The sequence below is a fragment of the Centroberyx gerrardi genome, chromosome 2, assembly GCF_048128805.1.
Source record: "Centroberyx gerrardi isolate f3 chromosome 2, fCenGer3.hap1.cur.20231027, whole genome shotgun sequence".
In the NCBI taxonomy this organism is placed as follows: Eukaryota; Metazoa; Chordata; class Actinopteri; order Beryciformes; family Berycidae; genus Centroberyx; species Centroberyx gerrardi.
In genome coordinates this window covers 31,697,372-31,768,992 of record NC_135998.1, presented here as the reverse complement: position 1 = coordinate 31,768,992, position 71,621 = coordinate 31,697,372, and the positions used below count along the sequence as shown (strand labels likewise).

Below are 71,621 nucleotides of genomic sequence, written 5' to 3'. Positions count from 1 at the left end.
ACACCAGCAAGCACCATGTTGTTGTGGTTGCATCTGACAGGCACTGGCCCTTCCTCAGGCTTCACATCACGCAACACTTGCAGTTGGTCATCTGGAAAAGTGCGAGTATGTGTGTGATTCTGGCAGCTGCAACTTATTAGCCACATTAAAGTCTCCCAGGCGCTATTTGTTAAAATGCTCCCTCTCCAATGAGTCCCAGTACTACTGTTAACAGGAACAGGTGGTGCATTCAGAAAAGCTGTATACTGCAATAGAATGACAAGCGATCCATGCACATAGAAATAACAGGTTTACAACGGACAATAAAAGTCTAGACTTGAAGACCACAAAAGTCCTGGTGGCATGTATCTATAATATCTCCAAACTTCACACCTTCAAAGATGATTTGAAAACACAGCAGTGGTCTTGTCGAGTAGAAATCCAACAGGTTTAATAAACTGCCCTAGAAAACAATCCTTTTCCTTTTGTCCTTTTGCAAGTGACCAGTTTCATTCAATGTAACTGCAAACCAGCAGCCCAGAAATCAGTAGACAGAGGTTTTATAGGCACCAGGATGAACAGGAGAAGGCAGAGCGACTGTATGTAGGATGTAAGGATGCTTTTCGTTACAAATTTGGATCAGAAATTCATTGCAAACCATTCAGCTTCCTGATATTACAGAAGAGGATTAGGGCCACATGAAAAATGTATTTGAGTTCTGAGTTTAGGTCAGAATTCTGAGTTTAAAGTCGAGATGAAATGAAAAATGCATTTTTAACCCTTTTAGATCACATCCCCGGTCATATTGTGCACCTATTTAACAATATATGCCAAACAAAATACAAAAAATCAATTTCTTTGTATTCTTATATCAAAATCCAATCATGTTTTCTTCCGGTAAAACAAAATATGCCGTGTGCTTACGTAAGCATGAACCAACCAATTTCAACCAATAATATCATGACATCCACCCATCAATCATTCTTCAACCTCTAGCTAGCCACACCGGTCATATAAAACCGCACTTCACCGTTTCTGGGTCGTAGTAGCTGACAGAGCAATATGGAGAGAGATAGGAAGAGATGTGAGTTTGGATATCAGTGGGCAAAAACTTTGTTTTCATTTCCAAAACAATGTCGCTGAGGTCTAATCATTCATCTCTACCTTGTCCTCCTCCTGATCTAACAACAGGTGAGGGAGGTGTGTGTGGAGCCAACAGTCCTCTGTAGCTCCGTTTCTCTCTGTAGCTCCGTATCGTGCTAAACTCTAAGCCCCGCCCACTGTTTAGCGGTCCAATCAAATGCAAAGGATTTGATTTAAATCCCTCTTGTAACTGTACACCGCTCAAATATTCCGTTTCACTGGGAAATACGTCACAGTACAGAAGCTAAAGACGCTCTAACTTCCGTTTCAGTGGGACTTTAAAGTCAGAATTCTGAGAATTAAAGTCAGAATTCTGAGATTAAAGTCAGAATTCTGAGAATTAAAGTCAGAATTCTGACGTGGTTTTTGGCGGCACGAGACAGAGGCTGCACATCTGGATGTGTATTTCTACAGAAAATAGCCTAAGTGAAATGATTTTGAAGGAAGCCCACATTGCTTTCAGTCCTTAATATGGACATACCAGGAGTGGACAGTGTTTTAGAGTTAGTTAGTTAGATTTGTGAGGTTGTAGTGCACACCGTCAAAAAAAGTAACCAACTTGACATCAACAAAGGGGGCAAATACAGAAGTAGAAATGGTGCTTAATAATTCACACCCCTAAAGTCTACTGTCTCGAAAACATTGGGTGTTGTTTGGAGTGCTGCTTCTGCATATATGTGTGAATTATTAAGTATAATTTGCATCACCTCCTGTGACCCCTTTGTAGATGTCATCTTGAGTCAATCTAAAAAGCAAGAACTAAATAAGCTCTCTGAACTGGGAGGCACTCTGAACACAGAACTGTTAGTGGCTGTCTCCATTAGCTAGCAATGATACTGTCTTCAAATGAATTGTGATGTCTTGGTATTACCGTAAACAAATGAGACCATGGTGGAGACGACTGGTAGCCTCTATCTCAAACCAGTGGTATTGTTAGTGCTCGTGTGTCTCAAAATTAAGACTACATTTCCCATAAGCCCCGTTGCTTCCTGTCCCCCTCCCCCTACCTGAAGAGAATAAACATGTTGGAAGTGATTTTTCCATCGGCCTTTCTCTCCTTCCACCGTCTGCCGTTGCCAGAAACTCTGAAAGCTTTAGCTCCGTTTGCTCTAGAAGCAAGAGCAGAACTGCAGAAACGCAAAGAATTCAAGCTTAACAGGATCCAGGTGAACATCAAAAGACAGCTATAGAGGTGAGTTACAGATGTGTAGCGTTAGCCTATTTTTGACAGCAGTGTTGTACCATTGTATTGTAGTAGCTGCTACACTCTCATCATGTACTTTCAGCTCTCTCCATCCATGAAAACAAAGGACTGAACCCCTCTTTTTATTTCCATAATGGCAGAAAGTTTAAGGAATTTCTCTTCTAATCCCTCCAGGTAAAGAAGAGGTCAAACATCCTTAAGTGTGCCTTTCACATCTATGCCAGCCCCATCAGAAGTGTTAAATAGATCCATGTGGATTGTATGAAGAAACGGGGAGACAGTTGTTCGCCGTTCTCATTTGTTTTGCTTTTTTAAATGTGTTATTGTCTACAACTTACAGAGGCTAAACTGATATATTTTGTTATCCACGATCATACTGGTATTAGTTAGGACAACCTACAGTATATCAATGTTAGACCATATCATGTCTTATAGGACCCTACCACCAATTATGATAACAGACTGTTATCTCACCTTATTTAGATAGTTACCTAGACAAATCCTACTTTGTATTACAGCGTATAAAAGAATATGATTTGTGTCTTTGTGTGTACCATATTCGTAAAAATGTTGCACTCAGTCACTTTGTAGGTGTGTGATACCATCCTGGTACATGCTAAGAAGTGATTCCCTTTTACCTCCCTTTTACCTAAACCAAATGCCAAACCTAAACCTAACCCTTTTACTAACCCTAACCCTAAACCTAACCCTACCAATACCACTACAACTGGTTCCCTGATGCAACACTGAACTCAACCATGGATGCTTACCCAATCCTGAAAACCAAAGTCCCTCTCATCAATGCCAATGATCAGTTCAAGATCTGCAGTGGTGCAGTGGCCCTGCAGCAGCTCTTCATGGAGACCCATCTTCAGGATACTTTCTCAGAGACTGCAACTCTTGTGCAGATCCTCATCACCGCTCCAATGACGTCGCCCTATTCCCACTTCATTATTTCCCCTCTCTACTTTCATTTAATCTAAAAAGAACTTCTAGCTCATTCTACTTTGTCTTCCTTATTTTTAGTTGCTTGGAATCTTTGTGTGATCTAGGAATTGAAGCATCTTCTACTGTTGTTATCACTGTAAGTCGCTCTGGATGATAGCATCAGATACAGCATATGTCATAAGTGTAAATGTAACAGCTGAATTGGACAAATACTTCTCAATGCTGAGATGGATCAAGAACTCCCTGAGGAAAACCATGACCCAGGGTTGAAACAGTGCATTGGCCATGCTCTATATAATATAGAGGGGAAGACTGCCAGAGACATTCCAGATCTTAATACCAGAGGCCTTGAAAATTGTGTATCACTTCGGGGAAGAAGCAACGCATAAAAGCACAATTTATGCACAGGAAAAAACTGACTGGCTCTGACACGGTTTAGTTACTGCAGTGTCAGTTAAAAAGCAATGTTCAGAAATGAAGGACGTTCAAAACAAGAAATGCCAATTTTTGAATACTTGGTTCATATTAATGCTCTGTACCTTTTCTTGGCACCCACCACCACTGATACTGTTTTTATAGTGTGGACTCCACACTTTCTGCTCATCAGGTTTCAGTGAATACTGATCAACCTTCATCCTTTTATGGCCATAGTAAACAGAACAGGAGACATATTGAACATTGGTGCTTGATGATTCCCCAAAAATGTACAAGATCGTGGTTTTATAGGCTCATCAAGAGACAAATGAAAACATGGAGCTGTTCTGCCAAAAAGAGAATGAGCAAAAATCGGTTGACAGGCACCGATTTATTTTTATCACTCCCATTCTGTAACTGTAACCCCTTCATTATGTTGAGAAATAATGATGCTTTCATTGCTACCAGCTGGGGAGGCTTGCCACTCCCCATAACAAACAAAACTATATTAGAATAATGATATGGGCATCGTACAGGGATTAGCATGTTATAGTGCAGTGACAGTCCCTCTATGAACTTTTCCCCTTTGCTGTGCCTCCATCCATTATTAGGAAGACTATTATTGTATTACGACGAGCTGGGCTTTTCTGCTGTAAAAGACCATTTTTTCCTGAATGGATCACATGATGTTTTTTTCCGGAGCGACTTTGAAATGGTCTCCAATAAAAGCTGTATCTGACACCTCCCAGACGAAATGACATTTGGTGAGTATTTATGAAGAGTAATTATGTGCACAGGTTTTTAATGACCAGTAGGGAATTAGATTCTTCCCACATGATTTAACCACTTTTGTCTAAATCAGTTTAGAATTGGTTGAGGAGGTGGAAGGGTGATTGAGGACATCGTCAGGTTGATTTGCATCAGGTGTGCAGATGTTGCAATTCCATCTTCTGTATGTGTACAACCATATACTGAGTGGTGTGATCGAGAATATGAAAACCTTAGGCCGGCGTTACACAGTGAAACTTTTTCACGCAACTTGGTTGTATGCAACTGAGTTTCATTGGAGCTTCACTGCGTATGACTCCCTGCAATTAACGGAAAAGTTGCGTGCAACCTGGTTGCATCAAATTCAGGTTCGTGCAACAGCCAATCAAAATGCTGACATCATGTCACGTGACTTTCAGTTGCGACAGTTATAGCGCTACTACGAGCTGATAGTGTAACTAACAAAAACAACGGAAACGGCAAACAGCTGGTGACATACATCCAAGAAAAATAAATCACTCATTTACTGCCACTATTTTGAATGTTTGTGGATTAACTTTACAATTACATATTGTCGTATTTTCTGTATAGAAAGTTAACTTGGCAGTGGACGTTAGCTGGTGTTAGCTTAAAGGCTAACTGTGGACATAGCTTACGTTATGTTAATATTATGCCACAGTGAAGAGATTTAATATGCTGAATTACTTACTTTTTAACTTGATGTCAACACAAAATAATGTTTGCTGTTGTTAAAACATGACCCCCTCCCCCCTTCAACCGTAAACTACTGTAGCTAGCGTGTTGTTGCGTGTAGCTTTGGTCGAATCTGAAATGCATCGTGTAACAGTAAAGTTGCATGAACCTCAGGCGACTCGCAACTCACCAACACATCCAAGTTGCGTGAATAGTTTCACCGTGTAACCTAACCGTGTTCAAATGGCCTAACCCATTTGAACACTTACACATGTTTACTATGGGTGGACCCAGTTGGGAACAGGACCCTCGACCCCGGCAGTGTCGCTTCCTTGCTCTACCCATTGAGCTGCAGAACCACAAACCGTCCGTTCAGACTCTGTGTTATATGACTGTTAAGGGAAAACACTGGCGGCAGCGTTTCCCTCAACACAAAAATAGTTCTGCCTTGTGGCAAAGAGCGGCTCGGAAGTCTGTTTAGCGCAAACAGACTTCCGAGACGCTCTTTGCCACAAGGCAGAAGTTAGACATTCCTGTTAACTCGTCGGGAGCCTTGCTATTCAGAGGGCGAGGCCTTGAGAGACGAACCAGAGCGGAGACACAGACATCACAGACACACAGGTACATGCATTCAAACAGAAACACACAGACACACACACACACACATAAACAAAGTACTGTTCTCAAGTGCATGAATGACCCAGAATAGAAGTGGCATTACACTGCAAGTCACTACAGAGGATAAAATGGGAAAACAGGGGGTCTCATTCATTAGCAGAGAGATTCCTAAAAGTCTGTTTTATCTGCACACTAATAATAAACTTTAAACTTCTCTCATCTCTGCCAAATGTCCAGAGGCTCCTTACTGGAGAGGGGTAAGACAAATCCTCTAAAAATATGTCAAGGCTTACAAAAGTTGTTGGGGAGCTTCTCTTTACTGGTAAAATCAAACACTTGAGTTCAGCTGCCAAGTCAGTACCAAACTTAATGTTATTCCTGAAATGTCCTTCATTTCTCCATTACATAAACATGAATTATCCATTAAAAATAGCTTTAAAAAAGTAAGGGATCATGGGTTTATAAGGGATTTGTTCATGGGTTGATTCACAGAGACACTAGAATTTAAGGGATTTTTCATGCCTTTTATGCACGGTTTACAGGGTTATTAATGAGTTATTAATGAAAAGTTCCTGTCTCCTTGAATTTTACATTCAATTAGAAAGTCAAGATTAAGGAGGTTTCGATGGGATCTTCTGCATTAATAACTGCCTTAATTAATTTTAAAGGGATTTTGCATGAATTAGGGGTGAATTCATGTTTGAACATGTAAGGTTATTTTAAGGGATTACTGGTTCGTAGAGTCAGCACAGACGGATCCGGATCTGATTAATTCGATCAAATGATCACAGTAAAAGATTCCTATGTGTCTCCATCACTTGTTTACTACAAAAAAAACCTCACTGGTGATTGAGGGAGAAAAGTTTGATCATTGCCCTCTCTGCATCCCTTGAACATTGGTGTTGTCAAATATCAGTAGGCAGATCAATAGCCTACCATATGGGGTCTGTATCCAAACCTCTGTTATCATCTTAAGTATATAGGCTCCACATATTGTTAAAGCTAGAAAATGCTTACCTTTTCTATGAGAAAATGACGATCCTGCCTTGGCTCATGGATCCGTCCTTTGGTGTGCTCCGCAAAAACTGAATAATCTCCAAACTGCAGCCTCGTGAAATAAGTGAAGAAAGAGTGTCTAGTAGCGGTGTTTTCCTCCAAAAAAGCAAAGGGATGTCAAGTCCTTCAAGTAGCTGTTCGCTGCAGCGCTGTAGTCGGCCAGCGGGCAGCCGCAGACACGATGCGTCCTCCTCGGCGTCGCGACAACAGTGAGAAACTTTCCCCATTCTGAAAAACACTGGCCGGAGTGCAGCCGTGACGTCGCCGCGCTCTCAGCCAATGAGGGGCGGCGACTACCCCACGAACCAGTAATATCCCTTAAAACAACCTTTGCATTTTCATTAATTTACATTAATTCACCCCTTAATTCAAGCAAAACCCCCTTAAAAATCATTAAGGAAGTTATTAATGGAGGAGATCGCATCAATCACATCCCCTTAATCTTGACTCCTAACTTTCTAATTTAATGTAAAATTCAGGGAAACAGGAATTTACCATTAATAACTCATTAATAACCCTGTAAACCATGCACAAAAGGCATGAAAAACCCCTTAATTACTAGTGTCTCTGTGAATCAACCCATGAATAAATCCCTTATAAACCCATGATACTAACCTTACTTTTTTAAATTTATGTTATTTTTAATGGATAAATAATGTTTATGTAATGAAGAAATTAAGCACATTTCAGGGATACAATTAAGGGGTTTAGTTTCGTAGTGATAGTTCTTCCTTTAAAGTTTTTCATGGTTTAGCCCCCCCTTCACTTAATGAGTTCATGAACCCTTTTTGAGGCCCAACACTAATTTGATGTTTTATTTCTCTCCTCATTTTCTTCTTATCTTTTTTCCCCTCCGCTTACTGATGCCTTGTCTTGTCTGTTTATATGTATGTTGCTACTGTGTTTATGTGCTTACCTCACAATTACCTCACACTTGTTATAGGCCTATGTATGCTTACACGTTGGTGGTGTGCCAGCTTGTGTGTATGTAGACTGCTTCATATTTGTCCTGTCTGTCTATCTCTACTTTACCTGTATCCGTACAGATGATTGCATGGCACATTTACCCTTGGGTCAAAATGTGCACTGTCCCCGTTTAAAAATAAATGAATGAAATGAAATAGCCACAACCAGCCCACTGCTGGCCATGCATATGACTTATTGTAATATGCTGTGGCAACACTCAATACTACTTGATTCATGCCAGTTCTCGCCAAGCTTACGCTGAATCTGAATCTGAATCTGATATATGTTCAGCTTTTCAGAGTTGTCACTAAATGAGCCATTTCCATACATCAGTACAGAGCAATAAACAAAACTGCCATAACCATGTTACACCACCAGAGATCAGTGTTGCTAATAACTGCTAGAGACAAATGATTTTGTCCTACTCCATAGGATTTCTGCTATGACTGCCTGATTTAATTACAGAAAAAGTTCAAAGTTTGGCAGTGAATATACCACACAGAAAAATAAAGGTGACGAAAGTGGTTTTTCAGAGTGATGCCATAGAAGAACCATTTCTGGTTCCACAAAGAACCTTTCAGACCAAGGTTCTTTAAAGAACCATTTCTGCTCTCCTTTGCTTTGACACCTGCATATACGGTACAATAAGGTTCTTGAAAGGTTCTTTGCAGAACCAGAAATGGTTCTTCTATGGCATCACTCTGAAGAATCATTTTCGGTTCCAGTTCGCACCTTTATTTTTCTGTGTATGTCAAAAAAACAAAAAACAGTTTACTTCCATCTGTCTCTGACTGAAGAGAACAACCACAACAGTCTTCCCTCATCACTGTAAACTGACACTTTGTGCATTAGGATCCTCTGTGTCTGATTTTTCATGCCTTTTATGCGTGGTTTACAGGATTATTAATGAGTTATTAATGAAAAGTCCTGTCTTCCTGAATTTCACATCAAATTAGAAATTGAATCAAGATTAAGGGGAAGTTTAAGTAGGTTTTGATGGGATCTCCTCCATTAATAACTCCATTCACAAATTTTAAGGGGATTTGCATGAATTAAGGGGTGAATTTATGTTAATTAATGAAAATGTAAGGTTATTTTAAGGGATTACTGGTGGAGTGGAGTGATGCCATTTTGGAGTTATAAGGTACCAGTTCACAGATGGTGGTTATAAGTGCTTACAGATGATGTATCTGAAGAAATGAACATGGAGCACAGTACATAAGTCTCAAAAAGAGACAAAAGCAAGACTACAGCAAGAGTGAGGAACCTGCATGCTGAATATTCTTTGGCTTCAGATTTGACTTTGCACACTGTTTCATCATTTCAACTGATAGCAGCATGCAGTGGATTGGGCCATTGTCCTAAACGTAACCCTAACCCTAACCTGGGGTGTAATGGTGTCTCACTGTTTATCACTGTGTCCTCACAGCCAGAAGGTTGCTGGTTTGATTCCTTTCTGTGTGGAGTTTGCATGTTCTTGCTGGGTTCTTCTGGTTTCCTCCCACAGTCAGCTGGACTGGAGACTCTAAATTGTCCATAGGTATGAATGTGAGAGTCTGTCTATCTGTGTTAGTCCTATGATGGACTAACCAGGTCAAGTCAATGAATGAATGAATAAATGAAAATAATTGTTTAGTCCCTGAACAGTAGATATCCCTGTTAGTATTCTGGAGAAAAGGCCCACAATAGAAAAGTAAAAGATCACTACGAAACCAAACCCCTTAATTTTATCCCTGAAATGTCCGTAATTTCTCATTACATTAACATTTCTTATCCATTAAAAATAACATAGGTTTAAAAAAGTATGGTTAGACACTAGAAATTAAGGTATTTTTATGCCTTGTTGTTGGTTCGATGGGATCTCCTCCATTAATAACTCTCTTAACTCATTTTAAGGGGATTTTGCATGAATTAAGGGGTGAATTAATGTAAATGTAAGGTTACAGACCTGGTAGATGGGTGGATGCTCCTTCAGACATCAGAACATCTTCTTCATGCCAATCAACTGTTTCCTTCCTGCTTGTGTGTTTGATACATTAGAGGATTCACATCCACTTTATGAATTCTCATAGCATTAGTGTTGAGTGTGTTTTGAAATCAGTCCTTTCAGTCTCAGGTTTTGGATCATGTTGCACAAAACAAAAAGTTCTCCTTTGGACAAAACCCTGTGATGAAATACACAGAGAGAAACTTCTACACACATCCAAGTTGATGCAGTCCATTTTATTATTTAGCCACAACAGTTGCAATCCAAATACTGTAGGTGGCAGCATTACACAGTGCAGTAAATCAGTCTTATCTTAACTGTGAATATGACAAGTCAAGAGGTTACATGAGATGAGAATGTACAAAATACTTTTTCAACAAAGTTTTGCATGTGTTGCCTAAATGTATGTCCTGAAAGTGTCTTTATCACCTAACTTTCATATATTCATTCTCTTTATTCTTTACCCTAATTTGAGAATGGAGCTGCCCATTTCTTTCTGACATAATGATGATAACTGAGACTTGGCTAAATGGTTTATACTAATTAGACCATAGGCAATTATCAGTCAATGATGCACAAGTGGGTGGGATTTCCAACTGTTGTGAAATTTCCAATTGTTCCCCCCCCCCCCCAACTGTTCAGAATTACAGAGAAAAAAAGTTAAGAAGGGTTGGTATTCATCAAAACGTTTGGATGTATTTTCTTAACTTTCTTCTGATGTTTCTTCTTAATTTCTTTATTTTTCTCATTCTCATGTTTAATAACTGAATGATGTTCAAATATTTTATTCTCCATAGCTCAAAAGTGTGTTGATATTTTACAGGGTTAGAAACAGATTTAGGTTTCCCCTTCTTTTTTCTATTTAGCAGACAATTAAGAAGTTGTGATTCGGAAACATTATGTTAATTTCTCTATACTATTATTATATTAGCAAAACCCCAACACCAAACCCCTCCATTTTATCCCTGAAATGTCCTTGATTTCTCCATTACATTAACATTAATTATCCATTAAAAATAACATTGCTTTAAAAAAGTAAGGTTAGTATCATGGGTTTATATGGGAATTATTCATGGGTTGATTCACACAGGCACTAGTTATTAAGGGATTTCTCATGCCTTTTGTGCAGGTTTACAGGGTTATTAAGTAGAAATTAATGGAAAAGTTCCTGTCTCCCTGAATTTTTCATTAAATTAGGAAGTAAGGAGTCAAGATTAAGGGGTGTTTAAGGAGGTTTCGATGGGATCTCCTCCATTAACTCCCTTAATTAATTGTAAGGGGATTTTGCATGAATTAAGGGGCGAATTAATGTAAATTAATGAACATGTAAGGTTATTTTAAGGGATTACTGGTTCGTAGAGTAATGTCCAGTCAACACAACATATCGCCCAACTACACTATAGAGCTTTTATTTTGATATCCGACAGGAAGTGCATGATGTTGAACCCCGTCCTCTCTACCTCACTGTGTTTTTATTCCGGGTTCAGTGTTGCGAGGCGAAATCACAGAAATAACGTGTAGGCTACATTTAATACAGATGCGGTGAGTGGAGATGATCCATACAGTAATAGGCTAATCTGTTGTTTTATGGTCCCAGCTGAGGATTACAGTTAAACTACATTACATTGAGCTGCACAGTGTCGGTACTTTGTTTTACAGGTGAGATTCTGCTCTTCAGCTGCATTGCCCTCCTTACACATCTGCACCAACCTACTCTACTGTATCCACACCTGATTTATTCTGAAGCATTATAATATGTTTTATAAGCGGCGGTTTCACAGTCGCAAATTGAGGGTGAGCGGCTGCTGCACACATTACCAATTGTGTGTGAAGGTCATATAGGGTGTTATGGAATACTAAATCATTCAAACTTAGTTTTGCAAGTTTGTACCTTCAGGTCCGTGGTTGCAAGCTTAATTTTGTAAGGTTGTACATTCAGATCCGTGCTTGTAAACTCCGTTATTCAGTTCTGTGCTTGTAAACTCCGTTATTCAGTTCTGTGTTTGCAGTTTTAGTCTTACCCGCTGTGAGGCAAAAAATCACGCGCGGATGTCCGTCTGCGCGCTCACAGACTTTTGACAGGTTTACTACGTGGTAACGTTTTGTAAACGGTGGTTTGTAAAGGAAAAAAAATCTGCAGGGCAGAGGGGGCTGGACCTTCAAATTCAGACCAGTCAGTTTCCTTGGGATGGCTGCGAACAATAGGCCTACAATTGGCTAGATTGTTAGTTTTAGTCCTGGATCTGTCCTGATCATGATGAAACTAGTCCACCGTGTCTCCATTGCTCTCCACCTACAACCTTTAGATGAAACTTTATTGATCCCCATAGGGAAAGTGCAGTAGCTGAGTTATTGTCAATAAAAAGGATATAGATAAGAATAGAACAAATACAGAGTACTGAATATAATACACCTGATTAAAAGAAGATATTTATACAGATGGAAGAAAAAGTATACAGAAATGTGTATTGTAAACTATTCACATTATCGGGTCATATTTACAGATGGAAGTAGCATGTGTGCCCAGGCATATGTACTGGCTCGTGCACGGAGATATACAGAAATATACAAGGTCATATGAATGAACACACATTCGCATAATGAACACAAATTTCCATGAATAGTAGCCATAATGAGCTGACTTGTAAAGAATGATGTAGTTGTGAACCAAAAGTGGACTGAGACTTCAGAGCTCAAGTGAACCTGAAAAAGATCTGATGTCTCCTTCACAAGAGCTGGAATTGTGAATACACACATACAAAAAAATAAAAATTATTTGCCAATAGCTGTTCTTTCAGGGGTCTATTTAAAAATGTGGCATTACAGATGTGAATGAGAAAAAGGGGATAAAAGTTTCGCAAAAACATGCCACTCAACAATAGATTATAGATTGATTGACATTGGACAAATTCCCCTAAAAATAATTAGCATTACTATTAGCATTATTATTATCCATCTGAACAAACATTACTCAATTCATATTTTTGCCATATGTAAGCTTTTCACAAACTATGATAAGACCTGTTCAGTGAACTCCTGTAGTCTACTGATTTTGGTGACATTTGTTTGAAAAAATAAAAATTTGTCCAAACTTTTAAATGTGTCTAATTTCTGTGTCTTTCACGTCACCATCTTCAAACTTGCTGGGATGTTGAAAGATACATTTTTGATAAAAGTTAAACACTTAAAATTGATTTTCCCCTCACAGATAAACGGTCAGTATATTAAACAATTTATTCAAAAAATGTTTTATCAATTTCTGGTTATTTTCATCAGTTTCTGACTAATTTCAGCATTTTGTAAACTTATTGTAAGGCTTTTCCAGTGAATTTACCTTCCAAATTTGGTATCTTTTTGACTTGTAGTTATTGAGATCTTTTGAAGATCTTTCAAAAACTGGAACTGTATGAATGTGAAGCAGAGTGGGACTGGAAAAAGAGCAAGAAGGTCTATCGATTTTCTCTGGATTAATAAAAGTTAAACATTTAAACGTTAAATTGTGTTTTAAATGTTGGGGTAAAAGGTTTGGCCCACTACTAGGGCTGTAACTAAAGATTATTTTCATTATGGATTAATTTAGCGATGATTTTTTTTTTGCTGAATCAATTAATCATTTACCAGAGCCCAAAGTGATTCTTAAAATTGTTTACTTAGTCTGACCAGCAGCCATAAAACCCCAAAGTATTCATTTAATAATGATATGGAACAGAGAAAAGCAGCAAATCTTAGCATTTGGTATTTTTACTTCATAAATGACTAACGAATAATTGATTATGATAATTATAATTGACACATTTACTGATCGACCAATCGTTTAATCGACTAATCGTTTCAGCAGTAGTCACTACCCGAATGAATACGAAGTGGGGGTATTATGAAGATTCACTGTCATCATGGTTTCTCTCTCTCTCTCTCTCCCTCTCTCTCTTGCTCTCTCTCTCTCTCTCTCTCTCTCTCTCTCTCTCTCTCTCTCTCTCTCACTCACCTCTCTCCTTAGTCAAAAGAGAATGCATGGCCTGATACTGAGAAGCTTTCCTCACACAAAGCTGCTGCTTCAGAGACTCTACTCCCAGAAGCCACTACCAACTTTAACACTTTTTACGAAGGTACAGATCCCCCGCTGTATGAGTCACAGATATGTGGTGTGGGTGTGAGTCAGGGTCAGCTCAGTCACGTCCAAATTAAATAGACACTGCTGTTATTTTTTTTTTTTTTTGTTACAGCACATTCATTTTCATCTATTTCGTAAGAGGTGATATGGCAACCTACTCATTGTGCTGATTTAAAAAAAAGAAAATAAAAATCTACTTCCTGGATTGACCCCAACCGTGGTATTGGTTAGTAGTTGATGTATCAGTCCACATGGCTATTCATCACTATTTACTTCTCTTCCTTTATGATGTTAAAGGCAAAATCCACTCTTAAACACTTTTACAGCTATTCATAATGTAGCCTACCTTGCATTTCTGGGTCCATTTTGTTGTTTCATGGTGTCTTTTTCTTCTTTTTAAAAAAATTATTATTCTTATTTTTTTCTTTTTTTGATGTATTGAGTGATACTTGCTCGCCCGGAATTAGGTGGGCCTATACTTTTGCAGCTGCGGTGGCTAATCTGTTTCTAACAAAAAAAAAAATTGTTGGCGAATATTTTAGTAACAACTAGATTGAGCTAGCAAAGTCGTTTTTTGCGCAACAATTTCGAAATTTCTTAAGTTTGGGCAATGCTAACGAAACATTTTGGCTAACAGGCTACTATGATACTGAAAGACAGCTAACCTACCTCAGCGTAGCTTTATAGTAGAGTGAATCTCTTCTTCTTGACAATACATTGGTAAATGATGTGGTTATCCTGATTATTCCAGGACTGTAGCAACTTCGACTACAGCAACAGTTGCTGCACCTAGCTAGGCGCTGTGGGACTGGACAACAACTGGACTTTTTATGTACAAACAAGTAACTCACAACCAATTTTCACAGCGATGGTCTCATTTTTCTACAGCGATTATACTATCAAACTTAATTTGAGAGTGATATATTGAGGTTAATACTCTGCATGTAGGTGCTTTAATTTGGAGAAACACTAGCTAACACCAAAAAATGCCACTGGAGTGAGATAAAGGCTGCCCATGTCTCCACATGTGCTCTCATTTGTTTACAGTATAGTATCACAATTAGTTTGACAATGATATATAGATGTTTAAATATGCTACACATAGCACCTTTAATGTATGTTCCAGTATTGAGATTAGAAGTTTCTTTACAAATCCATCTGAAAAAACAGACATCTGCTCTTACATCATGGCTGCTGGTAAAACTCATTATGGAATATTATTGAATTTATTAGCCATGTTAAGACTTTTACATCTCAAAATATTGTCTGAGGGACACTTGTTGCTTTGTTGAACAATAACCACAAGACAATTTCTTCCCAAAATGGGTATATAAAACCATTGAATATGTATCTTTGTCATTTTATGAAGGACCCGTGTCCGTTGTGCGATGAAGCCAAAGAAGTCCTCGAACCGTATAAACACAGGGTGAGAATATTTTTACTCGGGACTAAAAATGAAGCACATGGTATGGCAAGTAGTATTTTGTAACGGCTTCCTCTCTCCTCCTCAGTACGTCTTTCAGCAGGTAGATATCACGCTGCCAGAGAACAAAGTTTGGTATGACAGATACAAGCACGACATCCCCGTCTTCCACCTGAATGGACAGTTCCTGATGAAGCACAGAGTCAACACTGTCCTGCTGCAGGAACAGCTGGCTAAAGCAGGGGAAGAATGATGCGTTTCCTTTTGTGTACAGATGAGTCACTCAAATCGAACACAGCACCAGCTATTTGTACCTGTTCAGAGGATTGTGAAATAAATGAATGTTTTCACTTACGCTTTATCTCAATTCATGGGTGTCAAATATCTAGAGAACATTCAGAACCAATGTTCCCCTCTAAGCTTAAAGCTTGGTGACCTACGACTAATAATTCATCTGACCAAATGATAATATCTTGTCAGTCATCAGTCAGAAATTTAGTGGATAAACAAGTTTGCAAGTTTTGGTGGTAAATGATATAGACCATGCAGGGACTTTGCCATAACTCTGTTATGAGGATTATTTTTTTTGGAGGTTATTCGTTAGTTTCATTTCAACAGATCATCCAGTGATTCCAAGTCTCAAACAATCTGTAATCATCAGTTCTGTTTGAATTAATTTCAATCCAATGGTAGTTTCAGGGGAAACCAATAGGAGTCGCCATTTTCCCTGGCACCGTGCCTCAGCTGGAGGCCCTCCCGCTGGTGGTGACGGGGTGTGTTATGGTGGTGACGTGATTGGCTGAGGGGGAACCGTCACGTTGTTATTGTGGTGATGTGATTGGCTGAGGGGGAAGCCAGTACACTGTATATGTCTGCCTGGCCGGACGGCTGAACAACACTAGCATAAAGCGGAAGTTCAGAGTGCTTATTGATACCAGAGTTACAGGGGAAATTGTCCTTATCGTCCTCTGCCATTCAGCCGGTCTGTACTGTGAATTCGGGACGTCGACTATCAAGGTAAGCCTTTGGGGAATGTGTAAGAATAGCAGGGCAAGGTGTGGCACATTTAGGCCTGCTGTAACTGTCCTTGTCTGCTGTCACAACAATGCGTTTCGGCTTCAGCAGCATGGACTCCTTGTATTTTAGCATCAAGCCGGTGGCGTTGCAGGCCAGGCTACTTGTTTATATTCTCGCCGTGATTGTTAAATGTCCAATGTAGACTTGTAACATAACGCACACGGTTAAAACACTCATACAACACGTCGCTCAGCCTGTCATCTACTCAAAATGCTGACTGCCATTTCTAGCGCGAGCCTTTGCAAGACTCGCACGAGGACTGAGGCATCTTCTCTGTCGACATCAGTCAGAAATAGCTGACATGGCTGCAAAGACACATTTTCCCCCCAACTACTTTGATTAGTCAGGGTGTTTCTCGGTCGTTGGGAGTGCTCAGCTGTCGCATAGCTTCTCACGCTGAAGCCCAGACTGGTTTCCATTATGAAAGTAAAACGAGCAGTTTGTTTTTTAGCTTACATGCATAGGTGTAGAAGGGAGCCAAGTCTTCCAAATGTTAATAGTCGTTTTCACCTGTGCTGTTTACTTTTGAGAATAGCTCAAGTTGTTCTACTTATTCAAACTGCACCTGCTTGTGTCTGCGGTCTGAACCACAACGCCTACAGACTGTGTAACGTTAGAGGATGCGAGACTTTGCAAACCCAGGGAGCAACAACAGACGAATTATGCTGTGTGGCATAAAAAGGCTAAATATCATACAGTGCTTGTCATGTGCAAAGAAGAACCATCCAAGGCACTCCAAAAATCAGCCTGGTAGTAGTTTAGCTAGTCAAAATTATAAGTTAAAAACCATGGCCTTCATCAGTGCATTAATGTACATTTATGCCAAATAGAAAAAAATACTTTTTAACTGATTTCAGAGTGCCATGGATCTCTCTTTTCCATGGGATTAACAGAGGACCGTGGGACATGGGATTCTGGACAAAATCATATCTAACAATAACAATATTCTCAGATTTGGGTCCGAGGGACAAAATCTCATCAAATGGGGGTCCGTGGCTCTAATGTGGACTAAATTAGGGGTCCTCGATATGAAAAAGGTTGAGAATCACTGCTGTAAGACACTGATATAATACAAATTCTTAAAGTAGATTTGATTCAGTAGATACAGAGAATATGCAGAGGTAGATATACAAAAGTTAGATTTAAGTTGTGAGAGTCTACATGCACCAACTCTGCATCACTCCACAGCACAGGTTGGTTGTTTGAATGTGTCAGCAACGTGTTGTCCACTTCAAAGATGATCTCAGCACAACAAAAACAGTCGAGAATAAAATGGTCTTAGCTTCCTTAATTTACAATGCAAGTTGAAGATAATGATAAAGATATGAGATGCTGAAAATCTGTGTGGAAACAAATATGTTACAGTACAGGACAATTCAGTGTGGTTCAGTGGCCAACAGCTGGTCCTGTCCTGAGTCCTGAGTCCTGACCCATATTGATTCATATCACCCATATTGGGTGTTATGCCAATCCTGCACGGCAGCCATCATTAAACCGGGAAGTGGAGGCCCTTTAGAGGGCAGTCAATCGAAAGTCACTTAGAAATGCTTGCTCTCATGTCTAGTTTACATCTGATGGAGCTTGTATTGAATGGGGATGAGTGGAATTTTATTGATGAGGCTTTGAAGTTGGGCTGATGACTATGAAACCATTATGTGTTTGTTCAAACTGGCCTTCCTTAGGCATAGCACCATCATGATATACCATGATGGAAAAATATAGTCTTTTTCCTCTGCTAAACATCTCTGCAGGCGTTCAGTCTGAGTATTACCCCTTTGGTAAGATTGGATTCATTCAAAATTTCCCCAATTTTTGCCAAGAACTGATCATTGCAAAATGGGAGAGAAGCTAATTCCACACTATAGTCTTGGGAGTAAGCGGTAAACATCATGATGTTTGTTTGTTTGTGGCAGAGTTTTAGTGAAGACACGTTATTACAGTGAGCAGTTATTAATTTGTGTAGTTTGAGTAACGTGGATACACAAGAAAAAAGAAAAAAAGTCAGAATTCTGGGTTTAAAGTCAGAATTCTGAGTTCTGACTTTATTCTCAGAATTCTGACTTTAAACTCAGAACTCAAATGAATTTTTCACATGTGGCCCTAATCCTCTTCCATATCTAAGAAGCTGCAGTAAGCTGTCTCAACATCAAGGACTATGTGCCTTGAAGGAAGTAAGATAAGAAAAACATCAGTTAGTCTTATTCTGGGAAGTAAGTGAAGCGTCATTGTGAAGAAATAATGATGCATAGTTACATAGTTTACAAAGTTTCTTAGCGGATGTACGTGTTGAATTTATACAGTACAGGAGTGCTATTCTCCAAAAGGGGCAGTTTGCATTTAGACACTGAATTTAAGGAGCGTTCAGAGATGAAGACCCTGTATGAACATTTAAATTGAAACTGTCATTCTGTGTGCATATTTTAGAGACATGATAATTCTGCATTTCATCAAGAGATCACACACAATTGCAATTCTATCTATCGTGATTGTGGTAAATCTATTTGTAATTTGTAAAGTCTTAATGTGTGAAAGCCCTGACCTATATTGATCTCATCTGACTTGAGCACATTTTGCATCTCTTGTTGTTCTTGAGCTTAATGAGCTCAATCAATGACAACCATGATGACTGGGAAGACACAGCAATGTTGAAATGTACGTTGGGCCCAAACATTTTGAAAAATTTCACATTATTGACAGTAATCATAATACTATGAAATAACTATGATACTGATGTAAGCCTAATTGTTTTTTTTATCCATTTAATTTGTTCACAATTTCAGTGTGAATGTGAAATACAATCATTTTCACATTTAGTCTTGTACTCCCATTAAGAAAAAATAGGCGATTGATTAAAAATCCCCTTTTTTTTTTCTCCTGTTATTGTTATCCTGTTATTGGGCTTCAAATATCGGTCCTACTTTATAGCTAAAGATTAATCATAATTCACAGATGTGCATCTTTTTTTTTTACAGCAGCCAGGGTAATTCATTATGGCAGCTTGGCAGTGCAATCTTGGATGCAAAGTTCCCAGCAAGAACTGACTCATTTTTCCAAGTTGGCCTTTAACCTCTTGTGTCTCAACAAACTACGCTCGCTCCTTTTAGAGACTTTGGGAGGGAAAGAGCTTCCCCATGTGTGAAGTTGGAACTGGCTGGAGGTTAGCGTCTGCGGTCAGCGGGGTTGTGGAAAAGTGCCGATCGACTGGGTGGGGAGAAGCTATTTTTAATCCCAACTGCTCCCATTCCCACAGTCTCAGCGCTTGGGGAATGTAAGAGGAGACATCAAGATAAGGCAAACGGTATGACTCGTTAGCGCAACATGATAGTAACATGCTGTAGACATGATGCTTAGTATGTTCTGAAGCAAAACGGCAAATATGCTCTTCAAAAATGCTCTTCATGTAGCCTACATTATTTCAGTGCCATTAAAAAAACAACAACAATTATTTAAAGGGTTAATGTGAATAAGTAGGAGAATCAGTAGTGTCACAGGGAACACTTAAACACTGTTAAAAACAGCTATTGGCGATTATACCTTGCATGTCCATTTTTGTTGTTCGGTGGTGTATTTGTCATATTCCCCTGGAATATAACTGGTGAATCGTAGACAACATGACGTCACATCGAGATATTTCCAGCAGCTACAGTGGAGTTTGAAAGCAGAAATATCATGAAACTATCTCAAACATCAACGGTAAATGTCATGGTGTCGTCCCTCAAAGTCAAGAGCAAGGGCTTCTTTTCTAGACTCAACATTTTGCATCGGCGTTCAACAATCACACAGGGAGAAATCCATCAGAGAAGAAGCAGATACCAATTTCTCCACTCACAGTAGCCTCAAAAGACCAGAATGCAATGCAGCCACAAGACGTGTTGTGCTTTCAGTAATGGGCGTGGCCGCGATCATAGACGCCACAATGTTCTCAAACTAGTTGGCTAGCTACATGTATTTGCCCATAGGCCCATCTTTGACTGAAGGCAACAAGATCACGCCCCTTCTCTGAGGTTTGTTGAAAGGCATTCTGGGGATCGTACGAAATCACTAACTGAAGTAGACGAGGCAGGCTGAGGGAAAGTGGGTCCACCAACAAACACTCCTGGAATGCACTGAACATCTAACAGGGTAAGAGAATCTGAGGGGGATTTTTCCTTTACCTGTTTCCAAATACTAGCTTGGAGTTAAACGATCTACCAGCCGTCGAGCCATAATTTCTCAGTCTGTGTTGCCAATATGCGTGCATGCTTGAATGTTTATTGGAGAGAGTAAATCCTCCTGGCCAGACAAATGACCTGGCAAATCCAATGTCATTGCTACCCTTCCTGCTCTGTCTTCATGTTTATCCCTAGAGCATAAGGTAGCCCAATAAAGTGTCACACCATGCGATTAATGGATTTGATATGGTGGAGCCTTTCCTTTCTCCCCTTTATCTTAAAAGGATCGGCATCTCGGAGACAAAACATATGATACATTTAGTATGCAGGCTGACCTCTGAAGAATGGGAAGCATTTGCCATGACCTCCCTTGTAATTGTTTTCCAATATCAATACATCTGAATATAGCGAGGTACTTACTGCGATTGAAAGGAGTGAAAAGTATTGAACTGTGTTGAGTCATGACTCATGAGTCACCATCAGTCAAACATTGTTGTGTATGGGACCTATTATTAAATGTCAGATATCAGCCAGTCAGTGTGGTCCGCCTCTGATATGATGGAGGTTCCTCCTGACCACAGCTACAAAAAAACAGTGTGGAAAATCTGCCCTGACATTTGATTTTCATTACACATTTAATTTATTCTTTTAATTGTTCAATAATGTTTTTTGTTAATTCAACTCTTCTTTAATTAGTCTTCTTTATAGACAGTAATGTATCACAGAGTTTCAGAGGCTTTTCCACCCTGACAAGAATCTAATTCTGCGGAAAACAGTAAAAACTTGGAATTCATGGGCATGAAAATGGTCAAGTTTAAATGGACATCAGCACAAAATATCAGCTAAAGGCCTTCCAAAACCCATAGGAGTCAAACCCTTTGTATCCAGTCTGTCTCAGAGCTGGACCACACCTCAGCCAGAAAAATGCTGATCAGTGAGAAATGCCTTGAAGAAGTGGTTGGTGACAACTGTTGGGCCACAGCTGTGGCCGGAGGCTCCCGCTGCAGCTTGTCCTTTGAGGGTAGAGGTCACAGTGTGGTAAAACACTGCTCGTTTCCTTCCCAAAGCCTTGTTACAACTGTAAACACAATAACTTCCAGTTAACATCATAAACCATTCATGTAATAAAGATTGGCAGCTAATGGGGTAATAAGCCTGTTAACATAATAGATTTCCCATAAATGTAATAAATGCTACCTCCTGTTGATGTAAAAGCATTTTCCCGTTAATGTAATTCATATGACATTAACAGGTTTTATTACATTTCTGATAACTTTTCAAAGAGACTCTGACCCATATAATGTTATCATTTCAACACTTGATTTCACATTCGACTTTCAAACCATAATAGTACCCCCCCAATTTTCTCTATCTACATTTATTTTCAAAAGTTTCATGTAATTTTATTCTAAGTAGGTGTGACACAAACAGGGCTTCTTCTGAGGAATCTCCACCTCATTTATCAGTACAAGCTAGTCGTGTTATCTATACAGTGCAGCACTCAGACTCTGTCACAGCTTAGCCCCGTTCTGACAGCATTGGCTGGGGAATAAGTCCCGTCTGAAAACTCAGTGGATATTGTTGTGTTTCTTTATTGTGAACTTTGTGGACATGGTCCAGTTTTAATCCTAATGCAAAGGGATGTCAGCATGAGGTAGATAACATGACCTAGTATGAGAAAGCGTGATGGGACGTCCTGCCTACAATAAGGTTTCTCTAGCTCTGATACTGTTGTCATAGACCCCATTTTCACCATTAACATCTGGGTGATAGGATTGTATTAAGACTGAGCAGAAATGCAAAAGAGGGAAAGAGACCAGAGACACATTTTAATGTTGGGTGTAAATGTAAGTCAGCTAGATCATACCCAGAGAATTAGTTTTATATTCCCCCTTAGCCCTAAATGAGTGAATGCTTCTATCAGTGTTTCCTTACTGTCCCCCATGATGAAACCGGGGGAGGGGCTATGAATCGGCCCTGGTCCGTCTGTCTGTTTGTTCGTCTGTCAGTCCGTCACGCACAGCATCTCGGCAGCCACTGATCAGATTTTGCCGAAACTTTGGGGTATAATGCGTGTCATTGTTCCATCCCAGCATTTTCAAATATCTCAGAAGCTGGTAATGCTGGCAGCAAACCGCTTGCACGGAGCATGATGGGATAGTTGGCGACGCGGGGCAAGCCGGCAACGCGGTGGGAAAAGTTGAAATCGGTGAACTTTAACCCTGAAGCGGCAGAAAATCGCAGCGCGGTACCCAATCACACCTGAGCAAAACATCCGCTGTGTAAATTCCCTTTTCCAAATATTAGTTCCTATAGTTCCACATTGTCGTTAAGCTGATTATCACTGCAAACACAGTATCTCCATACGTAAACAGCTACAGCAACAGCAACAATTTTCCTCTGTTGATCCATGGCAGCGAATTTAAAAAAAAGTACTCTTACTTTCATGCCTACCTTTTTCTTCAAGGTCAGTACACTTGGTGGCAAACCAAGGGTAGACAAAGAGAAATCGATTTACCTGTTGTAACCCAATAATTCACTCTCTTTCTCAATTCAGGAAAACACACTATGTGTCAAATTGGCTTTTTATGCAAACAAGAGGTCAGGAGAGAGTTCTTACTGAGTAGACACAAGTGAGGACATTTAGAGGAGGCCAGGGATTGGGAAATATGAAATAGACAGAAGCCAGCAAGTTCCCACCAGAGATAATCAACACCAGTCTAAGGGCGTGTTCACACCAAGCATGTTTGGAGCGGTTTATTCAAGCTATGGACTGTTTCCTCCTTCAGTTTGTTTAGTTTGTTTGGCCAGGTGTGAACAATGCCATTTGAATTCAGGTGGCGCCAAATAACCGCACCGAAACACCTGGAAATGCGAGTCTCAGTCCTCTTCCAATAAAACTGCCGTGTGGTTCATTCATTCAACTACAGGAAACGGCCCCAAAACACAAGGTATTATGGGTATGAGGAGATATGGAAAGCCTACCATAACAAAATGAAGCGTGGGCAACCTCTCCCACCCCCCAACCCCCACCACCAAAATCTTTAACCTGGTGGGATGACCGCTTACCAAAACTCTGTCCAGTAAACAAGCTACTTGTGAGTCAGGTGACTTTTGTTTACAAGCCCTGGTTTGCTTGTAACTGGGCAGTGTGAACCTAAACGAACCAAATACAAAAATGCAACAAAATAAACTTCCACTACAGTTTAGACCAAAGAAAATAAACCCAAAGACCTGACCCAGTATTGTGGTTCAATACCCAGTGGTCTGTTTCCTTTGTAGAACTCACTGTACCATGGGAAGATGGAGTTTAAGAGGCAGTTACAGTTACACTGTTACACAGTTACACTGTCTACATAGCATTATGCAAATCCAGGAAATGGTTTCATACTGATTTGGTTCTACCAGATGATGGTAGATGATGACACTCCATTTACTCTAGATATGAACCCTAAAGTCTTCTCCCACCCCTAACCTCTGGCTCTGATGCTTTTACACTCAGACACGCATTGTGTGATTTGTATTGTATCTGTATTGTAGATAACAGATAAAAACCTTGTAGTTTGTTCACTTTCTGTGAATGGTAGCTAACTTAATGGGCAAGAATGAAATGGAAAAAGACAAAGAAGAAGACATGGCTAAGTCAACAATACTAAATGCTGACATTAAATGCTGCCTGGCTTTAAGTCTGTTCAATCAGGAAAACCACTCTGGATTCTTTGATTATGAACAATATATGAGAATTTATTCAGCTACTGCAGGCTGAAGCACAATCTTTGGTCTGAAACCCCCAGTTTCTAGTTGCGTGTCAAAAATGCCGTGTTGACGGAGTGTTTGTCTACATACCAGACGTATGACCTCAGCCACATTGCTGCAAATTAGTTTCATGTTGATGGCTTTGTTTGGTTGTGTTATGGCATGGGTGGCTGTCCCCTCTTCCCTATTTGTTTCAGCACATACCATCTAGCATAACTCAACAATGACTGTGATAACAGCAAAGCTAGATATGTGTTCTGTTTAGTCTGTGGCCACTGGAAATTGATCACCTCCCTATCCCATAGCATAATTGGGTAGGGAGGTAAATATGAACACAAGAGGATTTAACTCAGTTTTCAAATGGGCACTGTGTTTTGTTTGCTTAGTTTTGCTCCAAGCTGTTCTTTGCCTCATAATTTGTATCTTTTGTATTGTCTTTTCATGCTCTGTAGCAACTGATAATATAGGCAAATCAGTGCCGCATAATCCTAATAATTTAGCAAAATGTAATAACATTTCCCTCTAAATGGTTGAAAATGTAATAAAACATGTAATGTAATACATTTCCGCACAATGTGATATCAAATGTGATATCATCACATTATTATATGACTCATTACCATCATGACGAGCGTAACATTTTTAATTGATACTGAAATAATAATGTCGACTAACAGCGTAATAAGTCTGTTGCATTCATTATTAGTCAGTTAAAAATATGTTACACCCCTTATGAAGTAATAATCACTGGTTAATGTAGTGATGTAATGTATCCAACAATTTAATAGATTTGCAGGGTTTTTTTTACATTTCCAACCCATTTTGCTTATTATATTATCTGTCAGTTATTCCATTATGAGTTGCTACCTGCCTGTTTATGGAGCACGAGTCAACAGGTAGTTTAGCTTCTCCTGTTCATCAAACCCTGAAAGAGGGCTATTATTAGTAAGTAGTCGTGGCACGCTGCCTGTGCTCCGGCCACTTTGTTCCAACATCGATCTCTCCAGCAGATCCACATGACGGCTGACCTTTACAGTTACGTCAGGGAAACCGTAGAGAGGGCCAGGATATGAGGTCAACCTCTCCACTCCTGTCTCCTCTGATCACAAAGCTCACAACACATAAAGCATCAGATGACCATCTCCCATCAAATGAAGCCAAAACTAATAATAGAACTGTCTGTCTTGTTCCTCTAGATGGAAGATGCCCAGTAAGACCCTCAGTCTGTGTCCAGTAGTCAACTCTCTGCCAGCATGACGGCGAGCCGCTGTACTTCGTTGCCGGAGGTTTTGCCAAATCAGTCTCTGTCTGCCCATATGGGATGCCCGACCGACTGTGACTCCGAGCCGCTGTGCGTGTTGGACTTCTCTGCCGAGCCCCCCCTCCCGGGCAAAACCATGGAGGAGTGCGGCGCGCCAACTAGCGGCCAGCCTCAGTATTACATGCAGGTGTCGACCAAGCTGGACGGTCAGCTGCTGTCGCCAGTAGTGGAGGCGTTCACCAAACAATGGTAGGAATGTTGTTTGTTAGACTCAGAAATGCCTTTCGTTTGTTGCGTCTGTTTGTGTGTTCTCCCATGTGTCCATCCTCCAAGATGCAACATGCTAATGCTTTTTTATGGACAGACACCTGAATTTACATGATGTACACTGAATTTATGATACTACTGGATGTTGCTAGAGGCTGAAAGCTTTTGGAGAGCTGAATTTAGACTAAACAACTTTAAAAGTTGAATGGAGCTTACATATTTGTACAAGAGATAACAGTCATTTTGAAATTGTTTTCAAGTAAATTGAAACTGAATAAGTAAACGTTAAAAAGTAAATTGTAACTATCATTAAATACATTCTTAGGAGTCGAGCCATCTAAGTATATGTGACTCTGCAGGCACCTTTGGCTAATCAGTAACAACATGCATCTTTTCAGTTTCATCAAAATCAGACTGGTGGTCTAGCAGTTTTAAAATTTCTGCATTTCAAAGTTAGAAATTGGAAAATTTTAAATCTAAAAAGCAGCCTTAATCAGTTAAGAACAATACTATACCAGTAATCAGAAGGAATTCGACTCGGTAGGTTGATAACGTTGGTCACATTAAACATAACCACACAAAACATAGAAATTCATGAAATGGGTCTCTTTTTTTGGTACAACTGAGTGAAGGTATCCTCAAAAGCATGATGGATAATTACATAAATTCTTTTCTGTTGGCACTGAAACACACATGCCTACACACACACACACACACACGCGCGCGCCAATCTCATATCCCAGCTATCTCCACACCCACATGCCCAGCCCATGGAGACAAGAGGAGGCTTTGGATTAAGCAGCTGCCACAGCTGCTGTTGTCCAGGCAGAAAACAACTGTTAATATCTACGACCAGTACAAGGCCTAGCAGAGACCCACCATATGGACAAGCAGCGTTGGCTGATGTCATCATCGTATTAGCGGCTGTTGTTTTCATCACTACTGAAAATGAGAATAGTCAGAAAGTAACATGATAATTGAGTCCTGTTTTCTAATGCTAATCTGTGAATTCCTCTGGTTTTTTTGTTTGTGTTTGTTTTTATTTTGTCTCCATCTTTGGTGCTGAGCGCTCATCGGCGTTTTGTTTCTGCACTGCACTTCCCAGAGATCACCTGTCAATCAAACAGTGTGTCCAGCACTGTGACGTCTTTGTCCTTTGGATTTTCTGTTCATCCAGTTTGAGTTTCTGTAGGTGGCGCTCTTTTCTTTGTCTGTTCTGCCATATTGAATATCGCTGCTCATGCTAACTGCCCAGTTCTTCTTCTGTTCATTCCGAATAAACCGTAAATGTAAAACGCATCACTTCCTGTGCAGCAGAGGATTTTGGTAACGCTATATTTCCTAGAAAGCAACTGTTAATTTCTCGGGAAGTTGCCAGGAAAGAACCATGAAATGATGTAGTAGTTATATAGTATGTATGTAAGCAGTCTGGTGAGTTGATAAGATACTGTACATTTCTAAAAGAATTTCCTGGAAAGAACTGTAAAACTATAGGAAAATACTAGGCAGAGGTCAATTTGGTAACCCAAGTCATTATTCAAATAATTATATAATATAGTTATTTGTTGAATTCCTTCCTCTAATTTCAAATTTTCTGTATAACTTCTGTCTTGGAAACAACAGAAGAAATTGGAGGTACTTACCAACTACCATTCAACTCTTTCTCAGTAATTTCCCTACAATTAGTACATAATGTAATGGTTCTTTCCAGGAAACGTCTTAAGAAATTAACAGCTCCTTTCTAGGAAATTATTAGGAAATAGGTTGAAGCACTATTGTGTCATATCAGTCAGATAGAGAGGAGCAAAACAGACATTTATTTATATGCAAATGTCACGGATTGGGGTAAGTATCCATAAGTATCCAATTTAGAGCCGTTACAAGCCACATTAGAAGCAAAACGAAGCTGAAATGTCAACGGACATGACACTCAAACCTAAATTGTCCTGCGCTTATGTATTGATTTTCAGATCGCTCTTGTTCATCAACTGGCCCCTGAAGTGGAAATGGATGATATTTGTAATCAATAGGTGGAAATTACACACCAAAATGGCCCTGGGTGTAGAAGCAGCAAGTCTTTCTACTGTTTGGTTGTTGTAATCTGGGTATGTTGCTGTTAACAGTGACATGGTGCTATATTATTTATTTATTTATTTGGGTGGTGGAGGGGTGTGGATCACCCTATTTATGTTACAAGTTTTTTATTTCGTAGTAGTTCAGTAGTAGTTCATTCGTATGTTGACATAAAAATTACCAAAACATTTTTGTTTTTCTTCGCTGTTTTTGTGAAATTTTCATCAGAGTGAAAATAGACACGTATTACAGAGAGATTAAGAGATTTACTCTGACGTTTGTGTATCTCAAGTGTTGTTCTAGCAATGCTGTCTGCCATGAGTTGTTTTGTTGTTTTGATTTTTCCTGAAGATGATCATTCCGATGTTGTAGTTTTTGCCAGTGTTTACGATTTTGGAGATGGAGAGGGGCATTCCTGCACCAACAGCTTAGTTCCTGGTGAAATAAGGCGATAAACGCGCATCTGTAATCATCCTGGATGAAAGATGATTAGATGTGGTGTAAAAAAAAAAAACTGGCAAATCATATGTTACATATCCATACAGTAATGAAAGCAAAAAGGACAAAATAAATCCTAGATGCAAATGTTTAATGCCAATCCAGATTATATATAGATTAATGTATCATGTAAAGTAAAAGTAGAAATGGAGAGCAAAAAATATATGTCCATGTACAGTATGTGTATGTGGGTTGATTAAGATGTACTTTTATTTTTGTTAAATTTAATCTCAGTGATTTCCTCATACACTGGAAAAAAGACACACTGATACACTGGTCATTTAGTCAATTATTGAGTCCTAAAATGCTAATTTTCTTAAAATAAGTGAAGAAATCTGCCAGTGGAGTTAGATAAATTCACTTGTTTCCAATGCAAATCAACTTTTGTGTAGAATCAAGTGTCATTTTCTTGATAGTAGTGCAGCGATCTGACTTGTTTCAAGATACTGACACTCATTTCTAGAAAATTCCTGAAACATGTGAAGCTGCATTGGAAACAAGCGGAGTTATCTCTCCTCACTGGCAGAATATTTCTTGTGTTTTAATAAAAATAAGATTTGAAGGCTGAATATGAGACTAAATGACGTGTTAAGGTGGACCTTTTTTGCAGTGTAGTTATCGTGCATGGTTCACCCGGAGAACAAAGGCATTGATTCTTCTAATATTTAACAGCTCCGCCTTACTCTTCCACTTTTTACCAAATAAACACACCCTTGCCTTTTAAGTCTTATCACAGCTTCTGCTTTATGAAGCACAGAAAGCGTTTGAAATGAAGTAGGTCATGCTTTTACGATCAGAGGACTCTGCTCTGCAGACTGGTGTTTTTTTACTGGACGGTGCGTAGCCTTGTTGCCCTATGTGCTATGTGGTCAGAAAACTTGACACAGAGTGTGACATTTCTCAACTGTGGTGTTATATTTTGTTAAAAGATACATTTTATAGGTTTGAAGAGACTCTCGCTGCTGTAAAAGATTCCCAAAGAGTCACTTAACTTGTATGACTGGATGGGAGAAAATACAACAAAGTCTGACTATGCAGAATTCTGTTTATTTCTGAGCCAGAGGCTGAATGCTGCCCCACAACCATTTTGGTTTCGGCTGTTAATTGAAACAACAGCACCAGGTGATCTGAGGCTTGTCGGGTGCAAATGGGAGAAATTGGTGAATAAAAACCAGTAAAAGAATCTCCTCCTCCTTCCTCCCTCTTCCCAGCGCCCTGCCAGAGCGGCCCATGTGTCGCATCTGTCACGACGGCGGGGCCCAGGAGGAGCTGCTGTCCCCCTGCGAATGTGCCGGGACCCTGGCCACCATCCACCGGAGCTGCCTGGAGCACTGGCTCTCCGCCTCGGGGACCAGCTTCTGCGAGCTCTGCCACTACCAGTTCAACGTCCAGAGGAAGTCCCGGCCGCTGCTGGAGGTACGGGGGTGAAAAGCCTGCATGGTCAATTTGGATGCATTTATACAGTATAGGAGTTAGTGATAGGACGATACTGATATATTGAATTTCGATATATCGTCCCATCCCTAATAGGATTGCTTCTGTTGTTTGTTTTTTTTACCCTACGTGTTTTTTGTTGGAAAACATTAGCATGTAGTCATATAAGAATAGGTATAAGTAGGTATGTGTTCCTTCTTCTGTTTTTGTTTTTGAACGTAACATAGAGGAACAGGGTGGTATTCCAGAAAGTGGGTTTAGTGAAAACTCTGAGTTTGTTAACCCTGAGATGAGGGAAACTCTGGGTTTTCAGTTCCAGAAAGAGAGGTAACTTAAACTCTGGGTCAGTTACCATGGTAACTGACTCTGCGAACCTAACCTGCTCACTGGTAGGTTTTCCTCAACAAACCCTGAGTTTCTCTCCGTCTCCTCCCTCTTACAGAGCCAGACACGCTGTTTCATTGCCTCATTCATTCAATCCGTATCAAAACGCGTATCAAAGCGCATTAATTAGTGGAGGTTTACTGTATGTCAGAATCAAAATCCTGGTTGGATATTAGTTTGTTACTCAAGGACTATCTAAAGTTACCGCTTTTATGCGCATCAGTCAGCCTTCACATTCAATTATTAGCCTACACAGTGTGAATTCACCCTCAGCTCAGAATAAAACCTCTGCATGTCCTTTTTGCGTTTTTTTTTTTTTTTTTTATATAACACTGTGACTCTGTGCACACAAGACAGCTGCAGTTTGTTAGAGCAGTTCCTGCACTGAAATGTTTATTGCACATAATGTGTAATCTCAGTTTAAATTGACAAAATCCGTATGAAGCTTTAGACACGTAGGATCAATGAATAATTATCTCGATCACTCATGATGTGATTGGTTGCACTGACGGAACATCATTCCTATAATATTGGAGATTATATGTTTAATATTTCTGAGTGAGCAGGATCGTGGTGCAGCTGCAGAATGTAGTTTGAAAGTGAGTTTTTTTAAATAGGGTGCATAGTCTTAACGTGTTTTAACAGCATTTCAGTGACAATGTTTAAATTTACTACATTTGTTGAAGTAGCTGAAATAAAGTCACTGAATGCTGTTGAGCCAAGATACAAATAGATGTCTAAAAATGTAAAAATCTACTGTATTTTAACCTCGACGCCTTTTCAAGTGCAAATCACCAAACACATAATTATTGGGTCAGATTGTGAGCTTACAATCATCTCTCTATGTCTTTGATCTATATATTTTTTTAATCTTTAACTATATTTTTCATCTTCAGTTGCTGACCCCTGTGTTTTGTCCCCGTCAGATTAAAGCTGAACAAATATATTTAAAATGTAATGTAGGGTATAACCTAATACACAGTCAGATTCCACCACTTTATCATCCATTAAGGAAATGTAAGTCTGGTAAAAAAAAATGAACACTGAATAAAACTTTATTGTGTTAATTTATTGACACTTTTCCCCACTCTGACTCAGGCTCTTTTTTTAAAGATAAATGTGCACCGTCCGCATACACATGCATTAATGTCTCTACGTCCACTGGATTAAAATGATAACAATTTATTTACCTGTTGCCATGGTGAATCGTAGTATCGGAGCTCCATTGATGATGGCTTTTTATTGTCGTCACGCACGCGCTTAACTCAGGGTGAACATACTCAGAGTTGATTGAACTAACTCAGATCAGCTGTTCTGGAACCGAAAACTCGGAGTTTCCTATCTCAGGGTTAATCAACTCAGAGTTCAGGGTTAGACTCAGAGTTTGTTGAACCTGCTTTCTGGAACGGACCGCAGACAGAATAACAAAATAAATTCTAAGCCACTCAGGGATATAGTGGTAAATAAAGGAGGGTAAACTAGGACCTCCAGTTGGTGATCCTCATGAGGCAAACACCCACCAATATAAACAAAAATCAATTATATCTTCAGAAAAGCATTAATTTATCCTTTTTTCATATTTTGTATTTCATTTAGAATGCCATTGTCCTGTTGTGGCTGTAGCGCCTTATTTGTTTCTTTTTGATTATTTTTGAAAGAGAGATAAAGAGAGAGAGTGACAGCTTGTTACAGAATAAACCCCAAAACCCCAAGAAATTATTAAAACATTTAGGTCATTCTGGCACTAAAATGGCTAAATGAAAACAATTTGTAACGCTGTAATGGAATCTCTTAATTATTTTCCTGGGGTAATACATCCCTTGGGAACAACCTACTGCAGAGAGACAACAGAGTTTAACACACACACACACACACACACACACACAGAGGGTATATACTCCATTACACCCCATCTGTCACCTTAATCCCGAATAACACATTTATCCAGTCTGAGCTCATCACTGTAACACTAATGTGATATAACATGAAGAAAAAAAAACACTCTTGGACTGTGTGTGTGTGTGTGTGTATGTACAATGGTTGAAACACCCTCTGCAAAACTGAAAGGTTAAAAGGTTATAACATTGATCTGCAAATGGCCTAACCACATTTGGCAAGAATCGGTAAAGCATTGAATATTTGTGTTGTATATTGTATTGAAACACACTTCTGGTGTTTTTGTTGATTGATTTCCAAATGTGCTACTAACACACAATAGCAAACATCAACCAGTTTCGTCACTCTTGCCTCCACTATAAAAACGTCTGAGGGCAAATAAGTTCAGGTCTGTGACTGCTGACTTGTGATGTTGACTTACCCTGTTTTGTTTTGTAATAAATGCTCATTTCCATAGGTTTCCTCACGTGGGATAATGATTTCAACTTTGACCTTATTTGCTCTCCTTTTTAAAATAATTCAAATCAATCCTTTGTGATAAAAGCAAATTAACCGCTGCTAAAATGGATCGCCATACTCCATACTGCCATACGGATAAAAAAAAATAAAAAAAATAGAAAAGACTTCCTCTTTATGCCACACTGAAAAGAGATTCACCATGAGAAAAAGTTAGTCATTGATGACCCGGGGTTGAATACTGTCTATGGAAAAAATAAAACTAGGAACATTGGGTTCTTATACTGTAAATGTTCTTTTAATCTGATATTGAACATAAATGCATTGAGATGTGTTATAAAGGAGCCTTTGAGAATGCATTGCGCATGGTTCAATACCTTTTTATATAACGTATATGTAGCTGTAACTGTTCTAAAAGAGTTTTATCTTCTTTGTATAAGTCAATCTGTCTGTAGTAGCAGCAGTAGTAGTAGTAGTAGCAGTAGTTGTAGAAGTAATAGTATGGACCTCATTCACACAGCGGCCATTTTGAACACTAGGGGTGGGAAACTTTACCCGGAAGATTGGCGCATAGCCTATATAAAAGTAGGATTAGGCTACTTAAACACATAAATGAGCACAAAATACAGATAAACCTAACAGTTACTAAATTAGCTAGCAATTTTGAGAACAATCACCACAACAACTTTTTAATTTAGCAGGGAAGTTAGTTAGCTTACTAGCTAGTTAGTAAGCTACTAGCTAGCTACCTAGGCTAGACTCTAGCTAGTTAGCGATAATGGACTAAATATATTAAAATGTAAACATATCCCTCTGGATTCTTGAGTTCCATTCGTTTCAAATATGTTTTTTAGTGGAGAATGTGAAATGATAAACGTTTGTATGATCTATCTTGGTTCACAACAGTAGCACAGAGCTGGACTCGCTCTTCCAGGTAGCGTTTCCCACCCCGAGTGTTCGTAACAGCGTTTGTGTCTCTGTGTGCAAAACAACGATGAAAGCAGCCTGTGTTGCTGATTCTGGCGTGACACTCCTTGTCCCCGCAGTGGATGCAGAACCCCGGTCTTCGGCAGGAGAAGCGCACCCTGTTCGGAGACATGGTGTGCTTCCTGCTCATCACCCCCCTGGCCACCATCTCCGGCTGGCTCTGCCTCCGCGGTGCCGTGGATCACCTTCACTTCTCCAGCCGCCTGGAGGCCGTGGGGCTCATCGCGCTCACCGTCGCCCTCTTCACCATTTACCTCTTCTGGACCCTGGTTAGTAGGCTGAGAAGTGTGTGTGTGTGTGTGTGTGTGTGTGTGTGTGTGTGTGTATATAGTTTGGGACAAAATAAACCATAATTATATTCGATTAAAGCTGCACTATGCAAGATTTTTGTGTAAAACTCCATCAGTCAAAACCAGTCAGAATTCTGAGATTAAAGTCAGAACTCAAATAATGTTTTCACATGCGGCTCTAATCCTCTTCTGTATCTTTCTGAGCAAGTTGCTGTGCTAATCTTTGATGAACTCCGTTGCACAGCAATTCTCATGTTCCCTTTTTTCATTTCTTTGCTGGGTGCTTGACTTTTGATGATTTTGAAGCAATCTTATCACTTTAGTTACTATCTTGCAAAACTAAAGAGAGTGGGCATGGCAACTCTCTTGACCTCGATAAGGCATGCTTAGCAGATCAAACCATTTTTACAAAATGGGTAAAAAAAATTTGTTTTGATCTATTTACTCTATAATGAACAAATTAGTCGCAAAGGTTGGCGGAGGGAGGGGTGGGGGGTTACAGGCCAGAAAGTGAGCTTTGAAAGTCAAAAATCTCAGCAGCTGGCCAAGTATTCGTTGAGTCATTGGTATTGATCAACAACCCTATCAACCCTCAGCAGATCTATTATGGTCATCGGGCAGTTAAAATCCTGTAAGGGTTTGATAACACATTAATAACCTTGGTGATCAAGACCCAACAGTCTGCAGGTTTTCATTCCAACCAAACACTACAGCAGCTGGTTTCACTGATGAACTCCCACCTCTGGGTGAAGGTGTGTTAGTCAGTGATGTCAGCTGCTGTGTTTGGACTGAATGAAAACCTGCAGGCTCTTGGGTCTTGATGGCAAACTACTAAAGTTTGATGGTTACATCTGAATTCCTGATTTTCATGTCCATCCTCTCTCGCCCGTGCGACAGGTGTCTCTCAGGTATCACTGTCGGCTGTACAACGAGTGGCGACTGACCAATCAGAGAGTCGTCCTCCTCCTCCCCAAGTCGCACAACGAGCCGTCGGCGCCGCCCTCTCTACCGGGCCCGCGACGAGAGAAGCGACCGTCCAAAGAGACGATCGTCTGAGAGCCTGCCGGGCCGGCTCAAAAGACAAGGGGGGGGGGGGGAGGGGGGGGGACTCTTTGGCGAAGGTTTCACCAGCGGATGGAGGGTCTTGGATTTTCACCCCTCTTCTGCATTGCACTTTAACGTGCCGCTCTGAGACGCTTCGCCAGATTCGATGTCACGCGCGGGAACGGCCGCAGGTGTAGCCTCATGACAGTTCCTCCTCAAATTCACTGTGAATAAAGGAGGACTCTCTTCCCCCCCCGGACTTAAACGTACTGCCAAGTGAGGAATCCTGATCCTGGATGGACTATATTACTGCAGCGTTCTGGCGGACCAAACGAACAGCAGGCTGACCTCTCTGTGTCACTGTGATGGTCATCTGCGACTGCTGTAGTAAGAGCCATGCATTCAGCTCTTCATTTGAAGTCCCGATTAGACGTTCTTACACCACTTAACCGACTGCCTCTAGTATTACTTAAGAATGACTGTTTACTTTGAACAAGAACAAGGAGTTTCGCAGGCACCTTTTACATTTGAAAATGTAATACAGCGAAAAAATCAAACTCACATGCTGTACTGATGCTACAGAATTGTTGTTGCATCAAAACTGGTATTCTGGACTCTAATCTGTGTGGGTCTTTGTGCCTCAAATAAGGTCAAGCACAGCCTTAAGGTGCTGTCCCGGTAGAGGTTAATGTACGCTAATAGCTCTTATTTAATGTAATCACAGTGAATTTGATTAAAGTGTATTAACCAACACCATGGACAGTTTTGGCGCTTGGATCGATCGATAGGGACACATATCAACCAAAGGATTTTTTGAAATGAATTATTGGAGACATTTTGGCTTAAATCTTTGTATTCTGTGTGTGTGTTTGTGTGGAAAAAACTGTAAAATACAACGCTTAATCATAATTTGTTGAAATCTTCTGCAGTTTTTCCCAGTGTTTGTCATTCATTTATTTTATGTAAACGTAGCATTGACATTGTATTCGCTTGGTATGTCAGACCAGGTTTTCCAAGCTTTCCCAAGCTAGAGTGAATTTTCCACGGGGACCACAAATGTAATAAAATGTCGTAAATTTAGTAGAGTCAATCTTTATGCTCATGTTATTTTATTTAATATTTGCATCCGATTAAAAAGCTTTGGAAACCTGGGTCCTGACATGTCATGGATTTACATAAGTATTGGTTTTCTAAAATGTCAGTATGGTGATTTTTCTTTTCAATGACTTCATCCTCACAGCTTTCTGAAGTGTATTCATATTTTATTTTAGGAAAGGTAATGGCATTCGCTCCACTACGATTCTTCATATTTATGTTCATGAAGGCCAAAAATCACTTGAACCATCTTCTGAAATTGAAATGGTACAATGGAGCACTTATGTAACTAGCAAACTATTTATTTGTTCAAATGCTGTCGTTAGTCATGTATTGTTCCTTCGGGTAAAATGGGAGAATGTGTTTGTTTTTTTTGGGACTGCTTCATTAAAATTTGGTGATTTGTCTTTTTTTTGTCTGTAACTGCAGTTTATAACTTATATTCAGTGAAACCATTTTTAACAACTCCAGGACTGTGTACTTATACATAAAACAAAGCAATTTAATTAATGAACCATCATATTTTCCCTTTGTCAACAAAGTCTAAGTCAAAAATTTGAGGACACCTAGCTTTTGAAAATGTTTAATAAATAAGCGTATTTTCTTTGTCGGTTTGCAATAACTTAACCCCACTAAAGACTAACTAGGTTTAGTTTAAGGGGGAAAAAAATCATACATGCAAATATTTGTGATAACACTAAAACAATTAAACTATACACACCAAGTCTGTGTGATGAGATCAAAAAAAATCCACATCTCGTGGCTCATAACACTGACATACTGATGCGCTGACCTAAATCATGGGGATCAATAAACTAAGGCATGGGATGGCCGTGGGGAAAAGACTATCTCTCATGATGGTGCTTGTGGGTTACAGGACGTTATTCTCGTAACATAACTTTTTTTTCTTAGATTTTCCTTTTTTTTTTTTTTTTTTTACAGTGGCCCTAAAACGTCATCGTATAGAAATGCTTCATGAAGCACCTTGCATAGTTTGACGGAAGGGTGGCTGGAGGCATCTAGACCAGTGATTCTCAACCTTTATCATATCAAGGACCCCTAATTCAGTCCACATTAGAGCCATGCACCCCCATTTGATGAGATTTTGTCTCTTGGACCCAAATCTGAGAATATTTTTATCGTTAGATATGATTTTGTCCAGAATTCCATGACTATCTGTATTGTAGGTAGAGAGATAACAGAGAAACTATGATCAAAACAGTCATTCTTCTACATTCTCTATTTGTGTTAACTTCTTGTAAATGAAATAATGGTGAAGTTTAACAATTAAATTTGCTGGAGACCCCCTTGGAACCCCCTCAAGGACCCCTGGTGGTTCCCAGACCCCACGTTGAGAACCACTGGTCTAGACAGTAATGTTTTTAAAATCAGTGGCTCTCCAGAGACTTGTGATGATCTCAGGAGATCCAAAGCAAAATAGCTCAGCATTATGAACAGAGCAAACTGAGCTCTTTAAATAGAGCAAAAACAAAAAGTGGAAAAGTTTCTCTGATGAGAATCGCCAGCTGAATCAATTTTTGAAGACTTCTGGTCTAGAAATGGCCGTTTTCAAGTCAAGTGAAAAAGGCAAAGGTAAAGTGTTATAAAGTGTTTATTTCCAGATTTCTGTGGATTCTATTCCCTATTTATTTTACACTTAATATTTTAATGTATTTAATATTGTATTTATTTCTAATTATGTCAGAGTCCATACTGCTGTCAGGAGCGGGGAAAAATCCACCGTAACAGGGCTGCAACAAATCAGTACTTTTTTTTTTATTATTTTATCATTGAAATATGAAGGTTACAGAAACATTGCATGCATAGTGACACACCAACACAAAAAAAAAAAGTGAAAAAAAAAAAAAAAAATCATACAATCAACACTTGTTAATGAGTGGTACAATGGTTATGCAAAGTCAGCAAAAATACATTTCTGCTTAAGTTACATGAGTGTACATTTGAATCTATTTCATAAAAAGACAAGGAACTCATGACAAGCTCAATCATTACTAACAAATCTTAATTGACCTGACTTCCTTACAAATACAATCATTATCATGGTATTGTTTTCAGCAAATAGTGGCTTCAAAAAGATGCTGGAAGAATGCCATTTAACAGAGGTCTTCTTACTGTAAAATCCCAGGACGCCTCCCCACCCCCCAAAAAAACACACAAATCAAATTATATAACCCACATTTTCTTAACTTTTAATTATCGATATTACTGTCACACTAGACACACTAGAATATTACATTCTATGAAGAGGCTTTCACAAAGTTAAAATTCAAAAATTCGGACAACCGATGTTTAAAAAAAAAAAAAAAAAAAAACATTTTTTTTTTAAATATCACAGCACCTGTAACAATTTCTATGTCTGCAAGCTGCCCGCTTCTTCAGAGCGGCCAAAAGTTGCACTCTACAAGAAAACGAACGAAAAGAACATTCTGAACTACAAAATACAAATTTTTGTTCAGAAAACCATGTTTTGGTTTCGACTCTTCGGATAAAAAGAAACCTTACCGAAAGGCGGTTCTGCATCGTTATGAGAGAACATTATGAAAAAAACAAAAAACCAGTAACGAAATTCACACATTTCTTAAAATATACTACAAAAGATATAAAAATAGTTCTGCGTATTACAGTTGGCAGCAGAGACTGGCTGGGGGTGTGAGGAGGAGGTTGTTGGTTAGTGTGTAGTGTTTTCACATGATGGAGCAGCCGCTCCTGGCAGTGCGCGGGTCTCCCTGCAAACAGAAGAAACCAGGAAAAACAGTTACGCAACAATTTACTTGACGAGATTTTGTCTCTTGAACCCAAATATTGAGAATATTTTTATTGTTAGAAATGATTTTGTCCAGAATTCCACGACTATCTGTATTGCAGGTAGAGAGATGACAGAGAAACTATGATCAAAACAGTCATTCCTCTACATTCTCTAATTGTGTTCACTTCTTGTAAATGAAATGATGCTGAAGTTTAACAATTCATCAGTTTGCTGGGGACCCCCTGGAACCCCCTCAAGGACCCCTGGTGGTCCCCGGAGCCCATGTTGGGAACCACTGAATTACACAACTACAAATGCTCTGACATTTTGGTCGCTTTATGTACTCACCTAGACTCCATCAGTAACCCATCACTAGACAAAACTAGAGTTAGAGCAATATGGGTTTCTGAAGGCCGACACCGATACTGTTGGATTGAAGCTGCCTGCTATTCTATTCGCCCTCTGTGCTAGCATTGTTAAGTAGCTTTCAATTATTTTTAGGTGTGTTAGCAGCTCCTTAAGGCAGGGTGAGGAAGGTTTTGAGATGGTGAGGCGTTTCTGGACTTTTGGACCGGACTTGTGATATTTCACACTGCTCAGTTCCACAGAAAGCAACACTGGAGACTTTGTGACTAGTGGACTATGAGAACAGACTGGGTTTGCAATGTGAAAAGCACGTTTTTGTATGCAGTCCTCACTATTTCAGTAGTTTAAATGCATCAGAAAATATCTATACATCAAATTAACTAGAATTTTTGGCCTTAACAGAGCTGGCAGTGCAGGTCCTCCCTTTACCCGATGCTGCGATTCTTCATTTTGTTCCTTTTATTTCATAGTGCTTTAACATGACAAAGTTGTGTAATGTTACATTTTTTTTAAATTGTTATTATGAACTGGGAAGCTACCAGACACTTTTCATTCATGTTCATCTAAACCACTGACCCATAATGTACACATAATGGTGGTGAGAACATAAATTCACCGACACATCATGTGCTTTGTGTTTCTGTACATAGAGAACGCCTTACAGCATTGTTATATCATGAACACAATGCATTTATAGATTTATAATCAAGTTATTATGCACAAAGAAAATCTACCAAATCCGCTTTCAGGTTTTCAGCCATTTCATTCTTTCTTGACACAAATATCACTACTATAAAAGTGGAAAAAAAAAAAAAAGTATATTGTTGCCATTTCCATGATAGCTGGTTTATAGATGAGAACTTATATCTGAAGAATGATATCGGAAACATGAAACACAGTTGCACTTGGATAAAATACTAAATATTCCCCAAAAATCTCTGTAGTGAGCCATGTCCCAGTTTGTTTTACCTGCTGGTGGAAGAGGTCTTCCTCGATGACCTCCACTCCCTCGTCCTCATCTTCCTCATCCTGGTCCTCTTCTACTGCCGTCGAGTATGTAGTGGTTCTCCTCGCCACCTCCTGCAGACACACACACACACACACATACAATGAAACAATGTAGTGCTTCTAAAGTTGGAACCACAGCTCACACTGGTGGCCAAAAGGTCTAACTACAAACAGGTTTGGTGGCTCATAACCACTCGGGAACCTTTACAATCCAGTGTGTATCAGTGGAGATAATTTGATGGTCGGACCAAATGAATGAAACTTAGATGAAGGTAAATGAAAGAACGGACAGAGACAGTACAAGGGTGGATGTGATTGTAAGGAGGTTTGTTTGTAGATGGAGGAATGAAGGGAGGAGCGGATGGGTGGAGAAGGTCGGGTGATTGGCTCACCTCTCCCTGAGGGTTTATCAGCACCACGTGGAGGTCCTCCCCTGAGCCCCAGGAGGCCTGGCCCTTCCACACCAGGTCTGTCGGAGGGTTGGAGCTCACCCCAGCACTGGAGGCCCAAACCTGGACACGCAGCATATGGGGGACACATGAGGAAACAATTCTTCTCTAACTTTTAATTTAGAAAAAGTCTGGACACACCTGATTGAATGTTCTATGTTTTTCATTCTCTTAAAGCCATGTTGATCTAAAGGCTTCTGCTTAAATGCTTGAAATGTGTTTCTTAGACAAATATAAATAGTGAAGTTGATCCTATGTATGAATTTCTTTCCAAAGCCTTTGCCTTTCCATCAAGGCAAAGGGCGGCTACTTTAAAGAATCTAAAATAAGATAGAATAAAGATAATAAAATAGTACAATACAATAAAGATAGTTTTGATTTGTTTAACACTTTTTTGGTCACTGCATAATTCCAGTTGTGTTATTTCATAGTTTTGATGTATTTACTGTTATTCTAAAATGTGGAAAATAGTAAAAATAAAGAAAAATTAGGTGTCCCCAAACTTTTGATGGGCAGTGTATTTTTTTATTCTTTTTAAGATGCTACCTGGAAATGATTTTAAGATCAATTTAAAAGATGATAAAGAAACAAAAATTTGGCAAAACCAGCCTATTTCTGATTGCACATAGCAAATGAAAGTTCTGAAAATATTTGTTTCCCCCCTGGTTTTCCCACGATACAGCTGTGCCACAGAAAAATAGTAAAGTCACAATTATGTAGAAAATCAAAATCGTCCTGCAGTTGCGTATCACAGCCTCTAGATGTCACTGAAGCGCGGCTGAGCCTTCGGTCTCTCCGAGGCTTCCGGTCAAGAGTTCCTGACCCAGACAGCAAGTCACAACTAGGGGACATTTCTACAGTATACATAAGTACACTAAATGTCATTTCAGTGTTTTATGTCCAGTCTTCCTCTTTATCGGCTATGGTACCGCATACAGTATAAAAGTGGTTCTGTTAGAGTTGCATCAAAACATTTGCCTGTGGGGTTCAGCAGCTGGTGCATGATATAATTTGTCATATTTGGTCTATGTCAACTATGATGAAAGCTATGATTGGTTAAAATATTACCATTTGAATAGCGCATGGCTTCAGTAATGTTACTTGAATTTGTTTTTGCACCTTTTGTTTACTCAAATGCAGTTACCGTGAATATTAATTACATTTTTATGCCAGCTTGTAGGCTTGTTCTGTTTTTTAAGTAAAAAGCTACATCCCTATGGTAGTTTTTTTTTTTTTTTTTTTTTAATTATAATTGTATTTATTAAACAACAAGTTAGTTATATGTAAAGTCAATTTATTTCTCTTGATGGATATATTGATCCACCTGGGGGGGGGGGACTGAGAAATGGGCAGTCTAAGAAATAGGACATGCATAATATGACCAGCTGGAAGTGATATAATATAACATAAGAGAATAAAATGGATACTACTGCAGGTCCCATTCACATCTTTTGCTGAAACTACACAAGTCATGGCATTTGTCTTATTTCATTTGTCTTAACTCGAGCAGACAGATGAACGGAATCTTACCGTGACTTTCTGGCCGGCCTTCAGGACATATTTGGGGGTGAACTTGTAGGTGGCCGTGGCCTCTCCGATGGTCCTGGTCATCTCATACCCCACCATGGCCTGGTCCTGAGACGGACGTCGTCATAGAAAATACTGAATCACACCTCATGTACAAAAGTTGAATCTACGAGTCTTTAATTGCAGCGAACCGAAACAATGCGATAACGCCCATCGACGCAGGACCTCACCTCATCGCCGGTGTTGTGCAGGCGGATGAACTTGCCGTCGGTGTCGAGCTCGTCGACGCAGACGGGCCCCGTGGCGGAGGCCGAGTGGGCGATGGACACCGAGCGGCTGGCCTCGCGCTCCTCCAGCTCCACGCGCTTCCGCTTCCCCTTAGTGGTGCGGACGCTGCGGCTGCTGGACGAGGCTCTCGACACCGTGACTCGAGACGAGGGGCTGGGTGACAGCTTCAGCCTGGGGGGGGGGGGGGGGGGGGGGGGTCAACACTAGTGTTAGACTGATGTATCGGGGCAATATAGAAGCTTTGCAGTTGTGTCAGAAGTCTAGCAAACAGCTACCGTCATCATGGAGGTCCATTGGAGAATTAGCAAAAATAATGTCTAATACAGAGGCTAGATAAAGAGATATACCTGAAAAAGATACAAGTCGTGGGTGTAGGTCCATACAGTAATGGTCTAGCTGAAAGCACGTGGCTTGATAAGGTAGATGTAGGTTCTCTGACTTGTAGCTTGAGAAGAGTCACTTCAGTTAACCTGAACAAACTGTTGGCTCTTGGTTAGCAAGTGAACTTAGCCTGCAACTAGCATGCAACTAATGGCCACATAATGTTAGCTAGGGTGCAAATCAGATATGTCAGGGGCTGACATAAACGTTAGCCTAACCAACATTAGCTACAAATGCTCTTGGTCCCGCCCCTGCTTCATCCTCACTGGTTGGTGAAGTGACATTGATGAGCGGTGCACTTCAGACAAAGTTGAAATTGTTTCAACTTGAGAACACTTATAATTATGAAGAGATGTTTCTGTGTGTCTCTGTTAGTATTATAACATTAATGCATCAACGTTACAGTACTTGAAAATTGCACTTTGACTGTACCCCTACATTTTTGAAAGGTGGTCCTAAAAAACACAAGACAGTAAGCATAGAGCCCTGATACAGACTATAGCTATGTGTAAATGTGTGTGTGTGTGTGGCTGCATCTTGTCTTTCAGTGTGCATCGCAGTTTAATCGGTAGGTTCGCGTGCGTCCTGACCTCTCTTCCTCGCTCTCCAGCAGTTTGCGGTAGGCACTGATCTCCATGTCCAGGGCCAGTTTGACATCCAGCAGTTGCTCGTACTCGTTCAGCTGCTGCTGCATCTTGGCTCGGATCTCGGTGACCTCCCGCTCCTTCTCTGCGAGGAGCCTGCGGCTGGTGTCTTTCTCCTGGTCCAGCGCCGCCTCCAGCTCCCCGATACGATCGCACCAGCCCCGAGTCTGAACATGGACGAGAAAGTCTGAGTTTGAGTTTTCAGTTCTCTAATCTAATTATGCGTATGCGTCAGGAAGCAAGCCAAGACTTTCATTATCCAGCATTTGGAAAACATTGATATCAGCTTTAATAAAATGATTGCTGATATGAAAATGAAACTCAATACGTAGCATTGTTGAACACGAAAGATTACTCCAGTTGCAGTATTAAGACTTAAGACTTGTGGCTGCAAAATAGTTTGTGGTACAATATGATAAAGAAAACCTAGAAAGTGATGCAATCTGTAATCTAGGCAGGGAGATGAAAACACCCCAAGGCCTCAAAACCCCCCCCAAAAAAACTCACATTAGTAAATTAATAAAAAAACAAAATAGGGTGTCAAATAGAACAAGAATCCATGAAATGACAACTGAAATAAAAAGTTATTAACATAGCCCTAAGTGACTGATTTGTTAAAGTCCCTGATATTCCCAATTTACCCAGAGAAATTATAAAATTCACTTACTTTCCCTGTGTGGAATACACCTTTAAAACTTCATCATCATCATCATCATCTATCAACCTTTACACCCATTTCTGACGGAAATATGGTGGAAAACCGTCATTTCAATACACGTGCCCTTGCCCAATACAACACCGCTGCGAAAAACAACATGGTCCCTCACCTCCTTCTGCAGGCTGGCCAGCTGGGCGGCCAGGCTCTCCATTCGCAGGGTGGATTCTCTCAGCTCCTCGCGGGCCATGCCGGCCGACGCGCTGTTCATCTCCGACAGCCGGCGAAAGTCCTCCAGCTGGGGCGGATGGAAAAGACGGTTACAGCGTCGGGAAGGTCTAAAATGTTTCCTACGCGTTCACACACACACGTACTTGTGTGCGCCACTACTCGAAGAGGAACTGAGGAGTGTCAGATCATTTCCTGACAAGACGAGGAGGAAGTCATTCACCGAGAGAGAAAGAAGAAAGCAAGCGCTGGGGTGTTTTGGTGTGTTTAGCTTTGTAGTACGAGTTATTAATGTTATTTGCCAGTTTTGAATGATTCTGAAATGGTTGAAATGCCAGTGGAAGATATGGCGGCTGTTCTGGTCTTCAGTGTTTGGTTATGGCAACAACAGGTTAATTTCTCTGCAGTGTCCTATGAGCAAATCCAGCCTCCTTTATATGGGCTATCAGTGATGCTAGGTGTAATGTCAGAAGAAGAAAGTAAGCAACACTATGGTGACTGTAACCACAATGGCTTTCATATTGTGTGTGTGTGCGCGCGTGTGTATATATGTCCATACTTTGGCCATGTAGGTGTTCTCCAACGAATCCTTGTACCCCTTGACCTGGTCCTCATGCTGGGTCCTCATCTCGGTCAGAGCCTGAGCCAGCTTGAACTCGTATTCCACCTTCCGTCCAGAGTCGACCTCCACCAGCTGAGTGGCGTGCCTCTGCCGGCTGTCCTTGACCTCCTGCAAAAACAGCACAGAGCGAGTCAGCACTGGGAACATCGTCGCAATTTTGCTCCGTCTTGATTTGCTCGTGTCAAACCAGACTGAAGTCTACGGTTGCGGGATATGTGCACGCCGGAGGGCCGAGTGCTGCTTATGTTGTGAGACAACAGGGAGCATACAAACGTCAAAAAGGAATACATATGGAAGGCTCATATCTTATAGGGCTACTCTGCATGCCGTAAACGCACAAATGTTTCACACTAGAAAGGCCGAACTGCTGTGAATTCACAGCCGTTTTGAATTGCAGAATTGAAATATCCCAGCTTTCAGAAAGTCCCTGCATGACTTTTCTAGAATCACTTTCTGTACAAACCAGTGTTGTTAAGATTTAAAGAAACAGTAGTCACAATTATATTACCCCTCCTTAAATTGAAAGCTTGTTGATCTTCTTAGACCTCGAAAATCCACTGGCCCTTCTAGTGTTAACTCAGCAATGGCAAGCTGAAGCAATAAAAACGGAACTAAACGTTAGACAGCAACACATCTACGGTGAATGACAATGCTGTGTGGATGCCAAGCACAGAAAAGAGTCAAAGCTAAATAGAGTAGGATAATAATTCAATTGGGATGATAATAGTTACGTAACAGTCAGGGCGGCGTGGTTGATTTCAGGTCAGCGGGTGCACCGGTCAGTCAATGAGTGTAATCAGATAAGCTGGGACACCATGCAGCAGAACACAATGAACTGCTGCCCAGAGGGAAGCATGCATGTCAGGCTACTGCCCAACTTATCAATGGGACAGTGTGGGGTTCAGTTTCCCTCCCATCTGCTGCTGTCAGAGTGGTAAAGCCAATTGCTGAGTGGGTCCAGACACACCAAGATATATATTCGAGACTCTCACCGAATAGTGCATTTCCTCTTTTTTATGATTTATAGTTTGTTGGCTGAATTTCCAAATCTTGGGATGTAGTATGTGTTGCAGTCAGTGTAGGAAAAGAAAAAGAGTTACTGTGAAGCTTAGACCTATAGGGAGAGAGTATGTGTGTGTTTGTGCACTTGCTTGGGTTTTTCAGTGATTGTGCAGGAAAATCTCGCTTATTTTTTAGAACTCAGTGTTGCACAGGTTGGATTTTTTTTTTCTGCTTTATTAATCCACTGTCTGAAGGGACTTTTGACTAAAGATAATTTGAGGTTCAGAAATTTGATTCAGAGATAAGATAGATTTATATTAGATACCTTGAAGATGACTATACATGAGATATGATGTAGTGGATATGTAACTAAATTTGCAGTTAAAGTTTGACAGGCAAGCAGGAGGAAGGGTGGAAGAGAGAGAACTAAGCTTCATCTCATACCAAAGAGGAACCTTCTTGACGCAACACCCACTGTGCGATTTCCCACGTTTCACCAGCACCCACGGTACTGTACGCTTGCTTAGAGACGACATACAAAATGCTAAAAGCGCCTGCATAGACATTAAGCAATCTATTGTTCACTGTAGGAAAAATGTTTGTACTGTTTTAAGTGCAAATTTCTCCTGGCACACTGGTGAATTGCCCTGCATTATTCCTTATGATTAAGTACAGCAACTAACAACTCAAAAAAAAGTTATTTTTTAACATTGGTGGTGGTTCAAGATACTGATGTTATTAAATCTGTGTACAAAGAGGAAAATATACTTAAAGCCGTAACACTTGGCTGGCACCACTGAAAAACATACAAATTGTACAATATAGCATTATATTCTCACTAATAATTTCCTTTTGTTCTCATCTTCTAGAGATAAATGTTCCCTACCTTATTGTAACCACAGAACTTGAATGGATAGAATGGTCTTTCCCATTCAAATCAATGTTCCTGGATGGTCGGAGTGGCGGCCATTTTTGTCAATTATTTAAAGGATAACGCTGGTGAAAAAAAAACGCTGGTGAAAAATCTCTGAAAAAAAATCTATGAAAAATCCTATAACAAAATCATTGCTGATTTTGTTACTTTCATAGGATTTATTGACGGTAAGAAATGCATTAAAAAACACCAGCGTTATCCTTTAATCAGGGTTCCCACACCTTCTTAAACATCAAATTCAAGGACTTTTCAAGGACTTTCCAGTCCCAATTCCCTCAAATTCAAGGACCCAACACGGCATAGTTTTAATTACTGTTACAACACTGAGAATTTTTATAATGAGAACTAGCAGCTTTAAAGAACCTCACAGACAACAATTAAAAAGAGAGAGAGGCTTGAATGTGTGAAGACTTCTCAACTGTGCTATGTTACAGTGATGGCAGACTATGTGGTCTCTTGCCTTCTCTAACACAAATATATATATTCAAGCACTTTCAATGACCCATGTCTATTTATGTCTATTTTCAAAGACTTTCAAGGCCTTGATTTTTTTCCCCTCAAATTCACAAACTTTCAAGGATTTCAAGGACCTGTGGGGACCTTGTTTAATGCAAATCGATTCTTCCTCCGTCGACCGTGGCCGCTTGGTTTGTGTGTGCAACAGTTCGCGACTTCTTTGGCCGCATGATCTCGCAAGGTTTGGTAACGTGGAGGCGGAATACAATGGAGGAAGACTCGATTTGCATTAAATAATTGATAATTATAATTATTAAACTGTTTGCCCTTTTTGAAGTCTAAAGGACTGGCCTCCATTTACTGCAATTGTTTTGGATGAAAGCTTCTCGGGCAGTGAGCCTGGCAAACTCCTGTTAAGTTGTATGAAGTAAACACACTCATCCAATTTAAACCGAATTTAAATTTTTAGGTGAACTATCCCTTTAAAGCCCCTACGTGTAGGATTTGAACATTTTTGATTTTGGCGACTCCTAGTGGCAGTGACAACAAAGACACTATCGCAAAATGTCTGTGTAGCTTCAGTTCAGTCATCCAGGTAGTAAGATGTCCAAAAAATATAAAAAAAACAAAATTCACTGGATTTAAAATGACTTAAAATGTTGCTTCGACCTCCCCACCCCGTGAACTACAAGTATCCACACGCAAAAGGATTTTCAGTCTATCATCAGAGAGAAGACAACCATGTTTACAGAAGAGGTAACGTGAAACTTTCCTATATTTCATATGCAATATTGACATGATTTGATCAGTACCTACAAGGCACTGTGGTGGCAGGCTCAGAACCTATTAAAGCTAAATAGAGATATGACTACATGAATGAAGCATCAGTGTTTATTTTAGAATGTGGTCGTGTAAAATCTGACTCAAGATAGTGGTCAATTGGTTATCTGAGGGGGGAAAAAATTCTATAACAGAGCTGCGGTTCAATGGCATATTTTCTACCAAGAGGCAAACTCTAGATGACTATTCATCTCATCTGATCATCTAGCACTGCTATCACTACATGGTATTTTTGTTTAAAAATACAGCGCAGCAGTGCTTTAGGCGTACAGGGCTATGCAGCTAAGATTTCATTTGCAAGCGCACTAAGAAGAGACCTAAAAAAAAAAAAACACAAAAAAACAGTGGCATACACACAGTCTATGAGCACACACAAAGAAGCAATACTAGCAGGCAACATACATGAAAAATAGCACATCAAATGGTTACATAAAAAAATCTCAATGTCATTCTGGACAACATTGTAATGTGCAAACACCAGGAGTTTACACTCACCCACTATAGAAGGCGAGGCCTACCCTATCAACAACATGGCTCCCCTCACGTGACCAGTTGTGTTCACCCAGGCACTACAGTTCGAGAGCATGGAATTAGTTACATCTGAACATTACATGGTTCCATAAAATATCATGAATAATAGTTCAACGTAAACAATAACCAAAGTATTAGGGCTGAAACTCCTGATTATTTTCATTATAGTTTAATCTGTCGATTATTTTTCTGATTGATTGGATAAACATTGATTGATCATTTAGTCTATAAAATGTCATAAAACAATGACAAATGGCCATCACAGGTTACTGGAGCCCACAGAGATGTTTTAAATTGCTTAATTAATCTCATCAGCAGCCAATAAAACTCCCAAAAGTATAAATTTTATCATGATATGAAACGGAGAAAAGGAAGCATATTAGCATTTGTGAAGCTGTAACCAGCAAATGTTTGGATTTTTACTTGATAAATGAATAAAATCGATTATCATAATTCTAATCAAGTGATTTTCTGTCGATCAACTAATACTAGCACTACAAAGTATATGTATTTGACAACACTAGTTCATCACGGATTACTCTTACTCTTCCTACAAAGCAACAATTGTTCAATTTGTATGACATCCAAAAAGGATAAAAAAAACACTTATATTTGAAACTTATGCTCACACACAATATGCAAAAGTCACAATACTAATATGCCATTATCTCAAACAATTTAAGTGTTTGGTGTGATTCAAATACTTAATTCATATATCTTCAGAGATGGTTTGCCCAACCCCTAAATCCTATCTGATCAAACTGGATCAATATTACTTATGTCTGGCTACATCACCCTTAAAGCTGGGGTAGACATTTTTTTTAGAACCATATTGGAAATATTCTGTGAAAATCTCTTTATAGCGACAGCCATCAACAAATCAAATGCTCTGAGAAAAAAACATCCGTCTCTGTGACTGCCCCAGGCCCTATAATCAGAAGAGATGATGTCAACCAGCCATAATCCAAACTGAATACTGGGACAGGAACAAACTTGTGTTCGGACCTGTTTATCAAGAAGGAGCCACATTCAGGTCAATCAGTCAACCGGTGTTTGGTAGCTATGGCTTTGCAACTGCGGTAGCTAATCTATGTGTGACCACAAAAAAAAAAATGGCGGCGAATATTTCAGTAACAACTAGACTGATCTAGCAGAGCTGTTTTTTCCCGTAAACGGTTTGGAAGTTTGCCCAGGACGACGCTCTCTCTCCAGTGCAGAGTGAATCTCGCTCGACAAACGTTTGTATCACAATGCGTTTGTAAATGCAATGACTAATCTATGCTGACAAAAATTATTTTTGTTGCCGAATAACAACTAGATTGAGCTAGCAGAGCTGTGTTTTGTGTAAAAGATTTGGAATTTATTAAATTTGCAGTGCTTTAGAACACCTGAGCCTCGTTTGGAGAGGGAGTTATGGGAGGGAGGTAGGGGGCAGAGAGGGAGGCAGGGATTTTTTTGTTGTATACTTTCAAATTCTTGCTCAATTCTCTAAAGTCGCCTTCCCCAGCTTTGACACATTCTTGTGTCAGTCCTTCTCCATCACCTCCACTGGTAACTGCTAGCCAAATCATTCCTGCCTCAACCATCGCAGAAGACCCAGACAGAATCCCTGCTTTGCTAATGGGCATGTGGGGTCCTTCTAAACAACTATTACTTTCATTAGTATGGCCAGGCAAATTACAGATGCCTCCACAACCACTTTAAAGTAACAAAGGTATCCAAACCACCTGGCCCACTGGGTTACTATAACCATCAACAGTAAGAGTTCACAGAAGCTAGCACGGTTTTGTTTCAAGGATCTATTCAAGCCCCAAACCATGAACGAATGGCATAGTCAAAGTGACACTGGACTAAAGACCAACACCTTTAGATAATCTTCTACAAAATGTAATTTAATCCGCTCAAAAATCATCTGGCGTTAAAACGTAAATGGAAACCTTGACTGTACTCCATAAGACCAACTAACAACTGCAGGAGATATTTACCCTCTAAAGCACTGCAATCGTACACATAACTAAGCACACAAAAAAATACATATTTTTTCATTGCACTGAAATGCTAACAATCCTCAGCTGTATAAGATAAGATAACACTTTCGGGATCCATCGAATAAACCAATCAATCCCAGGATGGTAAAAGCATTACATGACTGTCTAGCTGATGTCAAGAAATTAATGTCCAAAGATTTATATCACTGAGTCAAGCAAAAATGGGTCCCTTGATATTGGCCCTGAGCACATCTCTAGACAAATTCCTTTACTTCCACAGGCCAAGCTTTTTTCTAAGAATATAAGAGTTGTCTTTGATTATGGTAATGTTTAAACACTGATCCATATAATAAGATGGTTGAGTATTTTTTCATTCCAAAGCTGGTTAAAAAAAAAAATATTGTTTTGGCTTTTACAACACAAATTTGTTTACATCCCCTCATCTTGTTTGAACAGCTCCAGATTGCAGAGAATTCTCTTTCCTTCACAAATGTTGGACCACATTACCCGTTTGAACTCATCTACACTGTGTGCCTGTGAGTTTGATTGTGATTTGATTTGAAAACGTTCAAGACTTGTCCAAGTCTGGATTCTAGCTATATCTCATGTCTTAAACCCCGTATGACCCAAGGTGCAGACTGAGACCCAGGCTGCACAACAAATCCCACTACTGTGATTTTTAATCGACGTTTGGTCTTACTTTTTAGAACGTCATTTCACCAAATAGCATTTTTACTCATAGACGAGAACATAGCGGAGGGATACCATTTAGGAGAGATAGTTCCTGTTTGGGAGACTGGATCTATTTTTATTTTTAAATAGTAATTTTAGTGTAAAGCAAGGATAGAAATGCAAAATGACAAAGGATGAATCTGTTCACCAACGTGTTAAATGTCAGTTTTCAGGCTATTTTCATGGCCTCATTCAAATGAATGGGAAGTAAAAATCTGAATGCTACAAACTCGTCCCAGCTGCATCCAATCTTAGCGATTAGTTTATATTCTGGTTTTCATGGTGGTCAAGTGGCAAATAACCCCCATGTTAAAACTAACGTTAGAGCTCCACTACCAGCGTTGCGTCGCCATCAGCGTTGCGCCAGCGTGACGTTCTCCCTGCTCCACAGAGCGCGCTGACTTTTGAATGGATTCACCAGAAAACAATCAATTCAACTTTATTTCAATGAGGGAGAACGTGTGCGTCAGCCATCGAGAATTGAACCTCGGCGATTTTTTCGCTTGGACGCAGCCATCGGACGCAGCGCAACGCAGACGCAACGCGAGCAGTGGAGCATCTTTCAGTGCTGGTAAAGGAATCATTCCTTCGATGGCTGGCGGCTGATGGCTGTAGTGGAGCAGGGCCGTAAGTGGACTATTGCTTTAACCTCCTGGGCTCAACTGGCATCATTATGCACTCACCTTAAACTGCTACATGGTGTCAGTAGGGATGGGACAATAACCGGTATTACTATATATCGCGGTAAAAAACAACAATTATGACACCGCCCCTAATTTTTATTACCGTGACCACCGCGATAACCAGCGACTTGTTGGAAGGCAGAATAGCAAACTCAAACACACAGCACAGCCCCAATTCTCTCTCGTCTGTCATCATTATATTTTATTTCCTCCAGAAGGGGGAGCCCTCTAATCCTCTACCACTCATTGGGAAGTGAACAGCGTGATTGGGAGCCGGAGCTGAAGGCTGAAGCCTTCCCGTAGTTGACTAGCGACTAAGTGGCTAACGCGATTTTCCATTGACCACAAAGAATTATTTATTCTGCAACTAACAAAGCAACGAATGGTGTTGAGATTCAAGTCTCGGCACACTACGTACCATAAGCTTTTAGACGATCTGCATGTTTGTTATTTTAGGCATAGAAACTCACAGAAAAGACTTTGTATTAAGTACAACGTAGAATGTACCAACTGTTGACAGCAGGGAAGATCCGACTGGGTGGGGAGTAGACGCAGTCGCGTATGGGTAAGTGATGCAGTTTGGGACTTCACTAAATATGAGCTCAGGCTCATGATAGTAACTGCTGACATTTTTTCACAGTAGCCTGTGAAGCTGTAACTAGCTGGTTAGCTACTGTAGCTTGTTCCCTTTGCAGGAGATGGAACATTCCAACTAGCGCGACTAGGTTATAAGCCTGCTGGGTAGTGTAGTTTAACAAATTTTTATTGTTCATGTAAATAATACTGAATGGATTTTTGTGAAATGAAGCCAAGATGTGTTGATGCTTAGTACAACATATTTCAAAATCAAAGCCATATGCTTTTTAGATTGCTTATGTGAAGTAACCTCCCATATAGGGAAAGTCAATGGTTGATGGAAATAATGTCAACTTTGCCCCCCTGGGGATAATCAGGCTGCAAGCGATAAATCAGAATCACCATCCCTGTCAAATTCTCCTGCTAAGGTTTTCATCTTTGTAATAATTATCGAGATAATATTGTATATCGAGATAATTTTGGCCAAGATAGTCGTACTATGAAATTTTCATATCGGCACAGGCCTACATGTCAGCATTGCCAAATTTGAAGGACATCACTCACATGCTCCCAAACATATGTAAAACTACCCAACTGAAGACATACGTGAAAGTCTTATAAACCATGTGTATGTTATGGCCCAGTATCAAGTGTTTTGTCAGAGTGATTGAATGGGATGTTATTGAAGTTCTCACCTCCTCGAACATGCTCTTGCGGAACTCCAGTTCCTCAGTCAGAGTTTGGCAGCGGTTGTCCAAGTCAAGGCGAAGTAGCATCTCATCTGCAAGATGCTTCTTGGCCTGTGCCAGGCCTGTATCCAACTGGTAACACGCAACACAAAGGTCAGTGCAATAAACTAAGTGTAGACAAATGCAAAAGGTTACTAGCAAGCTTAACAAGTCCAACAACTACAACTAATGGCTAGCCGTGTCAGAAGATTCATTCTTTTTATACTGGTATTCCTTAATTCTGTGTCAGCTGCTTGGTGGATGTACGTATGCCGAATTGAAGACGCTCCACAAGATTCAAAAAAGGTCTTTAGTCTTATTTTATGGGATAATATGTACCTTTGCTGAAAGAAAGGTACACGGTGTGAATCGTTACATGCCTACTAACCAGACTTGTAGTAACACTAACACAACTAAAAGAGATATGGCCGATTCAAGGATATTGTATACAAAACATTGTAATCAATAAGCAAAAAAGACCATTTCTCTTTTTCTTGTAGGCTTGCACAATACTTGGTAGTTCTGTCTTTCAGATCAACACCTAGCCAAATCATATGAATATTAACAGTAAGGCCCTACCTCTTGCAGTTGTTCTTGCAGATCTGCCAGAGTGGCTTCCAAGCCTCTTTTCTCAGACAGCGCCGTGGCCAGCATGGCCTCCTTAGAGTTCAGCTGAGCCTCCAGGTCTTTCAGTCTGGCCTGGGCTCCTGCTGCCTCAGAGTCCTTCTTGGTGTAGCTAGAGGGAGAAGGACAAGGCATAGCGTGTGCATGTAGGTAAGTGTGTGATGCTGGTGTTTGTGTGGCTTAAGAGACTTTAAGTTTTAAAAGGGCACAAGAATCCTATGATGGGGTATCCCATGGGAATCCTAAAGATGTCAGGGCTTTTACATTGTGAGTGCAAGTGTACCACAAAAAAACAATTAAGAAAAAAAAACAAAAAAAAAAACTGTCGCAATAAAGTCTATGGTCTTTAGATTTGTGCTCCTCAAAGACAGCTATTGTGCATGTGCATCACAACAGACTGAAAATCCACAAATTTCAGTTGTTAAATGTGTGCTGCTCAATTATGATTGGAAAAATATTTTGTGTCCCCGCCTATAGGCAGCTAAGAGAAATTGAGGATCTTGTGCTGAAAAAAAAGTCTAGCCTCAAAATAATTCATTCTGAAGCAGTGTTTCATCTGTATGCAGTTATGCAAAGGTTAGGCTAACCTACTTAAAAATGTAGAGCTCTTTCCTGTATCAATCTAAAGAATTTTTACAGCACTTTGATCAACTTATGTGGTTTTTAAATGCGCTATAAAATGCATTTTGTTGGCTTATTTACTTAAGTATCCCAATAGAATTGGCACTGATTGCAATTAAAATTAACCTAATAAAAATGTATAATTTTTATAAATTCATAATTTGGAGGCTTTGTAATGGTATGAGTTGGGGTCACTGTTTTTCAATGTTGCCAGAATTCCTCCCTCTCCCTCTCTCTCATTACCCCCTAAACATTTCTGGATTGATAAAGTGGCTATTAGACTTGTTCAACTGTTCTCATACCTGCATAGCATATAATGAGCACTGCACAAAAGATGTCCAGTTCAGGTAGCCCAATGCTACATCTGTTTCCCAGCTCTCGGCCTGTTTTAACAAAGTGAACAGTCTAACGTTTTCAAAGGATTTGTGAGTGAAGTTGTATGTTGGGAGGCCCCTCTGGGGTTGGGGCCAGTTATTTTCTCATGGTTTGCCTCAGGTCATGACGGGCGGGTTGGAGCGCTGCCAAGCTGAGCAAGGTATGAATGGAATGCATGCCGGTATGTCCGGTATTTCACATTCTACTGAGAAAAATCTGCCGGGGGAGGCAAAGCCACTGATCCTACTGGCTTTCATGTCACAGGAGCATTCTCACTGGGACCACAGCATTACATTACATGTCAAAATGCCTAACAAGACAACGTACAAATTGGCATGCAAAGTGAATAGAAAATGAATAGGAAAATGTGACATGTTGGAGACGACCATGCAAGACCATCAGCTGGGAAGTGAGTATTATGGCTAAACGACACAGGTAGCAGCAAAGGGTGTTCACCACAAGCACATTAAGAAGCAGGCCAAAGGGACACGTAGCCAGCTAGGGGGTCCCGGGGTTGGGTCATGTTCCCCCAGGGAATGTTTTTTATGGTTTTCAGGCATTCTGACACCTTGATCCCATTTAAAATACAAGTGTAAAATACTAGAGTCATTTTAATTTATTTGCCTGAAAAACTGTTAAACTTTCCTGATTAAGTATGCTTCCTGGTTAAGTTGTGGTGTTGAGCATTGATATATAGCTGTGAGTGGAAACAGAATAGCCTACTTCATATCTCGCATCATAAAATGTAGAAATATGTGCATTCAGTGTATTTTAGTTATTGCTCTTTGAGTAGTACTGCATCAGGACTATTTAAGAAAACTGAACTGTGTAACAAATGTGTTGAAATGATTTGAACTGGCTAGCAGCAAAACACACACACTGTCACGATCACCTGTGTTCAATAAATTATGTTAGGGCGCATGACCACACACACAGTACTGCCTCTATACAATGCCACTTGTGTAAGCGTTCGGAGAAACATCCGGCTCACGAGTGCCGCTGCACTCATAACGGCTACATGTCCAACTCCACAGCATGATCAGCACACCACTACGTACAATATTGTTTTAGCACAAAAACTCAAACTACTAGGTTTGGGTTTGTGTGTACCATGGATGCTGCATATCCACAGAGTCTGTCCAAATCAACTTGTTCAATTCAAGTGCAGACCGCGATCACTTCAATCCAATTAGCAGTTCTGTGTAGTCTAATATTACTGGAGTATCTGACAATTAAGTGTCGTCATGGAATTAGTATGAGTATTATTTTCCTTAGCTATATTGTGGGGTAGCCCCTTGTGCATGCACTGCATGTCATTAGCTGTACCTAACAGTTAACTTCAAATACTGTTGGAAATATTGTAACCCTAACCATGAATGAGACTGGGAAAATGGGATTTTTCTAAAACATAAAACAAAATACACCAAAAACCCATTTGGTACAGAGTCCATTTTGTCATTTCGGACCAGAAGCACCTGAATGCGCGGCAGGTCGTATTTACATCTTCTCAACTCATAAGTAGGAGCTTATGAGAAGACCCTGAAGGCAGCATGTGTCCATCTATGGACATGGATGCATCTGCCATTCAAAACAGACGACATCTAGTGGGCAAACGTCCAAACTGAAGGCAGACACAACTTTGTACAGACACACTTTGATGCAGGAATTCACAACAGACAATAAGACTAATTTGAATTTAGTATTTGTATTAGTAGCAGGGTCGATGGCACGACAATGTAGAGCCAATTCAAATTTGACAGACATGGGGTCAATATTTGTTTAATTATGACTACGAATCGAGCCAATGCAAATTCTTTACCCACATGTGGGTCTTCTTTTTTAGGGCAGTGGCTGTCAGTCCTGGTCCTCAGGACTCAGAGCCCTGCTGGTTTTCATTCTAGCCATCTAATCACGGCCTCATTTACAGCTGGGACACCAGGTGAATGCAATTACCTGCTAGGATGGAAAACCAGCTGTACCCTGGTCAGCTGGTTTCTTCCACCATAGCCTACACAATGGTGGGCGGTAGCAAGCAGCGTGAACCAATTCTAAAAAATATATATATTTTTTTTAAGTAAATGCTGCTTGGCCTATCACATCTATGCCGGATTGAAGAGAAAATGCATCGAGGCTTATTTTATGTGGTAAGCAAGTCTAACAGCAAGGCATCGCCAGATATTTGAATAGTTTGGAGTGACGTTTTCTCCAAACGAGGGAGAACGTAACGCATTGTGGGTGGATTTGCGTAATGTTGCAAAAATGGCTCGAAAATCAAAGTCAGCTTATAGCCGTTTAGCCATTTTAAGTTTGTTTTTGTATCCAGTAATAGAATATTTTAGAAATGTTAAGGTCTTACCTCTGGAGCAGCTGCTCATGCTCGAGTTTGATCTTTCCCAGTTCAATCTGCAGCCTGGCCCGCTCCTTGGAGGAGTCATCCAGAGACTTTCTGGTGTCGGCCAGCTCCGTCTCATAAAGGGCTTTCAGTCCGGTAACCTCCCGGCTTTGTACTTCTTCCTTCTCGCTAATTTGCAGGTGAAGCACATCGTTTTCAGACTCTAGGCTCCGGACTCTATCGATGTAGACGGCCAGACGATCGTTCAGATTGCTGAGCTCCTCTTTCTCCTGCAGCCTGGTTTTCCTCGTCGGGCTCATCGGTGTGCCGCATGTGCTTCTGTGGCCGGCGAGAGGTCGAGCCGGGGTAGCCATTTTAGAAAACTATGGTAATCTGTGTGAAACAAAATAAAGAAGACAAAAAATGGTATCAGTAGTCAAAGTACAACGAGTTTAATTCAACCGCTCTATAAGTACTTTGGAAAACTACAACCAATGTCTTACCTTTCACAACCGAATGAAAGAAGGGGCTTGGCTTGCTAATATGGCGGCTCATTGAAAATTGGACGTAGCGTAGCCACAGCCAATGGCGCGGCGCGACGCAACGCGTCCTTTCAACTTTAACGTTCCAGGCACGGGCTGAGTTCGGTCTCGTTTCAGCACATCCTTTATCCAGCGAGTGCCTGTTTCCTTGGACGAGGACAAGTGGTCAAGGAGGGAAGGGAACAGCGGCCATTCAATATTCAATCCGTCACCGTATCATGGCAACTAAACGGAAGTTTTGAACAGCATGTAGAATTCTAGAAGTCACTTTTAAATTCAGACACAACAATAATAGCTAATAACATAATATATAATTATATATAAATATAATGATAATAATATAATTATAATTAATAATTAGTATAATACTATAAATTACCATATATAATTTATAATATAATAACAAGAATGGGTTGTGTCCGCATTCGATTCTACTTCAAGTTCAAATATACTTTATTTATCCCCAACACTGTAAAAACTCATAGTGCAATTTAGTGAAATCAATTCATCATTATCCATTAACACAATGTATATAGATGTGTTTGTCAATTTCAATTTAAAAGTGCTAGTTATGAGCTTCATGACTTAAAATCATGAGTTCACATCTTGTGACTTAAAATTATGGGTTGAAAGAACACCTTATAAAGCATTCACTAAACTCAACACTGTTAGTGTATTAGCAGACTTCCCAGTATGCATTGCATTCGGTTTAACTCTCCAGAAACTCTTCCTTCTTTTGGTTTGAATGAAGTTACAGGATAGAGACTTGTTATGTGTGTATGCTTGGTGAATCATAGGTCAATTTCTGATTTAAAAAAAAATAAAAATAAAAAACCATGATAAAATCTATCTTATCTATGTATCTGGGAATTCACAGTTAAGTAAGTTTCTCTCTAATGCACATGGTAAGTACAATCCACTGCAAGTACATGTATTGCAGCTGTATACTACATGCTGGACTGTATGTTCATCATGTGATACAAGAGGAACTTAAACCTAGCAAACCTTGTGAAAAAATAATTAACACTGTATTTCAGTTCATCGATTAATGCGTTCAACTTCGAAACACGAATCAGCATGACTAGACATTTGTTGATTGAACTTATTGTCTTAAGTTCACTCAGTTAGCTTTTCTACATTAGAACAACTAACTAATGATCTTTGACCTAACTATTCAGTACCACAATTTTAAGGCAGCAAGGAAACTTATGTTTTTAAGTTGAACTGCCTTAATATTTTTTGCAGTAAAGGGGGGGAATTTGAAGCAGGACAAAACAAAACAGCACACATTCATCATACACATTCAAAATAGAAATTAGATAAATGAGTGAAATGAATAAATACATAAAAAAAATATATAAGACAGAATCTAATACTTTTTAAAAACCAAGTTAATAAATTGGAGGTAGAATCAGTTATTAAGCACAGGTGCATGTATGTTGCATAAGCAGGTCTAAGTACTGACTCAGGTAAGCATCTCTTTAACATTAGGGTGCTGAATGAGGGAACCATCGCTTTTACATTTACTGTTTACCAGTCTAATTGCTTCAGGGATAAAACCAAATTTTCTCCTATATTTGTACTGCCAGTGGGACTTCTGAAACGCATTCCTGAAGGCATCAATACAAAAGATTAATGTAAGACGGATTATTAATAATAGCATAGAGGGTCTGTTTAGAGTTCAACTGTGCAAGGCATCTCTGTGTTTCACCAATAATTTTTGAACTAATATTGACAACTCGTTGCAGTTGGTTCCTGTCTTTTTGACTGAGGGATGTAAACCAACAAATAGAAGAAAATGTTAAAATACTTTCAATAAATGATGCATAGTATGTTTTCAGTATTGTAACTCTGGACAATTTCAACATTTCCTCCATGAATAATTGTTGGTGAACTATTGTTACTTTTTGGAGAAATTATAATTTCCTTTGTCTTTGACACGTTCAAAACCAGGAATGACTTATCACACCAATCTCTTCCAGTACCGGCCCATGCAATTGATTTGACAGAGTAAGAAGTGACATCAAAACACTGTCATCTGCAAATTTCACTATATGGTGGTTTTTATAGTTACTATGAATATCATCTGTATATAAAATAAAGAGTAGGAGAGGGAGAACAGTGGATGTACAGAGAGATCCAGATGAGATCCATTTATGACTACTGTCTGTGTTCTGTTTGTAAGAAAACTAATAACCCACCTTATGAGTTGATGGAAAACGGGAAATCAACTTTTCAACCAGAACGTGGGGCTGCATTGTGTTGAATGCTGACGAAAAGTCTACAAAGAGTAATCTCACAAGTGAGCTTTTGTGTTAGATGTTTGCGTACAGAAATAATTTAGCATCTTCCACACTCCTCCCTGGTTTGTACGCAAACTGGAGAGGATCAAGGGACGGTTCAACGAAATTAACAATTTGTGACTTGATGATTTTCTCTAAGGTTTTCATCACAAGTGAAGTCAAGGCAATGGGTCCCGAGTCATTTAGGACTTTGGGTTTGCTGAATTTTGGAATTGGGATGATCCTTGAGTTTTTTTCCAAAGATCAGGGACAATTCTAGTGTCCATTGAGAGCTGGAACAATCTCTGGAACACATTGCTTAGCTCCTCAGCACAGTACTTAAGATGAGATAAGATATCACTTTGTTAATCCCCTTGGGGAAATTCGGGTGCCACAGTAGCAACTGGCAGAACAGTACCAGGGAAAAAGAAGTTCAGAAGATGATAAAGAGAAGGTAATGTACATAATATAATTTAAGAGTTCTTCCACAAATGCACGTTTTATTAATTTGCACTCTTTTGAGGTACTTGGTAACGGATAGGGTGGAAATTTACAGTTCCCAGGTGATAGTGACTCCTGTACGTCACGCTTTTTGAAATTAACTATGAAAACTACATCACTCCTCTATAGCTGAACACTATCAAACTACATCACTCCTCTATAGCTGAACACTATCAAACTACATCACTCCTCTATAGCTGAACACTATCAAACTACATCACTCCTCTATAACTGAACACTATCAAACTACATCACTCCTCTATAGCTGAACACTATCAAACTACATCACTCCTCTATAGCTGAACACTATCAAACTACATCACTCCTCTATAGCTGAACACTATCAAACTACATCACTCTATAGCTGAACACTATCAAACTACATCACTCCTCTATAACTGAACACTATCAAACTACATCACTCCTCTATAGCTGAACACTATCAAACTACATCACTCCTCTATACTGAACACTATCAAACTACATCACTCCTCTATAGCTGAACACTATCAAACTACATCACTCTATAACTGAACACTATCAAACTACATCACTCCTCTATAACTGAACACTATCAAACTACATCACTCCTCTATAACTGAACACTATCAAACTACATCACTCTATAGCTGAACACTATCAAACTACATCACTCCTCTATACTGAACACTATCAAACTACATCACTCTATAGCTGAACACTATCAAACTACATCACTCCTCTATACTGAACACTATCAAACTACATCACTCCTCTATAGCTGAACACTAACAAACTACATCACTCTATAACTGAACACTATCAAACTACATCACTCCTCTGTAGCTGAACACTATCAAACTACATCACTCTATAACTGAACACTATCAAACTACATCACTCCTCTATAACTGAACACTATCAAACTACATCACTCCTCTATAGCTGAACACTAACAAACTACATCACTCTATAACTGAACACTATCAAACTACATCACTCCTCTGTAGCTGAACACTATCAAACTACATCACTCTATAACTGAACACTATCAAACTACATCACTCCTCTATAGCTGAACACTATCAAACTACATCACTCCTCTATAGCTGAACACTATCAAACTACATCACTCCTCTATACTGAACACTATCAAACTACATCACTCCTCTATACTGAACACTATCAAACTACATCACTCCTCTATAGCTGAACACTATCAAACTACATCACTCTATAACTGAACACTATCAAACTACATCACTCCTCTGTAGCTGAACACTATCAAACTACATCACTCCTCTGTAGCTGAACACTATCAAACTACAAAAGAATAATTCTATAATGGCTCTAATACGCTTCCGTACTAATGTGAGTTAGTGTTAGCATTCTGAGTAAAAATCAGTTTTTTGATGAATAGTTTTTGAGAAAAACGACTTTGATTGAGCTCAGTAAAATATGTCTCTTGGCCGCCAAGAATCATAGTTAAAATAACTTTATAAAATAAAACTAGTTCCAATGCAGACTGTATGCAGACCATAATCAGACTCTTTGGTTTCATGTTAGCTGTTATTGGCTATTGGTGCGTAGATTTATTTATACCTTGCTTTCTTGTTTCAGTTGTGATGGCCCCCATCACTCTGTCTGTGGGGAGTTCTTCTGTTTTGGTTCTGTGCTTTTTCCCTGCAGGAAATGGGCGGGCAGAGCGTTGAGGGAATTTCAGTGTCAGTGGAATTTCTTGACACCTGTCACAATCATTCACTTTACATCTGAATCACTATACTTCTTACTTTTTTTTATATACTTTTGATAACTTTGCTCACCTGGAAATCATAAAATAAGCACATAAGCCTATTGGGTATGCAGACTCTCCATGTACTGTATTAATTATATGGACATTAACCCTTTGCCCTAACCTCCTATGTGAGGATCATTCATTTTAACCATCTATTAGTACATTTAGTTTCTGTTCTGTACTGAGCAACAAGTACCTGTGAAAAGTCAAGAGGGCATGTGACAAGCAACCATTAGAGAATGAATAGAAATCAAGCTTCTGCATTCAACTGCCCCAACCCCCCATCCTTTAGTCCAACACCCACTGCTGAGTGATGTGTTTAACCACAACAAGCAGTTTCACTCAAACTAGTTTGAAGCAGTAAAGTTAAACCACATTCCGTCTTATTGTATATATCCAAGCTTTGTCTGACTGCAGGCAAATCCACTTCAGCTGTTACACAATCAAACACCTTTATTTGTTCAAACCTGGATAAATAATGGTAGCTGCCACTGCTGTTGAGTAATAGCCTGCATGAGTGATAAGGGTGATTATGTTCTGTGATTGTTCTGGACAAGGACAGAAACTATGTCAGAAGGACTGCAGCAGATTTTTAAAGGGAATGCAGAAGAAAAAATATACTGTTATGTTCATAATGAATTACAAGCTTCCAAAATAATATGTCAACATTAATGACATTAACCCTTTGACCATACATACATTTTGATAAAACTTCAACTTTATTGACATAACTGGTTTACCGGTACATGTTATCTACTTAACATGAATTCATGGTCAAATATTTTGGAGGTGGTTACTCCCAGTAACCACTGTCCCTCTTCACTACTCACATTATCCTCATATCACTGTCCTGGTCTGCCTCACTACTGCACTGGTCTTCTTCATCATGGCTCTCACACTCTTCCTCACTACATGAAGAAGACCCTGACAGAATATCTTCCACCAACAATCTTTCTACTTTCTGCACCACTAAATGTTTTCCTTGCCATAATTCCCTGCAATGTTACACAGAACAGAAAAGACACTCAGAGCTGAAATTTCACCTGTATATTGTTTATTTCCCATAGGAATACATTGAACATTAAAAGACCCCCAGAGGGACAGTGGTCTCTGTGGGAAACCACCTATGTTTTCCCCCTTAAGGGAGGGTGGTTACTGGGTGAAACCACCTGTTTTTGTCTCTATGAAATCTATATTTTTTATTTTAACAATTATTTTTTGGTCATCACAATTCTTCAACATGTTTTCTACAATAAACAAACATAGAAATTGCAAGAAAACAAACCTGGATCATACGGGAACCCAATTGTGCAGAGAACTTGCAAACAACGATGTGGACCCAACTTCTGGGAAGAACTGCAGACAGTACATCACTTCCTGTGTGTTTTTTTCTTCCAGAGGGAAACACTTTGAAGTTTCTAGCATTTATATATGTTCCTAGAGCAAATGATAATGTGATTTTCGGAGCAAGCCATGAATATGTAGTTTCTCCCAGTAACCACTGTGCTTCAAAGGGTTAACGTAAGCATTAAGGTCAGCAAGTTTCATTCAGTTTTTATCATAATTCATATTTGTGGGAAGGGGCTTGTAGCAATATATAAAGTGATAATATATGTACCAAATCATGTAATAAAATAATATTGATTTATAATGTAATAAGTTGTAAGTTATTACATTATTTGTCACTATTATTATTACATCATCAGTTATAACATGTTACTCCCAGTCCTAAAATAATAAAGTTGGGCAATGTAATAATTTTATATAGTGTTATTACATTATCCAACAATTTCTAATATTAACATGTGTTATTACATTTTCAATTCATTCAGAGGCATTTTAACACATTTGACAATTTATTGCATTATCGAGCACATATTACATTATTATTGCATATTTGAAAGATGCTATTAGCCATACTGACAGACATTTTCTAGTTTTGTTGCCCTATAGGTAAAATTAGTATAGACCACTTGACTTATCAAAAGTAAATGTTCTGTTGTGTTGGCTTGCAGTTTGCAGTTCATATGATCTGCTAAAACACAAGAACTGCTATGAGGCGAGAAGACGAAGGCCTTGTTTTGTTGCTTTTCCTCAACAAATGACAAGAACAGCAAATCTCTCATGTATGGAAGCCCATTCCCGCCACTCAATAAAATAAAAAAACGACTCAATTTTGAGTTTTTTTCTCGCAATTGTGACTTTATATCTCAGAATTCTGACTTTTTTTCTCAGAATTCTAACTATTTTTTTTCATGATTCTGAGTTTATATCTCGGAATTCTGACCTTTTTTTTTTGCGCTAGAAAAAAAGAAATCTTTTTTTCTAGCGCAAAAAAAAAAGGTCAGAATTCCGAGATATAAACTCAGAATCATGAAAAAAAATAGTTAGAATTCTGAGAAAAAAAGTCAGAATTCTGAGATATAAAGTCACAATTCTGAGAAAAAGTCAGAATTCTGAGATATAAAGTCAGAATTGAGTAGTTCATTTTATTGAGTGGCGGGAATGGGCTTCCATACTCCTGACAGCTCAACGCAGGAGTATCAGTCTGGAAGACAGCTGACTGAGTGAGTACTGTCATGGCTTCTTCCACTATACGCCATAAGGTTCCAACACACAGGTGAGTTAATCACAGTTTTTTGGTCTTGATGTGTTCTTGTTGGCGTTGTGTCCGAACAAAGTATAACTCAAATACATACATAAATACATTCAAAGAAATTAAGCAGGCCTTTACAAGTCAAATTAAATCAAAGGAGCAAAACTCAAACAAAATGTTCTTCTTTCTCTGACTACTCCTTTCTTTACACTTGTTTGGTTCATTCTATTCTATTCTATTCTAACCTGCTGCTGTATTGTGTCTTGTTCTCTCCATCAGATGCCTGTGAACTCACACTGGACCCAAACACAGCACACAGAAAGCTCCTCCTGTCTGAAGACAACAGAAAGGTGACAGTGAGAGAGGAGCAGCCGTATCCTGATCACCCAGAGAGATTTGACTGCTGTGATCAGCTGCTGTGTAGAAATGGTCTGACTGGTCGCTGTTACTGGGAGGTCGAGAGGAAAGGAGGCGTTCATATAGGAGTGACTTACAGAGGAATCAGCAGGAGAGGAGGGGGTGAAGACTGCAGGCTTGGAGGGGATGAAACGTCCTGGAGTCTGGACTGCTTTGCTAACAGTTACTCTGCCTGTCACAATAACAGACCAACAGTCATGCCTTCCCCCTCCTCCTCTGACTCTGACAGAGTAGCAGTGTATCTGGACTGGCCTGCTGGCTCTCTGTCCTTCTACAGAGTTTCCTCTGACACACTGATCCACATCCACACCTTCCACTCCACATTCACTGAACCACTCTACCCTGGGTTTGGGTTCTGGTCTGGGCCTGGTTCCTCAGTGTCTCTGTGTCAGATAGAGGAGAGAGAAACACTCACACTGTGACCAAAGACAGCTGCTGAAATGATAGTTCACTCTGGACAGGATCTCACACACTGTGACAAAGTGGGTGAGAACTCTCCTTTACTCACCACTTGTCCCTTGTATGTTCATCTTATACAGTACACCATCTTATTTCTGCATGTGTTCATGTGGTTATAATTTACCATTGCTATTGTAACATTGCATCACTTACTATCCCGGGTTTGTTTGTGTTAGCATTATGTTACAGTTTACATCAAAGCACATGAGTAGGTTAAAGCAAACACACAGCCATAAGTTAGTTTCAGTTATATCTTTATTATGTTGCAGGTTGGAACATTGTTTAATCATTTGTTCCTTTGTTCATACTTACCATTGTTTGCTCCTTGGTTCAGACCCACCATGCGGGACTACTGTTTGGGAGGGGCCCGCCCAGCATTTCCTGATTTTTATGGTATTGGTGATGTCATGCTGACATCACTGGGCCAAACCAAGTGGAAGGGTTTTCTTTTTGTAGGAATGTTTCTTTTGTTTGTTTGAAGCATTCTAAAGTAATGTGTTAGGATTACTTACCTTTTATAGAGCCATTTAGTAATGTAAATGAGCTTGTAAATGAGTCCAAGAATGTTATTTGATTTCCTTGTATTAAGGTTACTGTGTAAGATTAACCTTCATTGTTATGATACTGGCTGAAGCAGTCTAGGTGTGAATTGAACACCCTATATAGTCAGATGGGTTTTTGCTCCTCGGCAGGAGAGGAGAGGCAGTGCTGCCACAAACACGTGCCTTTTGTTTGATTCATTATGAGTTAATTTTCTGAGATATTTTCCTTGTGTTTTTTTGTTATTTTGCCTGAGTTACACATGTAATGGAGAGCACTGTAAATAAATATTCACCTCTGCGAAATCAAGATGTCTGCTGAGTCTGCCTACCTACCACCTTCCTTGACATTCGAGCTAGACTACTTTACACACACACACACACACACACACACCTTAATGTGAGAATAATGTTTGTATTATCATTTAGATGTGATTATAATTGCCTTAAAATAAACCAATATCTTGTTCTGTTATTTTATAAGTTGTGAGTCATTTCATCTCAAAATCAAGGAAGATGTCAAATTGTCTCATGCATGACATCATTTTTTGGCCCAAATAAGGTATTCTGGCCCCGTCCCCTTTCAGTCTAGGTGAGTAGGTAATGACTTTACATACAGGCATTAATATTGAATTTTTCTGTTTTCCATGCTTCTTCTATTCTGCATTACTTTATTACTTGAGGTGAATCTGCCAGACAGACTTCACTTAGCATTCAGCATTTCATGGCTTTGTGAGGAGAACACAACATCCACACCACGGTTGTTAGCAAAATATTTTTAAAACTTCAGTAACGTGTTAAAATATGTAATAACTTCATCATATGTCATTTCTACTGACATTATTGCACCCATTTTAAGAACAGAACGATTTGTAAATGGGATCCAAAAATCCATTTCATTTTATTCTTAGGTGGGAAAAAAATTGGATCTAGATAAGAAAGCAGCATCATGAGAAACATGAAAGTCACAGACAAACAACATACGAAAATATAAGAAAGCAAAATAGCCGACAATCAAAGTCACATTAAAGAAAGAGCACAGTCAGATTTTATGTCAAAGTGCTCCAACAGGCAGAAGACAAGATCCAGCATTTCATATGGAACCACTTTTCAGTTCTATTTTAGGTACATTTTACTCCAGGTTTTATAAATGTTTAACGATTTTCAAAAGAATTTCATTGTAGATCCTTTCTTACATCTTATTCTACTCAATGTTACCCATTTTGGAACCTATACTCCCAAAACACAGGCCGATTTTACCTCAGAAAACAACTGAGACAAAACATTTTAGACTGTAAAAAACTCTCTTTAGAGTGATAACATTGACAGTGTTGACATGCTCAGAGTTTCCAGCAGCTCTTCTCTGTGTTCAGGTCATATTGCGTTCAGGTCGTGGATCTGTTCAGGAGGTTTTAGTGGAGTGAGGTCGCCCTCTTGTGGACTGTACTGCTACAGCATGTGTGCAGGTCGGCTGCTTTACTGTCGTTTTATATTGTTGCTCTGCTCTCTGTCTCTGCTGGGAAAGTAAAGCAGCGGCATATTGAACATTTTCTTTTTCTGTCTATACAGGAGTAGCACGGTAAATACATGCGGTAGGTATATAGGTAATGTGTGGTGAATCATATTGTGCTACTATTATAGACTCTAGAGGGCAGTTTCAGATCAGCAGCTCCCCCTGCTGGACTGACAAGGAAAGGACTGGTATAAAACAGTATTCTGGATGCCAGCTCACATCCCTGTTAGAGCAGAAGAGCCAATAAACTGTTTAGATGTATTTTCATATCAATATCAGTGTAAAAAGTAAGCTACAACTCAAACATGAAAGTTGCAACCAACAACAGAAAACTGTGCATACGTTAAAATACAATAAATGTCTTGTAAAATAAAGTGTAAAGTAAAAAACAAAGTTAACAAGACAGTAAAATCTCTAGATATAATCAAAATGGAAGAGTTTAACAGCGCTCCACCTCAGCAAGAAACTTTTTTGATATTGCAGCTGAAGTCAGACAGATTTTAGGTCTATACTCTCATTCTCGTTCTGTCACTGAATTTTAAAGCGATATAAATTTCTCCTCCATGTGTTACATCTCTGTGTGCTGGTCTGCTGTTTAGTTCACTGTAGATGATGTGGTTAATGTCTCCATCTAGTGGACACACAGTAGAACTACATCACCTGATCTGTGATTTCTATGCCTTAAACTTGGTTTCTGGCCACAGATTAGACCGGTTTGGTGTCAGACTGATGTTTCTAGACTTTGATAGTGAAGTTATGAGGATGTGACAGCAGCCTCAGATCAAATGAACACAGAAACCCAGAACTGACGCAGGAGAATAAGCAGCGTCTTCTCTGTCAGTGTTTCCTCTACAGATGAAGACAGAAAGTCTCTGTGACTTGATCTGGATGTGAATTCACCAGGCAAACATCTTCCAAGGTAACATTATTGTTTGATGAATACACTCCCTGAATTTCATCAGAAAGGAAAAATTAAGGGGTGTTTAAGGGGGTTTTGATGGGGTCTCCTCCATTAATAACTCCCTTAATAAATGTTTGCATTTTACAGATTTTGCATGAATTAAGGGGTGAATAATAATATAAATGTTAAGTTATTTTAAGGGATTACTGGTTCGTAGAGCTAGCTGACATTGTATGCTATGACTGTATAGTTGACTTAAAATCTTTCAAATCATGCAACTGTTGCTTGCAGATGGCGTTCGCAGTGCCATCATATCCAACATTTGTTGTCTTTGTGGCCAAAAAGAACATTCTGTTTTATTTGTGACTTTAAGTGGAAGATGGATAAACACTAGTTAGGTTGTAATCTCCATTCATTACATTGGTGAAATATGCAGGAAGTCTCAGAACTAGTCTGAATGTTCAGATACATGTTATGTTTCTGTTAATACGCTGTGTACAAAACATCACAACCTCCACAAAACTGAGGTTCACACAAAAACCTTTTGAAACTTTAAAGTCTCAGTTGTCCCTCAGGATTAAAAGTCCTTCTCTCTGTATAAACCTGGTTAGTGAATCTGTTGGATAGAGCAGGTGTTAATAGTATTTTGCACATTCATACATTCAGCGGGGCTGTTAGAATCTTAGTCTTGTTTTACCAATGTGACACTGATATTTCCTGATGAGACAGGAATGAAATCAAATTAGTCTGCCTTCTTCCCTGAGACTGTTGATTAATGATTTATCTCTCTCTCTCTCTCTCTCTCTTTCTCTCTCTCTCTCTCTCTCTCTCTCTCTCTCTCTTTCTCTCTCTCTCTCTCTCTCTGTATCAAGCCAGTAGTCTACATTCACATTCACTTACTGGCGAGGCAGCAGGCTATTTCCAACATGAAAAGGTATTGTAGCAAACACTTTTCATTACAGTTTATAGAGTGTTATTCTTCAACCTGTTAATGCTTACTGTTGATTGATTTAACTGTAATAAGGCAATCATACAGAATAAGCCTCTGTTTGTGATTAGGAGGGTGAAACTCACTGTTTCAGTTTGAAACATAAAACACTTTGCGACAGTTTGTGAACACATCAGTGTTTGGGTGTTAACGTTAACGTCCTGAACATGTAAATTAGTTGTAACATTTTTAATCCTGTTTTAATCAGAGCAGGAAGGCTCTTTGGTTCACTGTAGACGATGAGGTTAAACTTCACCATTTGATAGATGCGTCATAAAACTACTTCCTGATTCTCTGCCACAGACTTCAGATTGGACTCTGATCCTGATGTTATTTTATATCAGCTGGTTGTTCATGTTTATTCAGGTCAAGACCTGTATCAAAATGATATTGATATGTTATCTGATCATCTTTCCATGCAGTGACTTTATATTTCAATAAAAGCAGGAGCGATGAAATACATGCTGCTTAATGCACTTCATAGACTTTCACTGTATCAACACTGTTTCTATTACAACACATACTCTTAAAGGTTTGTTCCACTAAAACACTGCTGCTCCTACTACTGCTCTGTAAACATTTAAAGGCACATTCCACTTAAACACTATTTCTACTACTACTTCTACTATTAAAGGCATATTCCGCTGAAACACTACTTCAGCATACTTCAACGTATTTATAATTTTAATGGTATACTCCACTAAAGCGCTATAACTAGTACTACCACTACTCATATTTTGAAAGGTGTACTGCACTGAAACACTATTTCAACTACAAGTCATACTTTTAATGTATATTCTGCTAGAACTCTGTTACTGCTACTACACTGTTTTTAAGACACTTTTATTGCTACATATTGATCTATGGAGTTGAATGTAGCAGAGTCAAAAGTGAAATCTGGTGGTCAAATTGTAAACAACTTTAAAAATTAGCAGCTGTTTAACTGTCATACTGAAGCAAGCACACTTAAAAAAAATCTTCCAAAAATGTGAACTCTTCTGGTTATTATTATTCTTAATTTTTAGGAAATAAATGCAGCTTGTATCGGTGAAGCTAGCAAAGGTGAAGGCTGCAGTGACCTTACAATATTCCTGCTAACCTGGAACAATCATGTAAGAGAGAGTAGGATAAGAGTTAAGGAGAGAGAGAGGGGGATTTTATTAAGAGAGCCAATAGCATGAGGAGAGAGGAGAAATAATTCAGTGGGAAGAGGGCAACTTTCTTCTTCTTCTTCTTTTTATTATTATTATTATTATTATTATTATTATTATTATTATTATTTTATTATTATTATTATTATTATTATTTTGGTGTGCTGATTCTTGTTGTGTTTAGACCTAGCTGGTAGTTCTTGGGTATCCACCTGCTACTGTGGCTGCTTCATTAAAAAGTGAATGTCCTGCCTTAGTGGTCTTCTTCTCTGTCTACCAGGATCCAGCAGGAGAGACCAGACTCTCCTCAACCCAGCTGTGTGTCCATGAAGAGCGACCAGTCAAAGACTGATGAAATTTATTTTAAAGATGAACACCATTCTTCTGAAAAGATGTAAGTTGTTACTAGCATTAAAATGTTACTGTATTCATGCTTTAACTATTACTAATGCAGAGAACATTTGCTGAGCATGCATGCTCTTTTTCAGCATCACTCTTCTTCACATACATACAGTAATATATTCACACCTGGGAACCAGACTCTCCTGTACCCAGCTGTGTGTCCATGAAGAGTGACCGGTCTGCGTATCCCTATTCTGCTCAACCATGGACACCACTCTAT

The 71,621-nt window shown here is 39.5% G+C and overlaps 5 protein-coding genes across 7 annotated transcripts in view; 4 read left to right on the top strand and 1 right to left on the bottom strand.

The window, feature by feature from the left end:
• Positions 1-11,295: 11,295 nt before the first annotated feature.
• Positions 11,296-15,638, top strand: c2h5orf63 (chromosome 2 C5orf63 homolog). Of its 3 annotated transcripts, XM_071906481.2 has the most exons (5): positions 11,377-11,435; positions 13,142-13,223; positions 13,774-13,882; positions 15,257-15,313; positions 15,399-15,638. In XM_071906481.2, the coding sequence occupies exons 2-5, from the start codon at positions 13,183-13,185 to the stop codon at positions 15,561-15,563; spliced, it is 372 nt and encodes a 123-aa protein (XP_071762582.2). In that variant the 5' UTR covers positions 11,377-11,435; positions 13,142-13,182; the 3' UTR covers positions 15,564-15,638. The 3 variants fall into 3 exon arrangements, with proteins under 3 accessions (XP_078145288.1, XP_071762583.2, XP_071762582.2); XM_078289162.1 differs by lacking the exons at positions 11,377-11,435; positions 13,142-13,223 and adding an exon at positions 11,296-11,318; XM_071906482.2 differs by lacking the exon at positions 13,142-13,223 and having other exon boundaries at positions 11,354-11,435.
• Positions 15,639-16,197: 559 nt separating this feature from the next.
• On the top strand, positions 16,198-36,021 carry LOC139917368 (E3 ubiquitin-protein ligase MARCHF3-like). The gene is made up of 5 exons (XM_071906479.2): positions 16,198-16,327; positions 25,491-25,804; positions 29,605-29,809; positions 33,610-33,819; positions 34,738-36,021. The coding sequence occupies exons 2-5, from the start codon at positions 25,548-25,550 to the stop codon at positions 34,894-34,896; spliced, it is 831 nt and encodes a 276-aa protein (XP_071762580.1). The 5' UTR covers positions 16,198-16,327; positions 25,491-25,547; the 3' UTR covers positions 34,897-36,021.
• Positions 36,022-37,666: 1,645 nt separating this feature from the next.
• Positions 37,667-57,840, bottom strand: lmnb1 (lamin B1). The gene is made up of 11 exons (XM_071906470.2): positions 57,361-57,840; positions 53,964-54,120; positions 53,352-53,477; positions 44,852-45,022; positions 44,237-44,362; positions 43,356-43,576; positions 42,327-42,555; positions 42,100-42,204; positions 40,513-40,632; positions 40,082-40,192; positions 37,667-38,726 (listed from the first exon to the last, which is right to left on the bottom strand). Exons 1-11 carry the CDS (start codon positions 57,708-57,710, stop codon positions 38,685-38,687), a joined length of 1,758 nt encoding a protein of 585 aa, XP_071762571.1. The 5' UTR covers positions 57,711-57,840; the 3' UTR covers positions 37,667-38,684.
• Positions 57,841-64,940: 7,100 nt separating this feature from the next.
• Positions 64,941-65,916, top strand: LOC144539913 (stonustoxin subunit beta-like). Its single transcript, XM_078286232.1, has 2 exons — positions 64,941-65,002; positions 65,189-65,916. The coding sequence occupies exons 1-2, from the start codon at positions 64,941-64,943 to the stop codon at positions 65,868-65,870; spliced, it is 744 nt and encodes a 247-aa protein (XP_078142358.1). The 3' UTR covers positions 65,871-65,916.
• Positions 65,917-68,689: 2,773 nt separating this feature from the next.
• Positions 68,690-71,621, top strand: part of LOC139917361 (protein NLRC3-like) — an 11,952-nt gene continuing 9,020 nt past the window's right edge. Inside the window, exons 1-3 of the mRNA XM_078286679.1 lie at positions 68,690-68,878; positions 69,726-69,794; positions 71,280-71,393. Coding sequence (XP_078142805.1) covers positions 69,787-69,794; positions 71,280-71,393 — 122 coding nt within the window. The 5' untranslated portion in view covers positions 68,690-68,878; positions 69,726-69,786. The remainder of the gene's footprint in view (positions 68,879-69,725; positions 69,795-71,279; positions 71,394-71,621) is intronic.

Excerpts from the sequence above, each read along its gene's own strand:
- LOC144539913 (XM_078286232.1), top strand. The coding sequence starts at position 64,941 with ATGGGCTTCCATACTCCTGACAGCTCAACGCAGGAGTATCAGTCTGGA. Across the intron at positions 65,003-65,188 it reads TCTGGAAGACAGCTGACTGA|GAGCAAAACTCAAACAAAAT; the intron begins GTGAGTACTGTC and ends ATTAAATCAAAG.
- c2h5orf63 (XM_071906481.2), top strand. The coding sequence starts at position 13,183 with ATGAATGTGAAGCAGAGTGGGACTGGAAAAAGAGCAAGAAG. Across the intron at positions 13,224-13,773 it reads ACTGGAAAAAGAGCAAGAAG|TCAAAAGAGAATGCATGGCC; the intron begins GTCTATCGATTT and ends CTCTCTCCTTAG. Across the intron at positions 15,314-15,398 it reads TCGAACCGTATAAACACAGG|TACGTCTTTCAGCAGGTAGA; the intron begins GTGAGAATATTT and ends TCTCCTCCTCAG.
- LOC139917368 (XM_071906479.2), top strand. The coding sequence starts at position 25,548 with ATGACGGCGAGCCGCTGTACTTCGTTGCCGGAGGTTTTGCCAAATCAG. Across the intron at positions 29,810-33,609 it reads AGTCCCGGCCGCTGCTGGAG|TGGATGCAGAACCCCGGTCT; the intron begins GTACGGGGGTGA and ends TTGTCCCCGCAG. Across the intron at positions 33,820-34,737 it reads TTTACCTCTTCTGGACCCTG|GTGTCTCTCAGGTATCACTG; the intron begins GTTAGTAGGCTG and ends CCCGTGCGACAG.
- lmnb1 (XM_071906470.2), bottom strand. The coding sequence starts at position 57,710 with ATGGCTACCCCGGCTCGACCTCTCGCCGGCCACAGAAGCACATGCGGC. Across the intron at positions 53,478-53,963 it reads TGCAAGAACAACTGCAAGAG|TTGGATACAGGCCTGGCACA; the intron begins GTAGGGCCTTAC and ends GCGTGTTACCAG. Across the intron at positions 42,556-43,355 it reads CTGGAGAGCGAGGAAGAGAG|GCTGAAGCTGTCACCCAGCC; the intron begins GTCAGGACGCAC and ends CCCCCCCCCCAG.